Genomic DNA, 72,089 nt, shown 5'->3' on the forward strand with positions numbered 1-72,089 from the left:
ATAAGATGATATTACTGTTCTCCACTAGCCAAGCTTTTGTATAAATGTGTTTAAATATATTTGATCAATCCTTGTTGAGGGAGAGAGAGAGAGAGACAAAGAGAGAGAGAGAGAGAGAGAGAGAGAGAGAGAATATTTTAGATAGAACATAAGATAAGATTGGATGCTTATTAGAGGTAGATTAAGAGCAAAGATTATAGGCAAATTAGGGGTTGATTAGGGTCTGTCATGACTAAAATCAAGAGAAAGAGACAAGATCCAACTAGGTAAAAAAGAACATAGATATAATGAATCAAAGGGATGTAATTGTCAATGTTAATCCAAGTTAAAATTGGCATATATTTTTCTTTACAAGATACAGATGTAAGACGTACCAAGAGAAAGAGAGATATTCACTTTCAATTGGAGGACAAATATGCACCAATGTTCAAAAGAACTGTAGAAAGGAATGATGCAATAATATATAGGATGCAACAAGAAAGAGATACAAGGAAAAAAACATGGACATTTAGGTTGATGGGTGCATTTATCCACCCGATCTAGTCACTCAAAGGCCACCACAATTTGAAGATCTTACATCATTTGTAAAGTTTATTTATGAAGGTAATGAAGGATTGTATGGATATGCATGTAGACTTGTCACACAAGGATTAGCAGGGGTTCATCAAGACTTGACAAATATGCAGACAAGATTACAAGGGAATATGCAGTCTTTGATGGAAAAGGAAAGATTATTGGCTGTGAAGGATAGGGAGAACCAGAGCCTACAACAAGTAATGTCTATCATTGAAGATGCTATGCATGCTACATGTGCAAAATATGGAGTTACAGTCTAAAGTTATGGACTTGGAGAAGGAGAATCGAAACATAAAGAGGAAGCTCACAAAAACTTTGGAGATTGGGCCCACTTTAAAAACCAAAGAAGCACGTCGATGCATCCGATTAGTTAAACCAATTCACCAAATAACCAAAGGAAGTGGACAATATCATAGATGGATATATGCTCAATCTGCTACAATGAGAAATATGTTCCCTCATGCAGAGAATGATACTATTGTCAAAGTCCTAAGCAAGGATATGGTCAAAAATGCATTGAAAAATCGTAAATTTAGGGACATTGTAGATGGTGTCACAAGTGAACATCTTAGAGATGTGAGTAACTTGTTTATTGCTACAGATGCTCATGGATTATGTGACAAGGTGGGAATGAGTTCTGAGTCATATAGTGTGCTCTATCAACAATTGGATACAAAATATAATCAAGTCTTCAGAGCTAAGTGAGTAATGCCTTTGCCAAAACCATTACATGTGAAGAAGGCTCGAAAACAACTAAATGAGAAAGTTTTTGAACTAATTGGTGAGCCAACGCATCTGGAAAATATACACATATTGAAGTATGGTTTCAAAGAAGTTGCATTTGTATTGAATATATCCAACAACTTTGTATTGGATATATTTAGGGTTTAGATTGCTATGGTCAAGTTTCACAATATGTCTATGGAAGAATGTAGATGCAAGCTTTGTCCGCAAACTTGATGAGAGTGAGATTATTAAGGGGCAAAAACTTGAGCGTGTGATTATAACACTTATGAATCGAGCATTGGATCTCAACATCGATGAAAACCATCCTTTATACTTCACTGTATAGTCAAAGATGAAATATGGTGGCTTGCAGCATTTGAGGTACCAAAGAAGGACCATGAAGACTTTAAGTTTTTTTTAACCTCACTAATATACCCAATGTTATTCAACAGCAAAATAATGGAGCAATTTTACACATCAAGGGGTTTGGGGACTATCAAGTTGAATGGCATCTTGCAGGTGATTTAAAAACATTGAAGTGTATGTTTAGTTTATCAAATGCAGTGAATGCAAAATTTCCGTGCATATATTGCATGCAAACTAAGAAAAAAGGGAAAGATGGAAAGAAAGAATGGCTTACCAAGGTAGGACAACAAGGTGCTCCAACATGTGATAAAAAAGTCATAAGAAATGGAATACTAGTTCTAGTGGATCCAAATTGGTGCTCTATTTTGGAAATGCCACTAACAAGGGTTCACTTTTGCACATTGCATTGTTTGGTTAGAATAATTGAGAAGCTAGTATATGAATATATATGCTTTGCATACAAGATGCAGCCTGTGTCAAAAGCTAATACTACATGTAAGAAGATAGAACAAGTCCTCTTTGAAGTCGAATTGCACAAGGGCCAAGTAGAAATAAAAAAGGACGATAAAAAATCAGAAAAGAGTGGAATTATCCCTTGTAAACCATGCTTTGGCAGACCCAATTCTAGGAAGTTTATATCTCCACCTCAAGATGAGAAATACAATATACTTGTAAAATAGCCAAAGAAGTATGAAGAATGGAAAAAGTTGCACCTTGTTGTTCTGGATTGGAGCAATAGGGGACGAACGAGGATTGCAAAGGCAGAAGTGTGGATACACCTAGATAGATTAGCAGCTCTCTTACAAAAGTTGAGGTTTAGGGATGGTGATGCCAATATATTTAAAGAGACAGTTGCTAAATGTAACAAACTAACTTGACAACACAAAATGTACACACACAAAATTTAAGAAATCTCCCATTGTAATTTTCTTCATCGTATACACGAGCAAAATCGTTGATCCTTGCATGAACTTCCCCCCCCCCCCCCCCTCCCACTAGCCAAAGGACTTAAGCCTTAAAAGTACCGAATCGATGGGGATAAGTTATCCATGTGAACTCCTCCTTAGGCATATATGCACATGTATACACGTGAACACGTGCATGCACATTTCATAAATAAAGATATAATTTATGCTAGTGAACTCACTCTTGATGTACGGTTGTGCAGTTACTTAAAAGCACACGAACATGTGCAAAAAGAATAGTTTTTGTAAACACGGGCTAATTATTTTCAATAGTGTATGTGTGTTATTCCTTATCATGAAAACTCCACCTTAGTCATCAACAAAATACGTAAGAAATTATACATGTATGAAAAGGAAAAATAGAAAGAAAAGAAAAATCATCCACTTAGTCTAATTCTAACTAAAAGCCAAAGAGTAGTTAACCAAAAGAGAGAAAGAGTTCAATTGTAAGTAGGACTTTACAAGAGAATGACACATGGTGCCACCATGTGACACCTTAGATGCCACTTATGCAGGCAGTATCCCCCCTCCCCCCCTCTCCTATAAAAAAGACCCCTCCCCTCCATTGTGAGAGCATGACTGTGGAGCTAAACAGACTCTACTGTAAAGAAGGATGAGAAAAGAAGCGACAATGACACCCTTACACTACCAAAATCTTCTCTTAAATTTTTTCTTTGTCTAAAATTCAAAAATATCCTCATCATGCCACCAAGAAGACGAGGTGTGGTATAATCCCCAAATGTGGCTATGCCACCAATATCATCACTTAATGTGGGGCCGCCTATGAATAATCCTAGCCGAAACCAGGTTCTAAAATAAATTAAGAAAATGCTATTTTATTTTAGAAAAATAATAAAAGTTATTTTATTCTTGAAAGTATGATTAGATTATTACTTTAAAGTAGAAAAGCTCAATAAATTAATGATCAAATTTGATTTTTAATGTTATCATTATGGTGATCGTTTTTATTATTGAATGATAACTCTTTTTTAGAAAGAAAGATCTAATGATAATTATAGTTAAAGTTAGATTATGTTCTAGTCATTGGAAATAATTAAAAATTAGTTATATATATACATGGGATAATAAAGTCACTTTTTTTAAAAAAAAGAATGATTGTTATGCTCTAAAAAATCCTAACATAAAATGTTATACTAAAAAATAAATAAGTATGCTTGAAATTTTTTTAACTTAGAATGTTATGCTAACTATTATGCTCTAGAAAAATTTTCATCAAATATTAAGTCAAATATCTTGTTTAGTATCATATTTAGTTTAAGGCTTATCCAAAGTAATCTATTAGAAAACTAACATTATTAGAATATTAGAATTAGTATTAAAGAAATATATATAGAATATTAGAATTCTTTCCATGATTGAGCTAACCATAAATTTTAGTATCACACTTATAAGAATGACATTAATGAAATCCTTAGAAATATTAAATATTAACTAAGGATTAATTTGTTAAGTACATCTCTAAAATTTAAATATAGTTATAGTAATAATTATTTAGATGCATAATTGAAATTTGAGTTATTCTCTTGACAAAAAATTAATGATTTCTATATATGTTTAAACCTATAGGATTTATTTCTATGATAATGATAATTATTAATAGAATTGAAGTCTCATTTAAATAAGAATAATATTTATCGATTTGGCTATGGAAAGACTTTAATCATTAACTATCCTAGGTGACATACGAAATATAGGTTATCACTTAGAAATGGATTTTCTAACTCTTGGGTGACAAAATAGATAAATACGAAAGTATAGAAAATGACTGATTTAGTAAACTTACAAAAAAATGTCATAGGAAAAGAAGGTAACGAAAAAATAAAATATTTGGTTGCAATAATTTTTGAAAATTTATGAAATTGGCAAAACAAATCAAGCAGAGTCTTCCTGTGAGGTGCCCGCCCATCGGCTTTCCAGGCACTCTTTTAGCGGTCTATCGAGAAACAAATCTAAGCGTCGTTGGCCGGCACTCCCAAGGAATGTTTCGAGTTTTGTCGCCTAGGGTTTTCCGAATCCGCCTCGCAACGGAACGTTCACGACCGAACCCACTAGGATCGACCTGAAATTCAGGTTCCTAGTTGTCAAGGTCTCCTATTAGCATTCTAGCATTGGGTTTTGGACATCCTACTTTACGCAGAGATACCCAACCCGAAGCAGATCTATGCCGCACTTGGTTCAAAGAGAATGGGAAACGAGAGGGATGTGTTGCTCAACCTCTCTGCCCATAAGGCATAGTCCCATTCCGGTCCCCTAAAACAGCATGAATCGGATTCTAACCTATCAATATCTAAAGGTCGAATGACGATAAAAACTTGTGAGAAGCCTCCCAGTTCTCTGGGACCACCCTGCCATAGGACGGACCCGTCGGGGGTTCCGCCCACCCGCTTCCCTTAATAGCTTTAGTTTTCTAATTAGGTCCTACCACATTTATGTGTGACAATTAAAATCAGCTTCATTAATTAAGCCTTTTAGGGAACAAGGTTCGTTCGCATAAATTATAGCACAGACACGAAAACAGAGCAAAGCAGTCTATTGACAAACAAGTTCAAACAAGTTCCTTAACTTATCTTCAAGTTAATCTTTGTCTCCCGCCCATACAGGAGAAATTATGTTTCGCTTCTGTCCAACAGAAGTATCTCTTCTGCCATGCAGAAGTAACTGGTCCAATTCACATGGCACCAAAACTCAATCCTTTATCTAGAATAGGATCTCCCAACATGCCCAGATGTTGGGGGCCACGGAGGTCTTCAACTCCATTCTTGACCTAGCAAGGGGTGTCCAGAGCTCCAACTGACCCACAAGCTGTCTAGGAGCAAAACATCATTCCCGTGGTTGGCCTTTTCACCACTCGACCTTCGGCCCATGAATCGAGCAGTGCCCTCTCGGGTTACTACGCGGTGCGACCATGGAGGTGATCCACCCATACAATATATCATTCCTTAATTAAATCCTTTAAGAATCAAGCACAAACAAGGCATTCAGCCTAATATCATTTTCCAAGAAAACATTCCTTTATTTCCATGGCATCTTGTCATCACAAACCCTTGCCATGCATTTACCATAAATCACAAGCACTTGGAATAATCATCCAAACAATAACTAACAACCAGTTGAATGTAAAAGCATTTAGGATATTGTTTGATCAATCAACAAAACCAATTGCATTCTTTCCAAACAATGCAAGAATAGACGATATAACATTTCCATCGTATATTTGCTCTCTCCCTTGGGATCTAAGAGCAATACCATGCAAACATGTTCTTAATACTTCCTTCCTTCGGCTAGGGCATATATTAAGGGTTCAAACACTATTCATGATGTAAGTTCTATAGGTCACTTACCTTAATTGATAACCCAACCCTGAATTTGGATTGGCAAAAGTCATCCTTATCCAACGGATCTCAAGACATCCTAGTTTTAACCCTTATGATCAATTTCTTGTACTAGCTCTTAGTCAAGTCATGAGGCAAATAGAAATTTATCCTCATATATCAAACATGTTATAGGCATAACATATAAATACTTGATAAGATAAGTGTGAGATGATCTCAAGTAATTAGACTCCAATAGGCCTCGCATTGACCTAGAATCTAGTTTTTCTTAATATTTGGCATGTTAGGCTAAGTACTTTTGAAATATCTAAACTTTAAACTAGTACTTCTCTATTCATGATTCTTAATGTCATATTCTCTTAGCAATCATGCTAGTTATAACCCTTGACTATACTTTAATCTAACGCTTGCATGCCCAATCTTTTAATGTCGTTCTTTTGACGACTATGCCATTCATAACGCTTGACTGATTCTTCCTTGTAATTGCTCTACTAGCAAATACGTCATATGTAACTGGATGCAATTATCTATCCTTGTTATATGCACTTCGCAAACTCCATCTTCCGAATAGGTGAGATGAAATTTATCCTTTCCTATTACCTATACTCGTGCAATAGTATGGGGCCTAACGTATCTCATACGAGAATCAAAGCAAGCATCAATCAATTTGAAAATACATTACTTATGACCGGAACCGCAGTTGGATTGACGGTGATGCCTTTGCCCGAAGCCTTGTTGTTGGTTGCAGGATTGTCATCCACACACGACATTCTTTGCTTGGAGGCCATCGTCCGCAAATAGACTCAAGAGATTAAGAAGATAGAATAGATTCAAGATGGAAGATCGTAAGAGAAGATGGTTAAGTCGAGGATCGAGATAGAGGGAATTGAGCTAATTCTCTTCCTTGCAGCCTCTCGGGGTGACTATTCTCTCTCTCTCTCTCTCTCTCAAGATCTCTTTCAAGCTCTTCCTCACAATCTCTTGGAGGGGTATCCTTCTCTCTACCTCACTCTCGCAGCCTCTCGGTGTCTCCTTATGCTTCCTATGCCTCTTCCATGCCCCGTATTTATAGTGAATTAGAGAAGAGGGCTTGTGGTTGAGAAGTGGAGCTCTTTGTGGAGGGGGATCTTGGAAAGATCAGTGATCTGATGCTCAGATCATAAATCTGATGGTTCCATTGGCTCCGAAAGGTGGGTAAAACTCCAAGACACTTGGTTAGAAAGCTCTTAGTTCACTCCTTCTTTTCTCTGTTCGAAGTGCTGTCTACTACCTGTAAACTGCGATCGCGGCGCGCGCGATTTCACCATTCACTTTTCTTTATTTTTCTTTTTATAAAATCTTCAAACTAACTAAAATATCACTTGTCTTTTCTTTTAAATTACATCTAGTTTTAAAAATCTCCATATCTTTTTTTTTAAAGGATAATATCTAAAATATCTAAAATATATTAGCTTTGCCCAAAATCTAATATTTTTGGACCATCTAAACTATACACATCAACCTAGTGATTAATATAACTCATAAGTCTCGTTCACGTTGCAATTTACGTGAAGGGTAGCTACGGTCTTTGTCAATTCGAGAAAAACATCGAATTTACGACTCTTAATTTTTCTAAATAAAATATTTTAAATTAAATAAAAATTGTCAATAATTAATGTTAGCTAGTTCTTACCTTAGTTAGTCTTTAGTTAGTAATCTTACTAACTTATTAATTGACTAACTAACTTACGAACCACCCAACTAACTTTTATTGTGCGGAGATATTACATCCTCCTCCCCTTAGAGAAATCGAGATATCCTCATCTCGAGAGAAACAGGGGGTATCAGCTTGGAATATGTGGGTTATGGAACACCACGCTTCTGCTACGCTACTCTGATCTCTCATAGACATATGGTCTTTTTGAAAAAAAAACAACCTATGGTATTTGCTATATTCGAATCTTGGTTACAATAGAGAATTTATTGTAATTACATCTCATGGATATCTTTCTAGGTTTTTCCTAAGCACTTGGTATATTCTAGATCACTGGAGCTTGTATGGCTTATTTCTTGTAAGCTCAAGTTCTCTTCGAGTTCCATTGGTACAATTGTTATAGTTATGTCCAATGTTGTGGCACTCAGAGCATCGGTGTTTAGGGTGCTTTGGACATTCCCTTTTGAAATGACCTAACTCATTGCAATAGAAACAACGCGAAGCTTTATCACTTGTAGTCACAAGATTTTTGGTTGTCCTTGGTAGGATTTTCTTCTTTAGACCAAAGTGTTCTAGGGTTCTTTTAGCAGATTGGAGTGGTCCTTTATCTTGGAAACTACATTTCCAAATTGTCCTGCCCTTAGTTCGAGACTGAGCTCCATGGACAATTGGCTTTGCTTGTAATACTAAAGAATACTTCCAAGCTTCGACATTCTGGTAAGACCCAATCTATATTAGTTGAGAAGAAATGACTTAAGAGAAATTCATTGCACATTATGACTATCATTCCTTGCCAGAGTATCTCTAATCATTTGCAAGTTCTAGGCTCAAAATAGACGCAACTCATATTACTCAAGTTAACTGTAGTTACAAGAGTAAAGTTTATTTCAATACAAGTTGTATTTCATGTCGACAAAATTTCTAGGATTTCTAATAATCCTAAAGTGGTGTAGTAGGTTCTAAGTATTCGTCTTCATCTGATTTCTCTATATATCCGAAGACTGCCCTTGTGTAACTTTGTTTTCTTGGAGACTCCGTATCTTTTGGACTTAAGTCAGGACAGTCTACTTGGACATGTCCTAGCTCATTGCAATGGAAACATTGATGGTAGGGACATCTCCTACGGATGTGCCCTATCTCTCCACATGTATGGCATCTCTTACCCATATCTCGGGAGTCATCTTTACTAAAATTTTCTGATTTAAATTCTTGGACGATTGCATTCGCTCGGAGTAATGCATCTTGCAAGTCTGTTGGACGCATTGCTTCAAGACGGTGGTTCAGAGGAGTGTTTAGGCCATGGCAAAACTTGGATACTTGTTGCGCAATATCCATAGGTGGTGCGTATTTTAGTAGGGTTACAAACTTTGAGTAGTAAGCCTCCAAAGTTAATTCTAGTTGCTTTAGCCTGAAGAATTCATTCATCTTCAAAGTATGGTAGGTTGGCGGAAGGTATCGTCTGCGTACAACATCTTTTAGCTGAACCCAAGTAACAGCGGCTTCAGAAACACCTTCATCTTTGCACCATTGCTTCCACTATAATCGAGCCTGGCCAACTAACTTAAGTTTGGCTATCATTGCTTGATTGGTAGAGGCAGTTCCCGAAGCAAAGAAATAGTCATCCATCGACTCAATCCATATCTCTGCCTCTGCTGCAATGTCTATCCCTTCTCCATCAAACTCGGGTACCTCAATTTGCTTGAGAAGGAGTTTCTTCTCTTGCATGTCAATATTCATGAGTGTAGAAGGTGCCTAACAATCAAGCCATACTGCTTAGATTATTTTGTTTAGGATATGTCTACAAACTATACATTAATCAATCACATATCATTACAAAATTTTGCTCTGATACCAACTGTGAGGTGCCCGCCCATCGGCTTTCCAGGCACTCTTTTAGCGGTCTATCGAGAAACAAATCTAAGCGTCGCTGCCCGGCACTCCCAAGGAATGTTCCGAGTTTTGTCGCCTAGGGTTTTCCGAATCCGCCTCGCAACGGAACGTTCACGATCGAACCCACTAGGATCGACCTGAAATTTGGGTTCCTAGTTGTCAAGGTCTCCTATTAGCATTCTAGCATTGGGTTTTGGACATCCTACTTTACGCAGAGATACCCAACCCGAAGCAGATCTATGCCGCACTTGGTTCAAAGAGAATGGGAAACGAGAGGGATGTGTTGCTCAACCTCTCTGCCCATAAGGCATAGTCCCATTCCGGTCCCCTAAAACAGCATGAATCGGGTTCTAACCTATCAATATCTAAAGGTCGAATGACGATAAAAACTTGTGAGAAGCCTCCCAGTTCTCTGGGACCACCCTGCCATAGGACGGACCCGTCGGGGGTTCCGTCCACCCGCTTCCCTTAATAGCTTTAGTTTTCTAATTAGGTCCTACCATATTTATGTGTGACAATTAAAATCAGCTTCATTAATTAAGCCTTTTAGGGAACAAGGTTCGTTCGCATAAATTATAGCACAGACACGAAAACAGAGCAAAGCAGTCTATTGACAAACAAGTTCAAACAAGTTCCTTAACTTATCTTCAAGTTAATCTTTGTCTCCCGCCCATACAGGAGAAATTATGTTTCGCTTCTGTTCAACAGAAGTATCTCTTCTGCCATGCAGAAGTAACTGGTCCAATTCACATGGCACCAAAACTCAATCCTTTATCTAGAATAGGATCTCCCAACATGCCCAGATGTTGGGGGCCACGGAGGTCTTCAACTCCATTCTTGACCTAGCAAGGGGTGTCCAGAGCTCCAACTGACCCACAAGCTATCTAGGAGCGAAACATCATTCCCGTGGTTGGCCTTTTCACCACTCGACCTTCGGCCCATGAATCGAGCAGTGCCCTCTCGGGTTACTACGCGGTGCGACCATGGAGGTGATCCACCCGTATAATATATCCTTCCTTAATTAAATCCTTTAAGAATCAAGCACAAACAAGGCATTCAGCCTAATATCATTTTCCAAGAAAACATTCCTTTATTTCCATGGCATCTTGTCATCACAAACCCTTGCCATGCATTTACCATAAATCACAAGCACTTGGAATAATCATCCAAACAATAACTAACAACCAATTGAATGTAAAAGCATTTAGGATATTGTTTGATCAATCAACAAAACCAATTGCATTCTTTTCAAACAATGCAAGAATAGACGATATAACATTTCCATCGTATATTTGCTCTCTCCCTTGGGATCTAAGAGCAATACCATGCAAACATGTTCTTAATACTTCCTTCCTTCGGCTAGGGCATATATTAAGGGTTCAAACACTATTCATGATGTAAGTTCTATAGGCCACTTACCTTAATTGATAACCCAACCCTGAATTTGGATTGGCAAAAGTCATCCTTATCCAACGGATCTCAAGACATCCTAGTTTTAACCCTTATGATCAATTTCTTGTACTAGCTCTTAGTCAAGTCATGAGGCAAATAGAAATTTATCCTCATATATAAAACATGTTATAGGCATAGCATATAAATACTTGATAAGATAAGTGTGAGATAATCTCAAGTAATTAGACTCCAATAGGCCTCGCATTGACCTAGAATCTAGTTTTTCTTAATATTTGGCATGTTAGGCTAAGTACTTTTGAGATATCTAAACTTTAAACTAGTACTTCTCTATTCATGATTCTTAATGTCATATTCTCTTAGCAATCATGCTAGTTATAACCCTTGACTATACTTTAATCTAACGCTTGCATGCCCAATCTTTTAATGTCGTTCTTTTGACGACTATGCCATTCATAACGCTTGACTGATTCTTCCTTGTAATTGCTCTACTAGCAAATACGTCATATGTAACTGGATGCAATTATCTATCCTTGTTATATGCACTTCGCAAAATCCATCTTCCGAATAGGTGAGATGAAATTTATCCTTTCCTATTACCTATACTCGTGCAATAGTATGGGGCCTAACGTATCTCATACGAGAATCAAAGCAAGCATCAATCAATTTGAAAATACATTACTTACGACCGGAACCGCAATTGGATTGACGGTGATGCCTTTGCCCGAAGCCTTGTTGTTGGTTGCAGGATTGTAATCCACACGCGACATTCTTTGCTTGGGGGCCATCGTCTGCAAATAGACTCAAGAGATTAAGAAGGTAGAATAGATTCAAGATGGAAGATCATAAGAGAAGATGGTTAAGTCGAGGATCGAGATAGAGGGAATTGAGCTAATTCTCTTCCTTGCAGCCTCTCAGCGTGACTATTCTCTCTATCTCTCTCTCTCAAGCTCTCTTTCAAGCTCTTCCTCACAATTTCTTGGAGGGGTATCCTTCTCTCTACCTCACTCTCGCAGCCTCTTGGTGTCTCCTTATGCTTCCTATGCCTCTTCCATGCCCGTATTTATAGTGAATTAGAGAAGAGGGCTTGTGGTTGAGAAGTGGAGCTCTTTGTGGAGGGGGATCTTGGAAAGATCAGTGATCTGATGCTCAGATCATAAATCTGATGGTTCCATTGGCTCCGAAAGGTGGGTAAAACTCCAAGACACTTGGTTAGAAAGCTCTTAGTTCACTCCTTCTTCTTTTCTCTATTCGAAGTGTTGTCTACTACCTGTAAACTGCGATCGCGGCGCGCACGATTTCACCATTCACTTTTCTTTATTTTTCTTTTTATAAAATCTTCAAACTAACTAAAATATCACTTGTCTTTTCTTTTAAATGACATCTAGTTCTAAAAATCTCCATATCTTTTTTTTAAAAATGATAATATCTAAAATATCTAAAATATACTAGCTTTGCCCAAAATCTAATATTTTTGGACCATCTAAACTATACACATCAACCTAGTGATTAATATAACTCATAAGTCTCGTTCACGTTGCAATTTACGTGAAGGGTAGCTACGGTCTTTGCCAATTCGAGAAAAACATCGAATTTACAACTCTTGATTTTTCTAAATAAAATATTTTAAATTAAATAAAAATTGTCAATAATTAATGTTAGTTAGTTCTTACCTTAGTTAGTCTTTAGTTAGTAATCTTACTAACTTATTAATTGACTAACTAACTTACGAACCAACCAACTAACTTTTATTTTGCGGAGATATTACACTTCCCATAGAAAATTCAATAGCTACAAAAAGAAAGAAGCAAGGAATGGAAATCCTTAGAAATTATTGGCTGTCAAAATCAAAGTCATTGAAAAATCTTTTCGATAAAGTTATAACATGCTTTATAAATTACTATTTTTAGTAGTATTAATTGCTCAAGAAATATTGACTACAAAGGATTGGATGGTTGATGCTTTTATTTTTGAAACCTAGATGTGATTGCGATTTCTTCACTAATGAAAGGAAATATTCTTGCCTAGATTAAGGGAAATTTTAGTGGTTGACTTTCCCCTGGGGCCAACTGTTGGAGCTCAAATGAGCTGGATATATTTTTTGGTCTACCTAAAGCATCTAACTAGCACCTAGGACGTACGGTCCAGTACGGAAGGTTCCCTCCTATGGTGACTCATAACCATAAGAGGCTCTGGTCGAAACTTATTCCTAGAATATGTAGTCGATGGAGAAGAAATCTGTATTGTTATCAATGCAGTTTTTTGCATTGGAGCGTGGAGATGCAAGAGGCTGGAAACGCTTATCTAGTTTTTGAGGGCGGACGCACCTCTGGTTTTAAGGGTGGAACAAAAAATATACAAATATGCTTTTATCCAATGTTTTGGAAGGACTGGTTTCACTATTTTCGTGTCATGAATTAATGAAGACATGAAACGACCCCTATGCTAAAAGAGTAATTAATGAAGCTATTCTTATGTGTTCAACAGCATAGTAGTATGCTCTATTTAGATAACTAAAGAAAGCATCGTTTAAAGGGAAGCGGGCGAGTCCATGGTGGAGGCATGGACTACAAATAGTATAACACACTACATGGTCAATATTGTCACCATTACAAAAAAAATCATCATTTCAAATTAGTTTGTGTTTCTAATCTCTCTTGTTATGCAGCATATACTTGAAGCACATGGTCCATACTTTGCAGATCAAGGAAGTTTGGCAGTATGGTCAACTCAAGGCATGGAACAATCTCACTGGCAAGCTTGCTGTGCTTTTCAAAAGGCAACTAATCATGGAGGTGGCATCAATGATTCCAATTCTATGAGGCAATTATTACAATGGTGGTATAGGAGATTAGAGATACAATATGAGGAAAAATAAGAGAAGTCCAAAACCTCTCAAGCATAATTTATAAGTAGGAGAATATATGAAGTGAGAAAAGTAAGATATGAAAACATCACAGCCAGACAACGCCATGCAAAATGGTTGGCAACCCAAGAGAGAGATGGCAAGAAATGGAGACCTAGATAAAGATTATACTTTTGATATATTTAGAGTCCACAAGAGAGCAAAGGTACCCAGAATATGACACATCAACACTCCTATCTTTATGTAATATTTTCCCATGCCATGGTCTATGGAATCCCCCCCTCCCCCAAAAATGAATAAAGATAATTGAATTTTTTTTTAAATCCCTCCCCATGCTGTTGCCGAATAGGTGATGAGGGGGAAAAGGGAGAGGACGACATGGAAGGGAGAGAGGAGTTGTTGACATGGGGGAAGATGGCGTGGACGAAGCTCACAAGAAAGGAGTGGAGAAAGGAGGTGATGATGACGATCGGCAAGGGGAAGAAGAAGAGGAAGATGCGAAAGATGATATCGATGATGAGGGGGGATTCCATGTGGCCTACCACCCTCTAACTCCCTCGACCAGCCACCACGGCCTAAAAATGGGCTCCTCGTCACCATGCTATGACAAGTGCTAGGTGGGGGAGACATCACCACTCCATCTCCATGTCACACCCTCCCCATAATAACCCTCCTCTCCCCTATAACCCACCCCCATCATAAGAAAAGGAGGAGGCTATAACGTGTTCTCTTGTCCACTTGTGGGACACATCTTAGCAACCCATCGAGAGGGGAGTTTAGAAAGCGCCACCTGGCACTCACAAGGAATGTCACAGGGTTTGCGACCTAGGTCTTCCCGAGTTCGCCCCGAAGCAAAAGTATCCGGCTGTTCCCACTTAGGCCCGACCTGAAGTCAGCGTTTCTTTCCTATCATCCAAGTCTCTAGGAAGTAGCTAGCGTCGAGCTCCAGATGAACCATTTTGCGTAGGAACAACAGAGTCGAAGCGGATTTATGCTGCACTTGGTTCATGGAGAATGAGAAACGAGAGGGATGTAAAGCTCAACCTCTGTGCCCCCATAAGGCATAGTCCCATTCCACTCCCCTAAAACAGCATAAATCGGGATTCTAACTCTACTGACTCTAGGTCTTCACAGTTTCTTTATTACGTCTTTTGAGAAAAGTTTCCAGCTAATCTGGACCACCCTTCTATAGGTAGGACCCAAGTCACGTCCACCGCACTTTCCTCGATAGCTTTAGTTGTCTAATTAGGTCCTACCACATTTATGTGTGACATTTAAAATTAGCTTCATTAATTAAGCCTTTTATGACACAGAGTTCGTTCACGTAATTTACAACACATACACAAAAACAAAACAATAAGTCCTTTTATCAAACAAGTTCCTTAATTTATCTTTAAGTTAATCTTTGTCTCCTACCCATACAGGAGAATTATGTATCCCTTCCGTCCAACAGAAGTACCCGGTCCAAATCTCATGGTACCGAAATTTCCATCCTTTATCTAGAATAGGATCTTCCAACGTCCCAGACATTGGGCTCATGGGGATCTCCAACTCCATTCTGGACATGCAAGGGGTGTCCAAAGCTCCACCTGACCCACAAGCGGTCTAGGAGTGAGATGCCATTTCTGTGGTTGGCCTTTTCACCACTCGACCATTGGCCAGTGCCCTCTCGGGATAATCCACAATGTGATCTTGGAGATGATCCACACGTGCAAAATATCCTTCCTTAATTAATCTAATTAAAATTCAAGCACAATCAAAGCAATCAGCCCTAATATCATCTTCTAGAAAAACATTCCTTTATTCCCATGGCAACTTGACATTACAGACCCTTGCTGCCATTCATTTGCCATCAACACAAGCCTTGGAATATTTATCCAAATCACAATGCAACAATCCCTTGATTGAAAGAAAAACATTTAGGGTGTTGTTCAATCAACCAACAAAATTAATTGTATTTTCTCCAAACAATACAATAATAGACGCGACAATAATTCCATCGCATATTCACTCTCCTCCTTGGCGCCAAAGAGTAGAATTTACTTAATATTCTCTCCTTTAGCCTAAGGCATATGTGAAAGGTTCCAATACTATACATGACATAAGTCCTATCATTCCAATGCAAATTAATCAATCTAGCAAGAGCATTTATCCCTCTTCTCTAAGTGACAATTATCTTTTAGCATTTTCCTATTATGCAACATTTTTTCTTGGCTTTATCTTCCTTTCTCCTAAGGCAAGGAGTCGCATGTCATCGATGTAAAGTTTGCATAATCTCTCCCATGTATGTACCGTGTATATGCATTTGTAAACTTTAAACAATATTATCCTCGATAAAGATTAATCAAAGACTCATCGATGCTCAATACTTTAGTGTCCCATATGTTGCTTATGCTATGCATGGATTCATCACATAGCAACTAGATGCAATTTCACTCCCTTTGATACATGCACTTCATAAACTTCATCTTTGAATATTTGAGATGCAATTTATCATTTTCAATGGCCTATTCTAGCACCACAAGGTATGAAGCCTAATGCATCTCTTGCAAGCATTAAAATAAGCATCTATCAATTTGAAAATACATTACTTACGACCGGTACCGCAATTGGATTGATAGTGATGCCTTTGCCCAAAGCTTTGTTGTTGGTTGTAGGATTGTCATCCGCACGTGACATTCTTTGCTTGGAGGCTATCATCCACAAGTAGACTCAAGAGATTAAGAAGGTGGAATAGATTCAAGATGGGAGATCGAAAGAGAAGATGGTTAAATCGAGGATCGAGATAGAGGAAAATTGTGTAGCCTCTCGGGGTAACTCTTCTCTCTCTCTCTCTCTCTCTCTCTCTCTCTCTCTCTCTCTCTCTCTCTCTCTCTCTCTCTCTCTCTCTCTCTCTCTCTCTCTCTCTCTCTCTCTCTCTCTCTCTCTCAAGCTCTCTCTCACAATCTCTTGGAGGATATACTCTCTCTCTCCCTCTCTCTTGCAGCCTTTCGGGGTCTCCTTATGCCCCCTTGTGCCTCCCCATTCCTCATATTTATAATGAATTAGAGAGGAGAGGATAAGTCTGAGAACAAGAGTGGAGGGGCTCTTAGAACACTCAGTGATCTGATGCTCAAATCATAAATGTAATGGTTGCATTGGCTCCAAAAGGGGAGTAAAACACCAAGACACTTGGTTAGAAAGCTCTTAGTTCACTCTTTCTTCTTTTCTCTGTTCGAAGTGCTGTCTACTGCCTATAGACTGCGATTGCGGCATGTGCGATTTTGCCAGTCACTTTTATTTATTCCTCTTTTTATAAAATCTCTAAAACTAACTAAAACATCACTTGTCTTTTCTTTTAAATGACTTTTAGTTCTATCTTTTTAGGATAATATCTAAAATATAATAGTTTTTTTTCCCCAAGAATCTAATATTTTTGGACCATTCAAACTATACACATTAATACTAGTGATTAATATGGCTCATAAGTCCCGTTCACATTGTACTTTTCGTGAAGGGTGGCTACGGTCCTTATTAATCTGAGAAAAATGTCACATTTATGACTCTCGATTTTTTTTAAATATATTTTGAATTGAATGGAAATTATTAGCTATTAATGCCTGTCAGTTTTTACCTTAGTTAGTCTTTAGTTAGTAATCTTACTAACTTATTAATTGACTAACTAACTTTCGAACTAACCAACTAACTTTTATTGCATGGAAATATTACATCCTCTCCCCTTAGAGAAATCAAGATGTCCTCATCTCGAGAGAAACTGGGGAATACAAGCACTAATGGGGCTTATGACCTGTGGGTTAAGACCCACCAGTTAAGACCCACCATGCATCCGCCACACTACTCTTAATGTTTCAAGTAGTGCACTCATTTTATTCGAATTAACCATAAGTACAAGAGTAGAATTTATTCTCAATTGTGTTACATGTCGATTAAGCTTCTAGGAATTTTAGTTCTCGTAATAAGGTTTAGTGAGCTCTAGATCTTCGTCTTCATCTAATTCGTCTATATATCCATAGACTGCACCTGTGTAGCTTCGTTTTCTTGGAGGCTCAATGTCTTTTGGACTTAGATCAAGGCAATCTGCTTGGATGTGTCCTAGCTCATTACAATGGAAGCATTGACAGTAGGGACATCTCCTACGGATGTGCCCTATCTCTCCGCACGTATGGCATCTCTTATCCTGATCTCCATAGTAATCTTTGCTACAATTTCCCAATTTAAGTTCTTGGACGATTGGATTCACTCGGAGTAATGCATCTTGCAAGTCCATTGGACGCATTGCTTCAAGACGGTGGTTCAAAGGAGTGTTCAGGCCATGGCAAAACTTGGATACTTGCTGTGCAATATCCATAGGTGGCTCATATTTTAGTAGGATTACAAACTTTGAGTAGTAAGCTTCCAGGGTTAATTCCAACTGCTTGAGCTTGAAAATTTCATTCATCTTCAAGGTCTGGTAGGTTGGCGGAAAGTATCGTCCGCGTACAACATCTTTCAACTGAGTCCACATAATAGCGGCTTTAGAAATACCTTGATCTTTGCACCATTTCTTCCACCATAACTGAGCCTAGCCAACTAACTTCAATTTCCAATCATTGCTTGATTCATGGAGGCAGTTCTCGAAGCAGAGAAATAGTCATCCATCTTCTCAATCCATATCTCTGCTTCTACTACGATGTCTAACCCTTCTCCATCAAACTCGGGTGCCTTAATTTGCTTGAGAAGAAATTTCTTTTCTTGCATGTCAGCATTCGTGGGTGCAAAAGGTGCTTGACAATCAAGCCATACTACTTAGGTTAGTTCTGTTTAGGATATGTCTATGAACCGAACATTAATCAATCATGTATCATCATGAAGTTTTGCTCTGATACCAATTGTAACGTGTCCGCTTGTCCACTTGTGGGACACATCTTAGCAGCCCATAGGGAGGGGAGTCTAGAAAGTGCCACCTGGCACTCGCAAGGAATGTCACAGGGTTTGTGATCTAGGTCTTCCTGAGTCTACTCCGAAGCGGAAGTATCCGACCGTTTCCACTTAGGACCGACCTGAAGTCAGGGTTTCTTTCCTATCAACCAAGTCTCTAGGAAGTAGCTAGTGCGAGCTCCAGATGATGAACCATTTTGCATAGGAACAACAGAGTCGAAGCAAATTTATGCGGCACTTGGTTCGTGGAGAATGGGAAACGAGAGGGATGCAAACCTCAACCTCTCTGCCCATAAGGCATAGTCCCATTCCGCTCCCCTAAAACAACATAAATCCACTTCGACTCTATTGCTCCTACACAAAATGGTTCACCTGGAGCTCAATGCTAGCTACTTCCTAGAGACTTGGCTGATAGGAAAGAAACCCTGACTTCAAGTCGGTCCTAAGTGGGAACAACCGGATACTTCCACTTCGGGGCACACTCGAAAAGACCTAAATCGCAAACCCTGTGACATTCCTTGTGAGTGCCAGATGGCACTTTCTAGACTCCCCTCCCGATGGGCTGCTAAAACGTGTCCCACAAGTGGACAAACAAACATGTTACAAAGGCCTCGACCTGCTGTTGCACGGGCAATGAGAAAGAGAGAGACACTATGAGAGGGAGGGAGGGAGGGAGGGAGGGAGGAGAGAGAGAGAGAGAGGGTGATAGAGAGGGAAAGAGAGGGAGAGGGTGAGAGAGAGAGAGAATGAATATGCCAAAGGGTCTCCTCCCTTTTCCCTACTAAGAGGGTGGCCACATGCCCCTATCTATTCCCCCTACCTCTTGTGAGATTGTCCTCCACCCTGCAAGCTCTATTTTTTCCCAATTGGCCCTGCTATTTGAAAAGGATATTGCTGAAATCCTGTGGGAATTGTGCGCAAAAGAAAGGACAATTGTGAATGGCCCCCAAGCGAAGAATGGCAATTCCACAATCCGCAACAAAGCCTGGAGTGAAGACATCACTACCAATCCAACTGTAGTACAGGTTGTAAGTAATGCATTTCCGAATTGACGGATGCTTGCTTTGATTCCTGCATGAGATGCATTAGACCCGTACTATGCCACGCGACAATGGTTTAACTAAAAGTATAAAGTTCATCCCAAACATTCGAAAGATAAAGTTGCAAAGCACAGGTATCAAGATAAGTAAATTAGATGTTGTGTGACAAATTCATACATAGCATAATAGCACTCCAAGGTATTGTCGACTCTCCTTTCGTAAAAATAATAGATATGTATTTTCCCACACTGAAAGTATGTTGTAGCTTGCATGCTTGACGGATTGCATGGTAAATAACCTAGCCTAGGAGAAATTCAATCTCGAATCTCTAAGATCTTTGCCCAAGCTCTCGCTGATATCATGAATTGTTAGTTCATTGGGATCTTGATGTTGTGCATAGTTAACACAAACAATGATCCTAAGGATTGAAAACTGAGATGCCTTGAGATCTTCCCAATAGCTACGATGTTTATTAATCCTATTCAAGGTTGGGCTAGATGCAAACAGCAACTCCATGGAAAATGAAGAGCTCAAGGATTAGGAAACCCTAAGTCAAAGGAAAGACCAATGCTTTTGTACTTGTTGGGAAGAAGGCTAGGTTATCGATCAATGTAAGTGATTAATAGAACTTATGTCTTGTATAGTGTTTGAAACCTTAACATATGCCTTAGTCAAAAGAAGGGTGTGTTAAGTAAATTTTACATAGAACTGCTCTTGATCCCAAGGGGGAGAGCAAATATGCGGAAACGTTATCGCGACTATTCCTGCAATGTTTGGAAAAGAACACCATTGCTTTTGTTGATTGATCAAAACAACACCCTAAATACTTTTACAATTCAACTAATTGTTAGTTGTGGTTTGGATGATTATTCCAAGTGCTTGTGATTGATGGTAAATTCATGGCAGGGGTCTGTGATGACAAGTTGCCATGAGGGTAAAGGAATGTTTTTCTGGAAAATGATATTAGGGCTGATTGCCTTGATTGTGCTTGATTCTTAACTAGATTAATTAAGGAAATGATATTTTGCATGGGTGGATCATCTCCAAGGTCACACCGTGCTTCAACCCGAGAGGGCACTGCTCAATTCATGGGCCGAAGGTCGAGCAATGAAAAGGCCAACCACGGAAATTATGTTTAACTCCTAGGCCTCTTGGGGTCATGTGGGGCTTTGGACACCCCTTGCCTAGTCCAGAACGGAGTTGAAGATTTTTGTGAGCCCAACGTTTGTGGCGTTGGAATATCCTATTCTAGATAATGGATGGAAATTATGGTGCCATGTGATTTGGACGACTGGGTACTTCTGTTGGACAGAAGGAATACATAATTTCTCATGTATGGGCAGGAGACAAAGATTAACAAGAAGATAAGTTAAGGAATTTGTTCAAACTTGTTTGTCAATGGATTTCTTGCTCTGTATTTGTGTCTGTGCCATAAATTATGCGAACAAACCCTTTTTCCTGAAAGGCTAAATTAATGAAGTTGATTTTAAATGTCATGCATAAATGTGATAGGACCTAATTAGATAACTAAAGAACGCCTATGGAAGGAATCAGGTGGACGAAACCCCCGACAGGTCTATCCTACGATAGGGTGGTCCCAAAGAACTGGGAGGCTTCTCACAAGGTTTTACTAATGACCCAACCCTTAGGAATTGTTAGGTTAGAATCCTGATTCATGCTATTTTAGGGGATCAGAATGGGACTATGCCCTATAAACAGAGAGATTGAGCGACGCATCCCTCTCGTTTCCCATTCTCATTGAACCAAGTATGACATGGATTTGCTTTGGATTGGATATCTTTGCATAAAGTAGGATGTCTAGGACCCAATGCAAGAATGTTGTTAGGAGACCTTGACCCATAGGGACCTAGATTTAAGGTTGATTCTAGTGGGTTTGGCTAGGAATGTTCCGTTGTAAGAAGGCAGACTTGAGAAACCCTAGGCGACAAACCCTGGAATATTCCATGGGAGTTCCGGGAAACAATGCTTAGATTCATTTCTTGATGGACCACCAAAACGTGCTTGGATAGTCAATAGGCGAGCATGTTACAGTTGGTATCAGAGTGAAACTTTGTAATGATATGTGATAGATTTATGTATGGTTCACAGACATATCCTAAAAATGGAATAACCTAAGCAGTATGGCTTGATTGTCAGGAACCTTTTATGCCCATGAATACTAATATGCAAGAGAAAAAATTCATTCTCAAGCAGATTAAGGCACCCAAGTTTGGTGGAAAAGGGATAGATGTCGCAATGGAGGCGAAGATATGGATTGAGTCGATGAATGATTATTTCTCTACTGCAAGAACTAATTCTGCCAATCAAGCAATGATAGCCAAATTTAAGTTAGTTGGCTATGCTCGAATATGGTGGAAGCAATGGTGCAAAGATCAAGGTAATTCTGAAGCCGCTGTCACTTAGGCTCAACTGAAAGATGTTGTATGTGGAGGATACCTTCCACCAACCTACCAGACTTTGAGAATGAATGAATTCTTTAAGCTCAAGTAGCTAGAATTAACCTTGGAAGCCGACTACTCGAAGTTTGTAACCCTACTAAAATACGCACCACCTATGGATATTGCACAGCAAGTATCCAAGTTTTGTCACGGCCTAAATAGTCCTTGAAGCAATGTGTCCAGGAGATTTGAAAGATGCATTACTTTAAGAAAAACTAATCATCCAAGAACTTGAACTTGGAAATCGTGACAAATATGATTCCCGAGATCAGGGCAAGAGATGCCACACGTGCGGAGAGATAGGCCATATCCATAGGAGATATCCCAGTTGTTGTTGATTCCACTGCCATGAGCTAGGGCACATCCAAGTAGACTGCCTTGACTTAAGTCTGGAAGACATTGAACCTCCAAGAAAATGAAGCTATACAAGTGCAATCTTCAAATATATAGAGGAATCAAATGAAGATGAAGACCTAGAACCCACTACACCTTTTCAGGATGATTAGCAATTCTAGAAATTTTATCGACATGTAATACAACTTATTTTGGGAATAAGTCCTACTCTTGTATCTATAGTTAATTGGAATAATATGAGCTACACTACTTGAAACATTAAGAGTAGCGTAGGAGGCACATGCTGGATCCTAACCCACAGGCCTTAAGCCCCATTAATACTTGTCTTTCCCAGTTCTTCTGAGATGAGGACATCTCGAGTTCTCTAAGGGGGAGAAGATGTAATATTTTCCCCCGTTGTGGCTTATGGAATCCCCCTCCCAAAAAAAGAATAAAGATAATTGAATTTTTTCTTTAAATCCCTCCCCCCTACCGTCACCGAATAGGTGGCAAGGGGGAAAAGGGACAGGACGACTTGGAACAAGTGGCAGGGGGGAAAGGAAGAGGACGACGTGGAAGGGGGAGAGGAGTCATCGACGTGGGGGAAGATGGCATGGACGAGGAGTAGACAAAGCTAACAAGGAAGGAGTTGAGGAAGGAGGCGATGATGATGATCGACGAGCGGAAGAAGAAGAGGAAGATGCGGATGATGATATTGATGATGAGGGGGGAAGCCATGTGGCCTACCACCCCTCTAACTCCCCCAACCAACCACGACCCAAAATGGGCTCCTTGCCGCAATGCTATGATGAGTGGTGAGTGGGGGAGACACCATCACTCCACCTCCATGTCACATCCCCCCTCCCCATAATAATACTCATCTCCCCTATAAACCACCCCCCCCCCCCAATCATAAGAAAAGGAGGAGACCTCGACCTACTGCTGCACTGGCAGTGCGAAAGAGAGGGAGAGGGTGACAGAGAGAGAGAGGGAGAGAGGGAGGGAGGGAGGAGAGAGAGAGAGAGAGAGAGAGAGGGTGATAGAGAGGGAAAGAGAGGGAGAGGGTGTGAGAGAGAGAGAGAAGGAATATGCCAAAGGGTCTCCTCCCTTTTCCCTACTAAGAGGGTGGCCACATGCCCCTATCTATTTTCCGTATCTCTCGTGAGATTGTTCTCCACCCCACAAGCTCTATTTTTCCCCCAATTGGCCCTGCTATTTGAGAAGGAGGTTGTTGAAATCTTGTGGGAAATGCACGCAAAAGAAAGGATAATTGTGAATGGCCCCTAAGCAAAGAATTTTGAGTGAGGGTGGTAATTCCACAATCCGCAACAAAGCCTCAAGTGAAGACATCACTACCAATCCAACTGCGGTACAGGTTGTAAGTAATGCATTTCCAAATTAATGGATGCTTGCTTTGATTACTGCATGAGATGCATTAGACCCGTACTATGCCACGCGAGGATGGTTTAACTAAAAGGATAAAGTTCATCCCAAATATTTGAAAGTTAAAGTTTCAAAGCGCAGGTATCAAGATAAGTAAATTAGATGTTGTGTGACAAATTGGTACATAGAATAATAGCACTCCAATGTATTGTCAACTCTCCTTTCGTAAAAATAATAGATATGTATTTTCCCACACTGAAAGTATGATGTAGCTTGCACGCTTGATGGATTGCATGGTAAGTAACCTAGCCTAAGAGAAATTTAATCTCAAATCTCTAAGATCTTTTTCCAAGCTCTCGTTGATATCATGAACTCTTAGTTCATTGGGATCTTGATGTTATGCATACTTAACACAAACAACGATCATAAGGATTAAAAACTAAGATGCCTTGGGATCTGTCCAATAGCTACTATGTTTATCAATCCTATCGGGGTTGGGCTAGATGAAAACAATAACTCCATTGGAAATGAAGAGCTCAAGGATTAGGAAACCCTAAGTCAAAGGAAAGATCGATGCTTTTGTACTTGTTGGGAAGAAGGCTGGGTTATCGATCAATGTAAGTGATTATTAATAGAACTTATGCCTTGTATAGTGTTTGAAACCTTGACATATGCCTTAGTCGAAAGAAGGGTGTGTTAAGTAAATTTTACATAGAACTACTCCTGATCCCAAGGGGGAGAGCAAATACGTGATGGAAAGGTTATCCCGACTATTCTTGCAATGTTTGGAAAAGAATACCATTGCTTTTGTTGATTGATTGAACAACACCCTAAATGCTTTTACAATTCAACTAATTGTTAGTTGTGGTTTGAATGATTATTCCAAGTGCTTGTGATTGATGGTAAATTCATGGCAGGGGTCTGTGATGACAAGTTGCCATGAGGGTAAAGGAATATTTTCCTAGAAAATGATATTAGGGCTGATTGCCTTGATTGTGCTTGATTCTTAACTTGATTAATTAAGGAAATGATATTTTGAGTGGGTGGATCATCTCCAAGGTCACACTACACTTCAACCCGAGAGGGAATTGCTCGGTTCATGGGTTGAATGTCGAGTGGTGAAAAGGCCAACCATGGAAATTGTGTTTCACTCCTAGGCCACTTAGGGTTAGGTGGAGCTCTGGACACCCCTTGCCTAGTTCGGAACAGAATTGAGGACTATTGTGAGCCCAATGTCTGTGGCGTGTTAGAAGATACTATTCTAGATAATGGATGGAAATTATGGTGCCATGTGATTTGGACCGTGTACTTCTATTGGTTAGAAGGGATACATAATTTCTCCTATATGGGTAGGAGACAAAGATTAACGAGAAGATAAGTTAGGGAATTTGTTCGAACTTGTTTGTCAAAGGATTGCTTGCTCTGTATTTGTGTCTGTGCCATAAATGACGCGAACAAACCCTTTTCCTTGAAAGGTTGAATTAATGAAGTTGATTTTAAATGTCACACATAAATGTAATAGGACCTAATTAGATAACTAAAGAATGCCTATTAAGGGAATCGGGTGGACGAAACCCCCAACCATTTTTTCCTACATCGGGGTGGTCCCACAGAATTGAGATGCTTCTCACAAGGTTTTACTAACGATCAACCCTTAGAAATTGTTAGGTTAGAATCCCAATTCATACCGTTTTAGGAGACCGGATTGGGACTATGCCCTATATATAGAGAGATTGAGTGGTGCATCCCTCTCATTTCCTATTCTCTTTGAACCAAGTGGGACATGGATCTTCTTCGGATTGGGAATCTCTGCGTAAAGTAGGATGTCCAGGCCACAATGCTAGAATGTTGTTAGGAGACCTTAACCCATAGGAACCCAGATTTCAAGTCGATCCTAGTGGATTCAGCTATGAACATTCTGTTGTGAGGAAAACTCAGGAAACCCTAGGTGACAAACCCTAGAACATTCCATGGGAGTGTCGGGTAGCGACACTTAGATTCATTTCTCGATGGACCACTAAAATGTGCTTGGACAACCAATAGGCGGGCACGTTACACTTTAATATAAGATGTATTGCAAATTTTGTTTAAAAATTCAAAGGTTGTCACTATGTTTTTCAAAGTTGATTTCAAACTATGTTTTTTAATTATGAAAGGTGGATTTCAAAATCCTAAGACAAAGATATGAAAATTCCAAACCTTGAAACGTTCACTGGCCTAGAAAGAGAGGGGCATGACGGGGTGGTAGGAGACAAAGAGAGGCAGAGATGGGGTGGAGAAATGAAATGAAATGATAATTTTAAAGTTCATTTACACCATAGTAAGTTTAAAAGTTTTGTACTTAAGTCAAGTCTCTCATTTCTTTTTTTTTCCATTACTCTTCACTCTACCCTCCACCTTTCTATCCTTCATCATCACAACCATGGCACGTTCCAAGCTTCCTATCCAGAAGGCGCCTATAAGAGCAAGAGCTCAACACTCTTCTGAATCTATGAGTGTACTGTGAATGACAAAGGTCCCTTGGTGGCCAACAATAGTGGCCCTATTGCAGCTAATAATGGTGGCCCTAATGTGGTCAATAATGATGGTTCGCCATTGTCTAGAAACGGTGGTCCACACGCTCCAGTTGCTCCACCTCCCACTATTGCTCCAACTGGTAATAAACATCCTCCAACACATAAGAAGCGAAGATGGAGACGAGGCACAAATGTGCTATGTGAGATAAGAAAATTCCATAAGAGTGCCAACTTGATTATTCCTAAGGTACCATTCTCTAGGTTGGTGCGAAAAATAGTGCAAGATCTGCAGTTAGGGCATCATCACAAGTTCTTTTCAAGGAACTAGGCAAGGAATGGCGACGATCAAGCCAAGCCTTGCTTACTCTCCAAGAAACAGCTGAAAGTTACTTGATTGATCGAATGGGTGATTGTCAACTTTTAGCCATTCATGCCCGATGTATCACTATTAAGCCCATAGATATGGTTTTTGTTCATTGGATCTACAACAACAAGGATGCATTTAATCTTAATGTCAACAATATGCTTTGAGAAGCTACCTTGTAATTGAATCTATGTTATGAGCTCAGGTTTGGTTGTAGATTGTAAGGAGCTTAGTTTTGGTTTATCTTTTTAGTAGACCTTCAAGTATTTGATAGCAATGGCCTACAAAATGGAGCTAAATTTTGCCTAGCTCTAGTTGTACTTGGTGCAATGCACTATCTACCATGTATTTCATGGTTTCATAATGTCAAATCTGATATTTGATATTCTATTTTGCCATGATTTGCATTGTGCATGTTTTCACAAGTTTCTAATTTTGAAAGTAGTTTCATTGAGGATAAATTCAATGTGCAATCATGTACACATCAGTGATTAGTTGTACATGGGGCTGATGCACTATATCTTTACTGTATTTAGAGATTTGGCAACACTATATCCGATATGCGATATTCCATTTGACCCATGACTTATTTTTTATGAATTTTTAAGTTTCCAATATTTCACATAGTTTGGTCAATATGCAATTGCGCACACTCGATGTGGTGGTGAGTTTTTTGGTTATCAGTGAAATATAATCCAGTTAAAGAATTTTCAAAAAATGATTGAACCATCAATTTTAAAAATTAAAATCTCGTGAAACTTCACCCACATGCCAGGCATCATAAAAACTTATTAGATTTTAAAAAATTGGCCCTATTAGAAGTCTCTGGGACACTTGTCAGGAGGCTCACATTTGGGGCCCTGAATTTGGGGATTCAGGGTCCTAGATGCTAGTAGCCTTCAAACAAGTGTCCTAGAGACTTCTGATGAGGCCAAAATCTTTTTGGGTAGTTGATGTATCCTAGAGGAGTCCATATGTAAAACTTCACGTCAATCGAATCACTAGTCATATTTTTCCAATGCTTGGATACATTAATTTAGGCTTAAGAGTTTTAAAAAGTTTTACTATAAGTTTAAAGTTTCACCTCATTTTACATATTTCACTTTTGAGTTTTGAGTTTTAAGTTTTCTCTCCTAGAAGACATGGCATGCACCAAGCAAGCGGTCTAGAGACAACCCCCTAGAAATCCTATGCACAAGCCACCTCCCCGAACTCCACCACCACCACCACCACACCAACATCGCAAGAGTCAATGGTAAGATATCCCATTGATCACTTCAACTATCTTTCTCATCTAAATCTTGCTCCTCTCTCTAGAACAATCTATATTTCATGTGGGAGTCCTTTGGTTTAGATCTACAAACTCCTCTTATATATAGTCTCATTTGTGCAAGCTTGCTCTTGGTGGTGAAGTTACATTTTTTATGATGTTGTGTATCTCTCAAAAATTTAAGTAAACTCAAGTCATGCCATTGCATGTAGTTCTCAATCATCTAAGTGAAATCAAGGCCTCTAACATCATGTACTTTGATATGATGTAGCTCTTAAGCATCAAAGTAAACTCAAGGCCTCTCATTGCATGTGCCTTCAACTTTTAAGCATCAGCTAGAACTTTTGATCACTCATATCCTACTAGAGTCCTTTGCAACCCCCACATACATAGAGTAATTATCTCATTCAACAAATAATTAATTCACCATGCTTCATGGTGGTGTATGAGGCTTTGCTACAAAAGGTAGATGCTCCAAGGAACAATTCAAGTTCATGATTTGGGTTATTTGGGGGGAATAACCTTGTCTTACTATTTGATGTGTCATGGAAAGATAAAATTCCTTTATGCCCACTTAGGTCGATGTCATTTTATATCCTCAATACCTTACCCTCATAAGGTGCCACCAACCATCCATGATGCTCAAAGTTGTTTAATTCCCTGATTATGAGGAGAAACTATGCTTGAGCCCAAACATTATCTAGGTCTAACTTACTTCCATGTCAAATGAGGTCTATGTGATCAAATGGTAAAACAAGGTGACATGGGTGGGTCTAGACTACATGTTAAATGGATTAATTAAGTTGGTAGCAACTTGAGATACACTACATTGAGTTGTAGGGTGTGTGAGCTATCAAGGACCAACATAAAGGTTAGATGGAGCAGTTAAGTTAACTAGTGAAAGTTAATGATATAAAATGTTAGTCATATCTACCTATAACCTTTAGTGACTATGAAAAGGAGACCCTCTCAAAACCATGGTCAATCATTTTCCAAGTCAAAGTATCTAGCAAGCTTTAGGCTCTTCACCCAGAATTTGTCCCATTTGTGATCTAAGCTTCACTATGGAAGCACACTAGTAGACAAATCCATCATTGTGTTATTTTGCTTGCAAACAAATCAATCCTATTTATTCTCTATTTTTGTTGTTTATTATCGATGCTTTGCTTAGATTGTGTTTGCTATGTCACATAAATTTACACATCTTACCATAAAACACACAATTTATATCATTTCAGCACATCAAGGCCCTTTTGACCACCCTGAGAAAAGACTAGCCTCCCATACTATTCAGCATGGGTCTCCTTTGGTATATATATATAAACTTCTACTAGAATTGTCATTTCATATGTACTAACTTGGTTGTGGAGATGACAATTATGAGCATTCATTTGCTTCATGTCAACATTCACAACATTCCATAATATTATAAGAGAAATAAGATTATAAATTGCAAATAATTAAAGTTTCCAACTTTAATCTATATTGCTAGATATAAGTACAGCCACAAAGGGAACTTTATGCCCATTGTCATTAGTGCGATGAAAAAACTGAAACTATTGAGATGGGCAATAACTAACAATATACTCAAATGCTAAGATAAAATATTCATACCATAATCAATCATAATTATTACATTCAAAGTTACCTAAACCAAAAATTTGGATGATGTTCATTAAGTAATAAACAGCCACCTAAACTATGTTAGTGCATTATCTTTAATAAATTTATTTTCTTTGTATTTTTCTTTGGTTCCTTTTAGCATCTAGCAATGGATCAGTCATCACGCTAGCTACCACTTTCCATTTGTTGCCATAATCATCTTAGCTACAACAACTATCTCTAGAATGCTTCTACATAGGTGGCTCTCAATGATTTATAAAATCTTGCTTCACCAAGATGATCTTGTTAGATTGGTGAAAATGGAGGAGGTACACTAAATTTTGGGCAAGACATCAATAAGCATGGTTAATTTTGTGCACTTTTTCAAAGTATTGGATGATGCCCACTAAGTAATAAACACCCACATAAATTACACTAATGCACCATCTTTAAGCACTTCATTTTCTTTGTAGTTTTCTTTGTTGCCTCTTAGCCTCTTGCAATTGATCACTCATCAAACTAACTACCACTTTCCATTTGTTGCCACAATCATCTTAGCTACAACCACTATCTCTATAATACTTCTACACAAGTGCTTCTCAATGATTCATAGATTCCTCCTTCAGCAAGATCATCTAGTTAGATTCATGAAATGGAGGAGACACAATGAAGTTTGGGCAAGACATCGAAGATGGTTAGTGCTGTGGAAGATTTTCAAGTAAATTATGCATATTCTATGCAATATCATCACACCCCATGTACCCAACAAGAGAAGATTCCTTGGAAGAACTACCACAACCCCTTTGGTGATTGCCAAACTCTAGGACACCCTATATCCCACACAAGGTAATAGAAATTTATTATCCAACCTACTTAGCAAAATGAATGGCATGTAGAACGTTATATTGAAATCATCAGCCTCATCACACGTAGTTTTCAAGGCTTTGATAAATCCAAAATGAATTTAAACTCATCAACTTGTTCAATGGTATGTGTAGAATTGCTCCAAACAACACTCTCCTAGTAGCCTAGGCAACCTAAATTCCCATAGTACCCATGACACCATGATCTGAAGATGCAAGCGTATCTTATAAAACCACAAGTGCATTGTCCACATTCTCAAGTTAGGGAAGAGAAAGTGCAAAAAGGAGATACATTAATAAGATAAAATTTGTTGGCAAGTGCACTCATCCTCTTGAATACCATGGACTACAAAGCTAACTTGATCTTAAATCACTTAAATTTGAAACCTTGGAGTCCACCTCTAGATCTTCATGTAATCAATATAGGATTCTTCAAGCTACCATCATGCCAAGCATATAATGTCATAGTTGGCAAGTGCACTCATCCTCTTGAATACCATGGATCACAGACCCAACTTTATCTATAAATATATCATGCAAATTTGAAACTTGGGAATCCACATCTAGGTCCTCATGTACTCACTCAATAGGATTCTTCAAGCTACCATCATGCCAAGCATAATGTCATAGTAGCTAATATTAGGATTCACCGCCTCTTAAAACTTGGACTTGTCTTAGAGTTGGTTCCTTACAAGAAAATCCATGAGAATCTAATGTGTTTAAGAATTAATGGTAAAGAATGTACTAATTAGAAAGTAATGATAAGAAACCATGGGTGAAGGAAGTACTGAGAAAGAAGGGAATGAAAGTGTGAGAATAAATATATTGTCATATTTAAAGCACAACATTGAGAGAGAAAATTAAAATGTGGTAATAGGTATGTGTACCCTATAGAATATTATCACATCTATGCACACCATCCACTTCATCCCAACCTTCTCCAAAGATATATTTGAAGAAGTCTTCAATCATGTACTTATATAGATAAACACAAAGGAACTTCAACATGGACTAAGCATATGGAATATATGCACAAACATGTGAATTGGCACAAACCATGAAAGACTCACAAACTTGAATCTTTTCCAAAATCGAAAGAATATGAATAGCATCCAACATCTTTGATATCCATTATTGCATTGACCAAGAGTCAAGAATGGGTCACTCAATGTACTCTCATGAGTTCCATAAGGATCTATAGATGGAGGTACTAGATGTTTGTCCTCATCAAAGAATATTTTTGGTTGAGAAGAATTTGTTATGATTTTTCCTCCATCATAGGCTCACCCACAACATGCAGAGACTTTTACATCTTGAATAGGCTTTCTAAGGGCTAATCCTCAATCGACTCTAATGTGAAAATGTATCTTAGCATAATCAAAAAACAAAGATAAGAAGAGGAATTCTTGAATAGGCACTTAAAATTTCAAGGACATATATAGCATGTATTGTCAAGAGCAAGCTTAAAGATCATTACAAAGTAGATGTAGTACTACAACAAGATCACCACCTCTAATTATTGTAGGTCCATCTCTAATTTTCCTACACCCATCCAATTTGCCTTTTCAAAGACTCTCCAAGACATTATGATGCCTTAATTGGTGGCAATATATTCTTGTTGCATGTAGAACCATGAATCCTTCTTATATGGTACTCCTTTCATTATTCTAATTCATCATTCATGTCATGTAAGCATATAACAAAGATGTAATCTAAAAAATGCTACATACTTCGGCTTCTAGGTGCCATTGGGATGGATTTGAGGAAACAAACAAGATAGCAAGAATTTCTAAACCTTTTTCAAGTGAGCAACAATGATAGGGAAGAAATGAATTGTGGTTATGTGAAGGGAGAAGCCTGAGTGAGAGCATGAGCAAGTGAAAGCAATGAAGGTGTGAGCTATAATAGATAGAGCAAGATATCAAGAGTGAGAGAGACTCAAGACATGAAAACTTCAATAGTCACAATGTGTGACCTACCTTACATTATTCAAATGTGACTGAAAAAATAATCGACAGTGTACATGAGTGCAAGTACTATCAATGTAGTAATACATGGGTGGCATAGGTGCAAGCACCTCTATCCCCAACAAGCTCCCACTTAAAGGAAAATGTGCCCCTAGAGAAGAGAGAGCAAGAAAAAGGTGACAAAGTATAAATGTACATAAAGTATAATAGGATGAGGAAACACATCATCCCATCCAATGCCCCATCAGCTTCCTAAGGAAGGCAAGATGCTCCACTAAAAGAACTTGACAAGCTTGTTGGACTTGTCCTCAATGACAACTTTGATAAAGTGGTAACACATCTCAATGTGCTTTGTCTTCACATGGAAGACCCAAAGGGACCCTTGTCCAAGTGAATAGCACTCATAGAATTCAAATGCAGTGCAGGGACCACGTCAGTAAAACCAAGGTTTGCAACTAGACAACCTAAGTAGAAAGCCTCCTTGCAAGCCTTAATGGCTGCAACATACTCTGTCTCTATCGGCATTTTTGTACCTTGGACATCCAGGAAACAATACCTCTAATAAAGGTAAAGACATAACCAAAGGTGGACTTTCTACTATCTGCATGTCTTGCATAATCAGAGTTAATGTATCCCACGACTCTTGTATCCTGGCCACCATAATGTATGCACATATTTTTAGTTCCTTTAAGGTACATCTTAATACCCTTCACGGCATCACAATGCCATATCTACTAGGTGTAGCCATACAACATGCCACAACTCCCATTGCAAATGCTATGTCAGGACAAGTGGTTATCATGGCATATATCAAACTACCCACTATGAATGCATAAGGGATCCTAGCCATCTTTGCCTTTTACTCATCAGACCATGGACAATCGACCTAACTAACCTTCGCATGGGAAGGTAAAGAATAGCCAATAGGCTTAACATCATGCATATGAAACCACTCAAGGACCTTTTGGATGTACTCCTTTTGTGACAAGTAAAGGAGCCCCTTAGAGTGATCTCACATGATGCACATTCCAAGAATATGTGAGACTTGTCATGTGTCCTCTATCTCAAAACTCTTCTTAAGTTGACTCTTTAAGGCATTTAGCTTATCATGAGTGCTCCTAGCAATCAATGTATCATCCACATAGAATAACAAAATCATAAGACTTCCATCATGTGCCTTCTTTGTGTGTAAATATGGATCCATATCATTACACGTATATCTGTGTGAGTGCATGAAAGCATCGAACTTGTGATACCATTCTCTAGGGGTCTACTTAGGTCATAAAGGATCTTTCTTAACGTGCACATCAGGTGTTTTCTACCTTTGTTCTCAAATCCCTTAGGTTTTTGTATATAAACCTCATCATGCAAGTCCCCATGTAAGGAAGTCATCTTGACATCCATCTAATAGAGGCCTAGTTCTAGCTGCACAACCAAGGCCAAAACCAAGAGTAGGGTAGTCATCTTGACCACATGAGAGAAGAATTCATTGAATTCAACACCATAATCATGCTTAAAACCCTTAGAGCAATCAATCTAGCCTTATAAGCTAGCTTGGAGCATCTAATGATACTCTTCAACTTGTACGTCCACTTGTGTGGCAAAGCATGCTTTTCATTAGGAAAAGGAACCAAGTCCCACGTATGATTTTTCTGTAATGAGTCATGTTCTGACTGCATGGCCATCTCCCAAGAGTGATTATGACCTCTATGCATGGCCTCATCATAGGTAAGAGACTCACCATAATAGAGCCTTGCAAATCACTCAAGCTGACATCTATCTCTAGTAGATCACCAAAAAATAAGCTATGGGACTTATACATCCTCTCTAACATCATGGTCCAAGGCCATTGGAGCATTAACTACTATAGGCTGTCTAGTTGGTTATACAATAACATGAGGCTTCCTCCTTAAATGTCATCCTACGTACCTCAATGACATGCTTAGGTTGCTTATGCTTTTTCTCCTCTCATGAAAAACAACATCATGGCTACCAATGACCTTCCGACCACTTGCAGATCCCATAGGTGATAGCCGATCTCACCTCCATCCCCATAACCAAGAAAAATGAATTTCATGGACTTAGGATCCAATAATTACACTTGTCCTCAGAAACATGGCAGAAAATCTCTGTTTACCGTAGTACAGAGGAGCAGAAAATGGAGCAGAGCAGCATGAAAATGGAAGGAGGTAACCGAAAGGGCACAGGACAAAGGAAGGAAAAGGTGCCCCGGATGGAAGTCACACCCTGAAAAATTTGAATGACGACCTCTCCAGAAGGCCTCAATGTCACCTCGAGAAAAGAAAAGAGTAAAAGTGGACCATTAATTGTGGAAACGCTCTCGAATCCTTGTAAAAGAGTGCCAGTCTCACTCCTGTGCAAATTGTATGCACTAGTTGGGAATGGGATAAGTTAGAACGGTGGGAAATAGGAAAAGAGGGCCTAGGCTAATGGTCGGCCATGTAAAAAGTGGGGATGACCCCCCAAAAAGTAGGGCATGTATATAAAGTTCAAAAGTGAATGAGAAGCTCATTCTTGTGTGTGCGCATTGCACGTCGGCTATGTGAGAGGTGGCCATGGCCGCCATCGCTTAATCAATAAGCGGTCCGTAGGTCTCGGAGTAGAGCTTTGTAGCTCCCCTCCATTTTGGTTATGTTGCCACGACCGACGGAATCGAACCTCGAGCGCCGCGCGCATCGAATCAAGCATAGAAGTAGGGTTTGTAGCCCGAACCGGTGCTCGAGATAGTTAGGAGATTTAGGAGGTTTTAATCCTTGGAGCAAGTAAGTATTTTGATTTGTTGTTGAATATTAGAGTAGGACCATCCATCTCCATCTCTGTTTTTTATTTTTGTTGCATTAGGTTAAGATTAGGATAGGAAAAAAAAAGGAAAATAGAAGGGTTCTGTTGCTGCTGGAAACAGGGAAATAGGGGCACATATTCAGATTTCTGGCTGGAAGAGTGTGAGGGATTAGTTTCTGAGGTTACAACAGGCTGGGATGGGGCAATAAGAGGCCCAGGGAACCAGGAAAGACCACATTTGACATTCTGCCTTGTGAGAAGAGAGTGAGCTTGAGAGCTAGGGAGAGAGAGAGAGAGAGAGCTGCAGTGAGATCTTTGGAGTACCGATCGATTTGAGAACCACAACGATTCTAGGTATTGCCTTGCATTTCCTTGTATTGTTTTGCACCTATTTGGAAGGCACGGGATGATTCCATGGAGTAGGCGTTGGGTTTGAGGCATCGTGCACAACCTGCGGGCAGTCGTTTTGCACCGTCGAACCAGTCTGATTCCCAGAATAGGACCACCCAATTTTTGGAGTCGGACTGCCCTGTCCAATCCGATTCCCAGAATCGGACCACTGCGAGAATCGAACCCAGTCCCAAAATCGGACCACGTGTCCTATTCCCAGAATCGAACCCCTCGACCCATCGCATAATCAGACCCCCTGTCCGACTAGGGAAATCAGACCAAAGTAAAATTTGACCAACCTGTCCAAGTCTCAAAATCGGATTAACTTCGATAATCATACCACTTTTCCTAGAGTGAGAATCGGACCATCCCATTTGATTCCCAGAATCGGACCACTTCACCAGAACCTAAAATAGGGGGTTTTTGAACCTGCCTGACAGTCCTGGCCACCCTATTCACATCTCTGACCCCCCCTGGAAACCCAATTTAGCCCCTAGGATCCAGAGACAAGGCAGGATAACCTAGGATTCACCCCAAATAGCTAGACACTAAGCAGACCAAATTTAGAATTTGGCTTGACTTTCAGTGTGACCCGACCAACCAACCCTGAAGCAGAATAGAGAACACAGCATGGACTTTCAGTATGACCTTAGATCAGCCAAAACCTACGCTTAGAGCCATATCAGGCTATGAACGTGAGGGGAAGAGTGGAGGTTGCATTGAGCATTTCTTGCATCCGCACCTCACTTTTGATTTTATCACCAAAGGTGTGCTATAAGAAAAGAAAAAGCCAGTTTCGCACTGAGCACTAGAGAGCACGAAGCACAACTGGTGAATAAGATTGACCAACTGCTTTCAATAACAAGGAACTCATCAAGAGACATAATAACATCAAGGAACCCACTATAAGGAGAAGATCCCAAAACATAGTTGGGTGCCTGAGAGCCCCATCAGTAGGACCCTAAGAGGACAATAAGATCTAGAAGGCAACAACATAGAGGATCGGACGCTACTGGAGCTACTCAAATTGATCGACGACCTTGTGGAGCTGGAAGTGGGAGCAATGTCAGGATCACGAGAGGCGGACACGACTGGAGTTGGGAGATTTCCTAGTCTTAGTGCAAGAGTTAGTCAATGAGTACGACTTGATGACTAGGATGGTAGTTCACGGCAGACCAATAGAGGAGGTGGTAGCAAATCTAGAAGAGGAAAGAAAGGCGATTAGAAAGGCGCTAGAGATCATAATTACCTATAACCACGAGCAAAAGGCTAGAAAACTCCAACAAGATGTAGACACGTACAAGGCCCAGCATGTGCTAGCCTTGGCTAGTGCAGCCAAAGCAGGGTCAAATGTAGAGAGAGAACGAGCAGCAGAGGAGGCTGACTTATCATTGAGTGAACTCTAGCCAAGTGGCTCATGGACAATACGTCCACTGAGCAGAGCGCAACAGCCTTAGCCACAGCATTACTCTCGGGATTAGGGGTTACGCAAGGGACAAAGGGGCAATCTAGGATCCTTATTGTAGAAAAGTAGCTAGATAAGTATGAACCTAGCAATGACCCATATAGCTTTGTGGAGCAGTTTGAACAAGTTTGCAAAGAAAACGGTCTCACGGACCTTGCACAATGCTCTCAAGCCTTCGGTCTATGCTTAGGTGATAAGGGGAGAATTTGGTACACTAGTCTAGATGCAGCTGAGCGCACGAACTTTGCCCATCTTAAGAACCTCTTTATCAAGAGATTCTCTGAGGCAGGGTACTCTGACAATCTCATCGTCCAATTGATGAATGTCAGTCATAGAGGGAAAAGGAAGACGTAAGGGACTATGTCACTTATGTGCGCAGCCTCTTCAAGAGGATCCCTGCAAATGAGTGATCTAACGAGAAAGCTGTGTCTACCATATTTATAAATGGAATTTGAAGCAAGGATCTCTACAAGGCTTTGGCTAGTAGCTCCACTCTACACCGAGACATGTTAGCTAGAGTCCTTGAAGAGGCAATAAGGGTGGACGATCAGCTTAGGGAGCGAAGCATGAGGAATGCCAGTCGGGACATTACAAGTCAGAGAGCTCCAGAGCAGAACAGTTTCTGGAGAGAGAGGGAACTCTAGCATACGGGATAAGGGAAAGAGTGTTGACCAAGGCCAGGATCTAGCTGAGGTGAGAATGGAGCTTGCACGATTGCAAGAACAAATGAGGAAGTTTGTGCGGCTGCATGTGCAGTGTATACACTATGGTGGTAACCACCTCCCAGCTGAGTGCCAAGATCCTAGATCTAGATCATGCTTGAACTGCGGTAGGTTCAGTCATGACACATTACATTGCAGATTACCAAGGAAATTCCCATATGGGCAGCAATACAACCCTCCCTACTCAGGCAACAGGCCACTTAATCTCTTTGGCAAGGCCCTATGTAACCCATCCACTGAGTGACACTCCTGTTCACTATGTGGAAGAACCTAGTGAAGAGGAGACCTACGTGAACCCATACATATCCTATGATGAGGAAGGCAATCCAGTCCTGATGGACTACCGACCGGTACCCGTGATGGTGCTAGGTAGAGGAAGAGGCAGAAGATTTGGAGGACCAAGCCAAGATCCAATCTCATGCTGGACTTGCGATCACCTAGGCCATATTTCATCACACTGCCCGAAAAGGGAACAGGCAAACAAGGACAAAGCTGACCTTTGATGCATCGAGTGTGGAATCACACACCTATTTCCTGACTGTCCTAGATGGAAGCCATCAACTAGTTCTGCCAATGTGCCCTCAGTACCCTTGGGGCTGTTCGGTGTGGAGACCTTTGACAATGAGGATATGCCCATCCCACTACACGTCATGACGCGAGCACAGACAAAACAGGCAGGCATCTCATTGCGTGGGCCAAGTAACTTGGATGCAGTCAAATCGGGAAAGAGAAGCCGGAGGAGAAGGAGGAAGAGAACAAACGCAAGGATTACCCTTAAGACTGAGGGAGCTACAATGCTAGTGACAGGAAAGAGGGTCATTGATATAGAGGCAGAGACCTCAACTCCTAAGACAACAAAACTAGGGAGTGCCAAGGTAGGGGAATACCCCCACCCCAAATGACAACTTGAGGCTATAGCCAAAGTCAAGGAGTGGGTCAAGGACGCCCAAGAACACCTTAAGGACATAGAGCCCATATTGGAAGACCGAATTGAAGATCTCTCTAGTGTAAGTACATCTATTTTACCATCGCAACCTCAATTGGGGAACACACCCACACCACATGGGATGCCACAAAGGCAAGACCAGGAAGAAGCATGTCAGCAAGCTAACCAAGACATATGGCCAAAGAGTGCTAACCAAGGAGGAAGGCAACCACCCCGCAACCTCCTCACCACTTTACTAACCACTCCAGTAACCATGAGCCTAGGAGATCTGCTTCAGCAACACCCTTCCTTATGGCAAGAATTGAAGTATTGGGTGGAGAGAAAAGAGGAGCATACTACCTCTAACTTGCAAGACTAGGATGGAGTCACACAGATTCCAAGCCTAGCGCTACACTCAGTTCCAAGGTCACTGCACATCAATGCTTTTTGGGAAGGCACTGAGATGAATGCAGTCTTATCTATCTTAACCTTGGGGGATGTAACACGAAAAGGAATCGTCGACAAAGATGCTGGTGTCAGTGTCTTGAGCCACGCAATTCTATAGGCCTAGGGAAACCCACCTGTGGAAACGGCTAGGTTCAATGTCACATTGGCCAACGAGATGAAGGTCGGACCATTTGGGGTCCTAAAGAACTCACCAATGAAGGTTGCAGGGGTATAGTTTTCCGTGAACTTTATTGTCATGAAGGGAGTGGACTATGACATACTGCTAGGCCGAGGAATGTGCGAGTTATTGAAGATTGGGGTAACAATCTCCTCTTCTTGGGGAATAGAACAGAAGCGGTAAGGGTTGAGATGGATACCTAGAAGACTACCCCAATTGACCTTGATGCTATCTCAACCATGCTAAAAGGTGATGCATAGGCAAGCAAACCCTATGGGTCATTGACCAAGTACATCCCTTGCCCTGAGGATGAGCGGGATTGGATGAAAGTCTTGGCAACCGTTGACCTACCGTTCTCAGTTGAGGAAGAGCTATATAAGCAATCTGCTAAATCCCCAAGCATGCCAGCAAGGGAGCCCATCGTGCCACTCTGCATGATGGCAGGAAGCTCACGTAACCCAGGGAAACCGGTCTTGTTCCATATCCCCACCAACAAGCTCGAGCTTCAGGGAATCATAGAGTACCTAACTGATAAACTAAAAGGCAACGTGGCTACCAATCTAAAACCCCTAAGTGATCTTTTGGTTAAGCCTGAGTGGGAATGGACCAAACTTCACGATCTTAACCTGTTATACAATTGGGCTTTAGTCATTGACGAAAAGGAGATTGGAGAGGAAAACCTAGGGGATGACGAGCAGTCAGAGGGGCGAGACTCTGATGATGAGAAGTATGAGGACTGATGCTCTATTGGAGACGAGAGTGAAGAAGAGTTAGACACAGTAGAATATGACACTGAAGGGAGAGTGATCGAACAGATCAAGGTAGACTCTAGGCCTAGAAGGGAAAGGGCATGCTAGAAGGAAAGAGAAGTCATGAGAATGGAGTGCAATAGATCCTGGTTGGAGCACATAGGAGCCATGGATTACGAGCATGCAGGGGTGGTGCAACCATTGGTAGTTCTAGTGCTTAAGACGAATACACCTACTAAATTACGACCCCCTGGCGAAACTCCTTCCTCAAGTGAGGGATGTGAGTTTAACTTGGAGTCAGAAGTCAGTATGGAGAGTGAAGTCAGAAGTCAGTATGGAGAGTGATCTCCCCAAACGCTTCACAATGTTTAAGAAGGGTAATAGAGTGGTGATTCTGCTAGGAGCAAAGAGACAAGGGCAAAATAGTGAGCTAATTGAGGGACCCGCCAAGGTCAAGGAAGTCAACTTAGCAAGGGAAGGCAAGAAGCCTCGACCTATGTTCATTGCTGATGACTTGACCAAGGATGAGGAGGCTAAACTTGTTGCTCTCCTATGAGGGTATGTCGACGTGTTTGCCTGGTCCTTGGAGGAACTTAAAGGAGTCGATCCTAGGGTTGTAACCAATAATATCCCAATGGTTCTAGATGCGGTGCCAACAAAGCAACGACCTTACCCTATGAATCCCAAACACGCCCATGCAGCGAAGGAGGAAATCGATAAGCTCATGAAGGAGGGATTTATAGATGAGATTGAGCATATGGATTGGGTATCACCTATAGTGATCGTTATGAAAAAGAATGGTAAAATTCAAGTGTGCGTGAATTACAAGAAAGTTAATGTCGCTACGAAGAGGGACAACTACCCCTTACCGTATACCGAGCACATGCTGGAGAGGGTAGCAGGCAAAGAAGCCTACAGCTTCCTAAATGGCTTCTCTGGCTATAATCAGGTGCAAGTGCACCCTAATGATAGGCACAAGACTTCCTTTGCCACAAAGTGGGGTGTATTCGCCTACATCATTATGCCCTTTGGGCTAATGAATGCGCCTACGACCTTCCAACAATTAATGTGCACCATCTTCAAGGATGTGCTTAGACACGAGCTAGAGGAGTTCATAGACGACTTATGCGTACACTCTAGTTGGGCCGAACACTTAGGAAAGTTGAGAGCTATCTTTGAATGGTGCCGGTTATACAACCTCTCGTTGAACCCCTTAAAGTGCCAGTTCTGGGTGAAGCACAAATGTATCCTAGGGCACGTAGTGTCAAGGAATGGCATTACCACCGACTTCTCAAAAGTTAGGGTCATTGTCGACCTACCACCACCCATTAACTACAAGGGCGTTCAGTGTTTCTTAGGCCATACAGGATACTATCGATGCTTTGTACTGAATTACGTAATGATTGCTAGACTATTGTACAAGCTGCTGATCGTATTCGAGTGGACTGAGGAATGCCAGCGTGCATATGAAGAGTTGAAGAAGGCTCTCACCATTGCACCAATCTTACGAGCCCCAGACTGGAGCATAACGTTTCATGTACATATAGATGCCTCTAAGTTTGCTATTGGAGCTGTTCTATGCTAGCCTGGTGAGCATAACCTAGATTACCCCGTGAGTTTTGCTAGTAGGCAACTCACTAAAACAGAGATGAACTATTCCACTACAGAAAGGGAAGTGTTAGCCATGGTGTCTGCTGTAAAGAAATTTAGGCATTATCTGTTGACCACCCCCTTCGTCTTTTTTATTGACCATCAATCCTTGCTTTATCTCGTGAACAAGCCGTGCGCTACAGGTCGCATAGCTAGATGGTTACTTTTCTTATTGGAATTTGATTTTTCTGTGGTTGTACGTGAGGGAAAACAGCACTACATGGCTAATCACATGTCTCGCATACCCATAGGACAAGCTGTTGGACAAGGCATACCTGACGACCTACCGGACGCTCATCTCTTTGGCCTGTCTAGCAAAAGAGATTTGTTTAGGGCCGATTTGACGCGATATTGGGCCGATGATGTAGTTCAACTGCTAGAGAACAGCTACCTAAGAGACCTATTGAGAAAGCCAAGCTAAGGAGACTTATCTTAAAGATCCAGCCATACCAACTTATTGAGTTTGTTGTGTAGATGTGTGTGTGAGCACGAGATGCATGATGTATTAAGAGAAGCGCATGGTGGAATAGCTGGAGGATACTTTAGTGGGGATACAACATCCCGTAAGGTGCTACAATCCCAACTATGGTGGCCCACCCTATTTCGTGATGTGCTAAATTTGTAAAACACTGTGATGAGTGCCAAAGGACTAAGGTGCCCATGGCAAGGATAAGATGGAGTTGACCCCTGTAATAGCACGACAGCCCTTCGAAAAATGGGGCATTGACTTCATTGGACCTATCAATCCTGTGGCACAGTACTCGCAGGCACGCTACATTATTGTGGCAACTGATTACCTGACAAAGTGGGCAAAGGCAAAAGCCAGTGGGAAGAACGACGCTAGAACCATTGCGAAGTTCTTGTGGGAGCAAGTCCCTTCACGTTTTGGTTGTCCAATTGAACTAGTAAGTGATCAGGGCATGCACTTCATTAATGAAGTGATATCCCACCTGCTTTCGACCTTCCTAATCATTCATAGAAGATCCTCGCCCTACTACCCTCAAGCAAATGGCCAAGCACAATCCACGAATAAAATCCTAGTCAATGTGCTCACTAAAATGGTATCCACATCATGAAGTGACTGGGATAACAAATTAATGGTGGCCTTATGGGCCTATCATATAGCTTATATGACGGCTGATGCCCTTTAGGTTGACTTATGGAATGGAGGCCATTCTACCCTTAGAGTTCTTTATCCCTAGCTTAAGGATAGCATCCCAAGAGCATTGGGAGGGAAGAGAGTGGACCAACCGCTTGGTGGAGTTAGAGCATCTCACAGAGACTCGACTCTTAGCCACCCACGCTTTGATTTGTGAGAAGGAACGGAGAAATATGTGGTTTGACAAGCATGTCAAACAGTGCAACTTTGATCAGGGGGACCTCGTTCTACTATATTCTGTGAAGGGTCACAAACAGAAAATGAAATTTCGAGGACTAGGACCTTTCCGAGTACATACAATTAGTAGAACAAGCAATGTTGAATTGGAGACTCTTAAAGGTGAAGGAATAGGCTTCTTCAATGGCAGTCACATGAAAAAGTACTATCCTTCTCCCCATCCATTGCACGAGCCACCTATGCTTGAAGCCCCTGTCAACATCTGTGTGGCCACTATTACCGAACTAACAGATCAAGACAAGGAAGCAGTGGCACCCGCCTACCTACGAATCACGGTCACTGTAGAACGGACGTATTCTTTTGATGCCTTGATCGACGAAGGTGCCGACTATAATATCTTGACGCATGACCATTGGACACACATTGGTCAACCTAACTTACAGCCTACAAATGCTAAACTCAGCCCATTTGGGGGCAACACTTACTCACTCTTAGAGAAATGCAAACTAGTCGTCTCTATCGAGTCTGAAAGTATACCAGTTTTCTTTTATGTGTTGCCAAACACTAAAGGGGCCGGTAATAAGTCACTACTAGGCCGCACTTTTAAAAAGCAGACGAACTGCAATGTGGACTATAACCTAGATCGCATCCATCTTGCTATGGGCAAGGTGCGAATAGTGACTACGTTCAGCAAGGGTTATCTTGATCCTTCTACAATTGCAAAGCCACCGATAGAGACCCCTACGACCATGCCCATGACCAAGCCTAGGGAGAAGGACTGTGATATCTCACCCCACGCTCAAATTGCTAGAACCAAGCCCACCAAGGCCATTCACAAGGCCAAAGAGTCCACACTCATATGGGTGCCAAAACAACAAGGGCCACCTCCTTGTAAACCGCAGCAACGTGCTTCTAAATGCAAAAACTATCAGTCACAGCCTAAGAGGCAGCTCAGACGCTATCGACATAGTGCACTACCACGCTGCGCTGGATCCCCAAAGATCTCTTGTGAGCACAAGGATACTATGAGGGCAACCCCTGGAAATGGGTGCCTAAGAGTGGACATTCAAGAGGCTCAACTCTAAGCAACCTCACTCCAGCAAGAGAGGCTTGCACATACGGAGCCCAGGATGCAAAGCAAGCTGGACCAGCACCGGTTGTGACTAATGAATCCCAACTCATTTATCGTCCAAAGCTAGATGCCCCAAAATTATCCAAGTCAGAGGAGGCGAGCACCCCCATGCTAGCTCAGGTAGAATGCAACACACCTCCTATGCCACTGGAGCCCCCTACAGCATCTCAAAGTGCTTCTGAGTGCAAAGTCCCATTTGTGATGTTGGCAATGGAGTCACCACTGTCCAGCCCAACTGCACCATCACCACTAGCAGGTCTTAGGCCTTCGTATGAAAGACGATCTTTCCTTTTAGTGGCCAAGGATCTTGCTGAGATCTCGGGAGATGACGTAGTGACATGCATCAAGGAGTTAGATAACACCTTCACCACATTCGCTAGGAGCTATGAGAGGCTTGACCTAGGACAACTTGATGAACCCCTTGCTTCTGATGTTTGTGCGTTGCCATGCACTTGGGAAGACTACGAGTTTATGACCGTCGAATTCCCCAAAATTGTTGCCAAATTAATCGCTAATGGAGAAATCTCAAAGGAGCAAGCCGTTCTCAGAAGGCTGATTGCCTCGTACCACAAGCCTACTTGCTCTACACCTGAACAAGAACTGGAGGAGCTCACGCAGCTTGCCAGCTCTGCTTCTTCATTCTTACAATTGTGGTATTCCTTGCGACTCCAATGGGGGAAAAAAGGCTGCCGCATCATGACCAATGCCAAGCAAAGAAGGGCAATCAAAACAATTGCACACGACCCTACTTATGTGGCACCTCTTTCGTTTAGGGTTTTGGCCATTACACGCAACATACACTTAGATGACTATGTCTTGGCCCACCCTTACATTGACCAATTCCTTACGGAAGAGGAGTTGCACATTTTTAGCCACCTCAACTCCGGGGACATCTTTCATGATGTCTTAACCTATATCACCCAAGCTTCCATACGACCATGAGAACTTGATCGTCATGCCCACCTTGAATATAACCCTAACCTCTATACTTGGTTGTTGGCCAAGTAACTTGCCCCACAAATTCCATGTGAGCCCTCCTTCTCCCCTTGCTAATCCTAGAAAGGATTCCTTTAAAACTTAAGGAAAAGGGAGGGAGCGGGGGACCAAAGTGAGAGCCAAGTGAGAGCCAAGTGATGTAGCAAGATGTATAATGGATGAAAATGATCAACTTAATTCAAATAGGAAAGAATGCAAGGAGGAAATAGACGTTGGTTTTGAATTATCTCCAAGTTTCATGCCTCTGAAGCAACACAGCAAATTGTCACACACATTCTTTCTTGGGTTTTTGTTAGTGATGAGTCAATTCATAACGCTAATGTTGGCATGGTATAATGACAGGCACCTACTATGGCAGGACAGGGTAAACTTCCATTCAGTGAAGAGGAGCTGACAAAGTATGGAATCAGTGTTGAAACACATGGATTTAGCAAGTTCACGTTCAAACATGCCATGAATTTAGACGAAGCCATCCTAGAAGAGTCGGCAGTGAAGGAGTTGGTGGACAAATGCAACCTCCGAAAGTACGTGGAAAAGGTTGGATAGGCTGTAGATTACAGCATGTGCGTTGACTTATTAAGGAGATTTGAAACAGAATCGGGGTGCCATTGCTAGAAAGCATCATTGCAAGAGTTTCAAAGGAGGTGGATTGGAATTTCTTTGTTCATAAAACTATCAAGAGTTCAGCCGCGTTCCTGGCTCTAGCTGCAGCACCAACGGGTGGGGAATATCCTGCCTCTACTGCACGATCCACAAGGAAAAAGCCTACCTCGAAAGCCTCCACAATTAGATACGGAGGTGTCCCAACGGCAATCATCGATGAGGCTATCAAGGATGCCAGTGTAGATGAAGAGCAAGTTGTGCACCAAAGCTCATCTCACCGCAATGAAGAGGGCTCGAGTGAGAAGATAGTAAGCGACACATTAGGGCCAAAAACGCTTCAAAAAATGCACTTTTGTTAATCACGGGATTAAGGAAAGGGCCAAAGAGAGTTCGCCACGTGTGCAAGAATATGGTATTCTTGTCTCCTCTTTTTTAGAGATAGTGGAGTCCATTTCGTGATTCTCTCTTCTTTTTTAGCCAAAACCCCTAAAGTTTGACATGTTTTGGAGTCCCAAAGACGTTATTTACTTACAAATCTGACAAAATACGTGACAAAGATGTGATGAAATCAATAATGAGTTTTTTGAAAGTCATGAGATTTTTCAATATTGTTTTTGGCGCCCAATACATACTCATTTGTGTTCTTGGCGCTACTTTTTAGTTCATTCACCCCTCTTTGAGCTTCTTTCTCCGCGCTTTCATTCTTTTCATGGCTTCCTCCAGGCGCCCTTCTCGTTTAATACACTCTTGCACAGTCTATAGCCAAGGAGCAGATGGAAATTTTGAGCCCAAAACCTTTGCTGTAAACGATTGGGTTACCATGCTACCATCTTGCAAGGGCTCTCATAAGGTGAAAAGAAGAAAACGAGATGATATAAAACATCACTGGAAGGGGTGTATCATTGCCTTCAAAATTATGCCCGAAGGCTGGTTTGTCAAGGTGCAACATGTTTACATGGCCAAGGATATGCACTTGCCTCCAAATGAACGTGCTCCCCACCAAGCACATTGTAAGTTATTAGTTGAATAACGTATATAATTCTTTTCCACTTATGCAAGTTCTAACAAACGGTTCATCATTGTAGATATCTTTCCGTCAACAAGTATTGAATGGCAACCTGTGGAAAGCCTAAGTGGGACTTTCCATGCCATTCATAAGGTATTGGCAGACATTATTTATGCCGATCAAACTGTGTCTTTTTTTAGTGCATGCAAGGTTTTTATATATTATGCACAGTATGTGGTTCCCTCTAAAGCGGATAGGTATGGGAATATCGAAGATTTGCCATTGCCAAGTCTTTCATCTCTAAACAGGGAGATTCCTGACAAGGTAATGGTGTAGAGTTTCAAATTCAAAATATCTCAAGATATTAAAAAGTCCATGACAGCTGGAAGGATCTCAAGAAGAATACGTTTATCATGGTTTGTACCCCTCCATATCTTCGTGGCTTGCTTCAAAACAGCAAATTTACAAAGAACGAAGGTATCCTGGCTAAGTAGAAACTTTTCGGAAGAGGATTTGGACAACACTATAGGGACGCATTGGAAATCTAGAGAGTGCAACCATAAGGATGATATCTTGAGGTGCAGTGCATGCCCTCAATCCTTGGCTTTGGCTTATAGTATCCCTCGCCAAACTCTTGCTTTGGGCTTTGATTATAGGAGATACAAACTAAGATTGGGTATTTGGGTTCCCTTGGATTCCGATACAGATTACACACCATATAAACTTGCGGTGCATGTTTTGCCGCATGAAGAAGTAAAGAAGGTGAATGTTACTTCCAATTGGAGTCTAAAAGATGTGAGGGATACCTTGGAATTGCTAGACAATACATCCCCTAGATATAAGTTCAAAGTGAATGGCGTAACAATTGGTAAAAGAGCCGAGCGCTCTTTCTCTTGTACGAGTTATTTGTCTCCCACAATTGTGAGTTTTGAGCCTTGAGAATGAAAACTTTGCAGGAATTTATCTTAATAGACTGTCCTTAAGATATTTTTTAGTGGGAACTCATAAGCTATCATGAAGCAAGTTGCCTTTCGAATGTATATAAATAAAATGTACATTACATTCGATTTATAAGTGAAAAATTTCATTACACCATGAGGTACAAAAATTTCATATAAATGTACAAAGCCAAAATAATAAGGCTCGTGTATGCTTATGTTTGCTATTTTGATTCTTTATCGATTTCTTCAAAGATATTTTTTCTCACAGGGCCTTTCTTTGATTGTTGAAAAATTTTCACCTTTATAGGTAGTCTCTTTTCCTGGGGCTTAAGAGGGGATGGATCAAATTTCAGAGGAGAAAGCATTGGCATTCCTTTTTTTTTAGACTCTGCAGCAGTGGTCCCATTGCCTTTGCCCTTGCCCTTGCCCTTGCCCTTACCATTTCCATTGTCCTTACCCTTTTCCTTGCTTGTGCCCTTGGCCATTGAAGTTTTGGGAGGAAGAGGAGAGTCAGGATCATATGGTGTGATTGCCTTGTCCAGAATCAGCTCAATGCATCTCTCCCTTATCCACCAAACATATGAATCAGGATAGTCTCTACACTGTAAGAATAAATGTTATAAGTTAGTGAAAAGAAATCATGATAAGGGTTACACAAACATCAAATGAAATTAACTTACATTCACTCCTTCTATTTGTAACAACTTTGAATCCACTGTTCTACAAATATTTGAGATAACTCTCCATCCACAAGAATGCACATCGCTTTGCAATGGAACTTCTTGTAGAAGAAACGTATAAGGCCTTTGAGGATCAGCAAGATCCTCATATGTAGTATCCAAAAATGTAGAAACAAGTCTACCAGCACTGCAAAAGGAAGCTTTGTAAGTTCAAAATATTTTTTGTAAATAAAATCAAAGTAAGTAATTTTCTTTCAATATACATTCGTGCTTGACCATGAACACCGCTGAGAGAGTTCATAAAGATAATTTCTCTTGTAAGACAATTAATGTAGATGAGACTCCAATGCCCTCTGCAAATTCATAAAAGAGGTGAGTAGAAGGGTGAAAGCAAATGAATATAAATTTTCCTCTACAGAAAAAGAAAAATACCTTTCTACATAAGGGAAAAAGATGTGGTAATTTGTCACACTATCGAAGCTACGAAAAAATGGTGAAATATTAGAACCAGATTTTGTAAATAGTTCCACAGAGAGAAGTGAATCAACAATATATATGGTTCTACAGATATCGAGAGTGAGAGAGGAGACCAATGCCCTGCAGTCAATAGCAAAAGCTATTCAATACAAATTACATCCAAAATATACTTGAACCTATAAGACTTTACTTACGTAAAATATATATATATATATAAGCCTTACCTTATGCAACAAAAAACAACAGAGTCAGATAGTTGGACATCCCTTTTTTCCAACATGGGCTTGTCCTCGGGAGATATACTAAGATATTCCTCCTCAGGTTCCGCAGAAACATTCACAAGTATCTGCCCATACACTTTGCCCATCCTCTCACTGTTGACGGGAACAAGTGATGCGGCTTTCCTCTTGTAAACTTCGCCTTCAGTTTCCAACACCTCCTGATTTTTTTCACTCAAGAAAGACTCCTGCTGGGTGGCACCCCTTGTAGAGTAAAGGTGAGTTACATCCTCAACCTTTAGCTTTTTCTCTTTCCTGGAAAATTTCGGGGGAATGTTAAGGATTTCAAGGGCTTTTTGATTGTTGGAAGGCAAGGGCCTCAGCAATTTATCGAACCTATACCTGATTCTGCTGATGATGCTGAAATCTTTATTCATAAGGGTGATTCTATGAGCATGGGCGGCAGCAATGTAAGCATCGTTCATGAAATCAATAACAAAATCTTATGTGGCCTCTTGTAGGGCAAGAATGGCTAAGAGTTTCCACTTCTTATTTAGACCAGAGACAGTTGCCACTTGAGACAATCTATCAGAGATCTCTTTAACGACTCTTATAAAAGCAGCCTTTGGAATGACATGCTGTGTAGCTCTCTGGGCTTTCCTGATCTCACTGAAACATCTCTGCATATAGAAGAACCTGGACTTCCTCTTTCTCTTTTGTGGCTTGGGAGGTTCAGTGGCTTCAGCAGATGTAGGCTCAGGTGCAATTGTAGGGGATGAATCTTTCACAGGGCAACTCTCACCCTTTGCTTCCTCAAATTCAGGAGAAGAAACATTCACTGCACTCAAATTCTTTAACTCCATGGAAGATGTTAGGCCAACACCTGGTGTAGGGGGGATTTCTGTGGTAAAATGCTCTAGGGCCTGTGATGGCCCAGCTTCAGCAAAATTTGAAGAGGGCTCCTCCTCAGATTCATCAAATTGTAACTTTCTTCTACCCCCACTGTCCTTCCCATCCAGATACACTCTTATTGCAGTTTGCTTTGTCCTTGCCATCCAAAGAAGCAAATACAACAACCAGAAGGACAACAACTGAAATAGCAAAAATCTGTAAACCCAACAAGCTAATCGGCGCGAGAAGGGACGAAATGAGAAATTCCTATATGGCGCGATATGAACAAAATGATGAGTATGGAACCGCGCCCTCGCTCCATATTGGAGATTACAAGAGGAGAAATGCTGAAATGGCGCGATAGGAGGAATGCATAGATGACAAAACCACGTCCTCGCTCTGTATTGGAGATGACAATGCTAATACAACGCGATATGGAGGAAACAAAGACAACGTAGAGACGCCCTCGCTCCGTATTGGCAATGACACAAGGCCGATATGACGCGAGGGGGAGGTTACGAAAGCCTCGGACAAACGTCCTCGCTCCGTATCGGCACACCTTGTTTTGACCAACGAAGCAAAGGACTCAGCAAAAAGACCACCGATACAACGCGAGAGATTAGAAACGCAGAAGACGCGAAACTTGGATCGCACCATATCGGCAAGCAAGGCAGGAGAGCTCGAGAAATGTAAAGTGTACACGTAGGAAAAATAACCCCTTATATACCCACATCAATCATGACACATGTTGGACACGTGTCTGACGTTGATTGTGCCACGTGTCTGCACATATCGTGCATATGCTACGTGTGAACTAGCGACCGGTCCACGTGTTTGCCACGTGGTTATCGGCCACGTGTTGGCCAACGGCTACTGCCACGTGTCGAATCCCAACAGATAGTGCCAGGTGGCATAATTCCGCGCCTACATAAGGGTGTGTCCCTAATCCATACGGCTTTTTTTTGGTTTTTTGTGGACCTCTGTCTCTTATCCTAATACGGCGCGAGAGCGAGTGTTTGTCTTCTTTGCTTTCGTCTGTTCGCATCGTTTTGGAGGTTCTGCAGAGTCTTCCTTCAGCTTCCCTCCTAAGCTCATAGTGCCCAAGCTCCTGTGATCATGGTTGTGGCTCTTTCGTTAAGGTTCTTGCTAGAATCACCGATACGGCGCGAGGGGGCACATCCGTCTGAATCGTTTCAGTCTTATCGCACCGTATCGGCACAAGTTGGAAACATGTCTGAACCCATAGAATTCCTAGGCTCCAAGGTTTTTCCAGGAACTGGTAAAAGAAGAAGGCTTTCAAAAGGCTCAAGGGCATCAACATGTGATGAGCCTGTGCATTCTGTTTCTTCTCCATGCTCTGCCACCAGTGTGAGAATGCCAAGTACATCTCCAGGGAAGTGAACGTCGGTAATGAGAGGTCAAGGAGTATCAAAGTTTACTGATATCACTCCATCAGAGAGGCTTCTTGATTTTATCCTTCAGAATGGAATGGATCTCTCATTCTATGGAGTTGTGAAAAATATCTTTAATCCTGATTGGGACCTTGACAGTGTTTTGAAATCTTGTAAAAAATATATTTTGGAGGACTTTTTGGAGTTTGAAAATCTTTCAGGTCCTTCTGTTGAAGTTGGCACAATTGAATATGTCAATGTTCCCATTGGGTCAACAGGAAATGAAAAGTCAGTGTTTACTAAGAAGTGTGGTGCCCACTCTCTGGAGAGGTTTTATTCAAGAGACATATTGTGCTCCACTCATTCCAAAAACTGCAAGATGATGAGAAAATCTACTGCTTTTATTTTTTTCACCCTTGTCAAATATCTTGTGAAAGTTGAGGAGCAACAGTTGGAAGGAGCAAAGGCTGCCAGCTTTTGCATGTTAGAGGATCTGGCAGATGAAATGGAAACAGAGGAGGTTGTAGATGCAGATTTTGAGGCTTCTATTGCTGTGAATTTGGATAGATATTCAACCTGCAGATTTTAAGGCTTCTATTGCTAAGAATTTGAAAATATATTTTACTGTCAAATATTCAAAAACTTTTTAATCTCAGGGAAGATTATTGTCTAGCAATTATTGCATAGGCTTCTGATGCTGCAAATGGGATAATTGACACAGAGAATGAATCAAAGGAAGAGATACTCAAACTTGATAAAGAAACTCTAGACGATAAGTTTATTGATGCTGGTGAGGCCCTCTCTCTTTGTTTTGAAAAGGCCAAAGAAGCTGAGAAAGAGTTGAGTATTACTGATGAGGACTTCGATCGCATTCAAAGTGAACTTGGGATTTCCAATTTTGGAAGAGAGGAGTCTGAATATGTTAAAGAATTAATTAACACCAATGAGACAACATCATCAATAAATTTATGGAATCCATTTAAATTGGAGTACAATGAAAATCAAGTGGTAAGATAATTTTGAATTTGCTTTTACACATTGGTAGGTTTACATTTCATGCTCATTCAGTATGGGTTTTATTTGTAGTTGGAGATTGCTGATACAGATAACTTCTTGGGATGTGGCAAAGGATCGAGAGCTACTGGTAGCACATTCAAAGACATTGCACTCGGCCACTACTTGGCTAGGATTGACCCTGGTTCCTTTTTAGTACTTCATAGTAGTTTCTCAGAGGATGCAGCATGGCCCATACTTTGTATTAAAGCTCTTACAAGGCTTCTAGGTTTCTCTGGATTACAATACAATGCCCACAAAGTAATGTTTTTGGAAAAGACTGCAGCAATTAGGATTTTTGGCTACGTTCCAGGTTACTCTGCTTCTAGAGCAGGATACTTTTTGGCGTTTACATCCTACGCCTTGGCTACAAACCGAACTGATGTAAAATCTATAGCTGGCTACAAGAGAAAAAAATTTCTACGTTATAGAGGAAAGATTCCTGAGGAGGAAGAGAATGTGAGAGTTTTGGAAAACTAGCTTTGTATATATTATTTCTTATATATAAAAGTGCGATTGCTCATGTGTCATTGCCGTCTTTTATCTGCATTCTTTGAAGTTGTCATCGAAAAAACCAATTGAATAGCTCCTCCAAAGCATTGCTTTTTGTAACTCCTCCCCCATGCCTTGTGCTTCGAAAATAACTTGTGCGTACTTGATAGTGGGATTTTTCCATGCCTTGGTTACTATAAGTTGCTAAGGGGCCATGCTCCTCCACAAAGTAAGGTCCATGAATATGAAGAATATGCTGCAATACAAAGTAACACTAATTTTATACCAATTGAAAAACCTGTCAAAATAAGCCCATATTAAATAATTGTTACTTTACCAGATAAAAAGTGATATCTTTTTCTCCCCATGCCTCTTTTATCGCCTGAACAAGCTTTGTGATTGATCTTTTGAACTCTTTTGCATATGTATATGTTGTCTTATGTTGCCTGAGGAGTTTCAGAAAAACATCAAGGTGTATCCAGACCTCCATTCTAAGAAACGCAAGCCTTGGCGTGCTTGCAACATTTGTTGTGATCTCACATATCTCTCTCCAACACTCCCAAGCCACATTCACCTGCCTTCCTGAATGGTCTCCTAAGAATCGTCTAGCTTTTGAGCCTCCCATAGAGACATCGGCCAAGATATCTCTTGTTTTTCCTGAAAGTATTGGATCCTTTCTCAAGTGAGCTTGGCCCCCATGAAATCCCATTTTCGATAGTAATGCCTCGCATTTATCAATACACTCATCTAATAAAGATAATGGCTTAATGGAATATGTGTAGTCAAGATGCAACCTGAGAAGCTTATCGATTATTCTAATCTCTGCATGCAAAGTACAAATATGAACATTCTTAAGAGAGATGGAAAGAATGGGATCCCAGATGTCTTCTATGTTTTTAAATTTACTCAAATCTATAGAGTCTCTATTTGGGGCTCTTCTTACTGGTCGCAAACTACTCCAATCTTTGGATCCAATACTTTCCATGCAATAAATGCAAGGATATTTTGCATTTGCACCATTACATATTCCAAGCATATATTTGATAGTTTTCAAATCAGCACTCATATGCCATTCCACATTAAATTTACCAACCCCATCAACTACCAACATTTCGCCTTCACTTTGAGACTTAATGATATTTGGAATACTTGTATGGTTGAACAATCATTTCAACATTTGATGATTTTCAATTGGTACCTGGGCTGCACCAATCCACCAATCTCCATCTCGGATTGGATCTTATGCAATGGAGCTTGGCCCTCACCATTGCTATGGTCCAATGACATGTTCATGAGGCAAATGCTGATTCTTTCCATCTTCTGTCCCTTTTGAATCTGTCCTTCATCCAACTTCAAGGCAAACTTTAGAACACCATAACTTTCTTCTACTGTGATTTTATACATGTGAACCATTGCAATTTGCACCTTTTTTAGATCAACCCATATATTGTTAAATGCATTGTAATCAAAAATTGCCTGTTTTTTTTGTTTTTCATAGAACATAGACCTTTCGATGTGAATGTAATCTCCAAAACATGTTGAATCTTGCGATTCATGGCAATTCTTGCAGTCGAAACTGCAAGGGCTTGGGGCAATCCAAATATAGTTACCCTATTGCATTTAAGATTTTTAAACCATAATCCAGAGATAGCACGATAACCTTTTCGACTTATACCCACAGTATCACATGTCTCTATGATTTCATTTGCTTTCACTGTACCTTTTAAATCCTTCACTAACTCTTTGAGAGTTGGACCTCTCAAATCCACATTTTTAGGTGACTTAAGAATCCTCAAAATATCTTTCTTATTCATGGTTTCCTTCAAAAGTTTAATTCTTTCCTCATTCTCTCGGATATTTATGCACGGTATGTTAGAGACATATTTCTTTGTAAGATTTAGTCTCCTTTTCTTTGCTCTCTCACACAAGCTGGTTATATTTTTTAATGGTCTCTTCCTCTCTCTAAATCCTACTGGAGTTTCTCTCAAGCGTGTTAGCTTATCTTGCAATGACTTGTTAACATTTTTCAAAATATCAATCTGACTTGTCAACTCTAAAATATTTGTTTGTGTAGTTTCTAATGCTTTTTTCATTTCGTGCATTTGAGCTATATATGTGTAAGACGCAGAGTATAACCTCATACAATAGCCAAGCATTCCATTGTAACATTCTCCAGCATATCTTATATAGTCATGGACATTGAAAAAAGGAGGTGGTTTACCTGTAGAAGGATCTCGGGGATAAATATTTCCATCCACCCACAAATCTATATGCTTCATTCCTTGTGTTCGCAACCTGTTGGCTTCAATCTCATCTATCAATACTCGATGATGTATACTTCTCCAAGATGTGTAAATCGGATCTAGCTGAATAGATAGCTTGTATTTACGTGTGCTTGCGCCTGTGTCATTTGAAGTAGTATTGCTAGACATTCTAGCAAATGAACCGAGCAAGAATCTCACAGTGATAGGAAGCAAGTGCAACAAAAGGAATGGTAAAAGAGAATAGTGTGTAGAAAGAAAACGCGGGAGCAAACAAATGCGAAGTTCGTACGAAAATCTCAAAAATACAAAATCTCTCGAGTTCCAAGACAATAAACAGCCGAAAAGGTGACCCCTGACCTAGATTAAAAGATGAGGGCAATTAATGGCCGACCTCTTCAATGAACCAAATATTCTCTCATTAATCACATCTGGACAACCAAATTTAGAGGTTTTATTCTTCCTAAACCTCAACTAATTAGCAACTTAATCACTTTCTTACAAGTGCCATTTTTGAAGCATTTTTGGCCCTAATGAAGGAGAGCCGGAGGTACCACCCACTCAAGCGGCTGAACCACGGAAGCAAAAGAAGACTGACAAGAGCCAGAAGAAGAGGGAAGAAAGACTGAGCAAAGAAGAGCGAGCTGAGATGAAGAGGGCTCAAAGAGAGTCAAGGAGGGTGGAGGAGGAACGAAGGAAAAAAGAAGAGGAAGAACTCGAAAGAATTAGAGAAGAATCAAAGAGGGCAGAAGAAGAGAGGCAAAGAAGGGTAGAGGAGGAAGCCGACGAGCTAAGAATGAAAGAACTTGCTCAGTTGGTAGAGGCCACTCGTAGATCTGTCGAAGAAACCCATGGGGAGGAGAGATCGACCCTTTGAGTCCCCACCATGAGGCTAAAGCAAGTGGCAGTGTGGAAGCGGACCTAGTGGTTGTAGGCAAGGGCAAGTCCCTACTGCACCCCCTACCTTCCTCCTTCCTGCTAGTACCAACCGACACCACAACCACAACCACAACCACCCCACAACCCACGCCCTCTCTAGACACGGCCCAATTGATGAGCATGATGTAGCTACTTGTCAATAAAGTGACTGAGATTGTATCGTAAGCCGAAGCAAAAAGACCCGCTGCTACCGCAGATGCCAAGTCCAGGAAAGATATAAAATGACAAAAGCTAGAGGCGTCAACCACTACAGCCCCTACTCTCATGCCACCTAGTGCTGACTACGACGCTTATGTGGCTGAGCTTCTAGCACAATTGGACAAGACAAAAGAAGAAAAGAAGGTGGCCCTGGTGGAGCTAGAGAAAGAGAAGGAAACTTTGACAACCTTAAGGCTAGAAGTTTCAAAGCTAGGAGCCAACCTGATGCCAGGAGGCATATTCCACGGTGGATTCCGTGAGGTTTTACGGTGGATTCCGTAAACTTAGATGACCGGGGCTCATACGCAAAGAGGATTCTTTGTGCGAGAAGTTGATGGGGACGCTTGTCCTTTTCGGGTGTTTCATTAATTTAGTGTGTACATGGGTGATTCCATAGCGGGTGATTCCGCAAAATATATATTAAATTAATAAACGTTTATGAGTTTAGAGTGCGCACTCGTAATAAATTAAGGTTAGGATTTATTTCTAACCAGTTGATTTATTTATGTAGCTGAAGACTGCTAGGTATTCACTTTTGTCGGTTTAATTGTGTTATTTTACTAACGATTATGAATGCTTCAGTTGATGTGTAGAGATAGCAGCAGTGGCGGAGGAAAGCATTGGAGTCTAGCGGGTTTTCGATCTTTGGACTATATTTTGTTAGGCACCACGCCTATATTTTGTTATGTCTATAGAGACATCGATTATTTATTATTATTTTGTATGCGCTTATGCGCCTGGATATGTTATTTATATTTGGACATTGAGATTGGGCGTGCCAAACTCTATGGGCACCGTCCATTAGCTTTATTTTCTTATTTTTGGTAGAAAGCAAACTCAAAAGCTAAAAGCTTGTCATATTTTTGTAATTGGGCTATTTTTGAGCATAAAGATTGGAAATATACATTAAATACATGCTTTGTGAAGCGCTCACACAAGGCATGGGGGAGATTGAACCCAATTTGTCTCTTGTCTCATGTCGTGCTTGCTTTTACATGGGTTTTTGTGCTAAAAAGTAGAGTACTTTGTTCTTGGGGACCTTTGGGAATTCACCACGTGAGCTATCTGCGACCGATCTGCGCACCAACCTCATGCATCTCTTTGGCATGCCCATTTGGGGCACATTGTCAAGAATCACATGGTGGGGGGACTTGCTCAAGATGCTACGCTGAACACACACAGAATGCACAAGGAGAAGCTCACTCAAGAGACAAGAAGAGAGATGGAGGCCAAAACGTTTTCTTGCTGGTTTTTTCTTCTTCTTCCACACGCTTTACAATGTACACAAAGTATAGATAAGATACAACATAAAGGAAAGTGGCCTACTAAGTCAAACAATGCATAACTGACTACACTAGTTGACTGGCGCTATAACTATGCCAGTTGTAAATAGGTGTAACAACCTGAATATAATAAGTAATGAGTCAGTGGCCATGTGAGAGTCATAATGACCACCAAAGTTCTAAGTGTAGAGGTGTGGACCCATCTAACCATGCGGTCCATCATTAATGTCCGCATGTGTTGAGCTTGTCATCTCAACACTACCCCTCAAGCTCAACTGTATCTCTGCAACTCCAAGTAAGCTTCGAAACTTTTGAAGCTTCTCTATACCCAATGCCTTCGTGAAGATGTCAGCTATCTGATCCTATGTGCTGACATACACCAAGTCAATCTCACCTGCTAGTACCTTCTCTCTCACAAAGTGGTAGTCTACCTCAATATATTTTATCCTGGCATGGAACACAGGGTTCCTAGCCAATTGTATACTGCTCATGTTGTCACAATAAATGAAAACTGGACCTTCCTCCTGCACATCTAAATCAGCCAATAACTTTCACAGCCATACTACCTCACATGCTGCAACAGCACACCTCTATACTCAACCTCTGTACTCGACAAAGCAACTGTAGATTGCTTTTTGCTGCTCCAAGTACCTACTACACTACCAAGAGAGAACATGTATCCACTGGTAGATCTTCTATCAGACATACTACCAGCCCAATCTGCATCTGTGTATCCAAACACTTGTACATATGTACCTCATAGAAAAAACCATAATGTAATGTGGACTTCACATATCTCAATATGCGTCTGACTGCATCCAAATGTGGCTTTCTAGGTACTTTTATAAACTGACTCACAAGACCAATAGAGTAGCTCAATTTTGGCCTTGTAATGGTCATGTAGATCAAACTCCCCACTATCATCCTAAACATAGTAGGGTCTTCTATCTCATCCCCAACACCAGCACTCAACTTTACATTCTGCTCCAATGAGACTGAAAGTGGTTTGCATGCTGTCATACCATACTTGGACAACATATCCAAGCCATACTGTCTTTGGGACAGCCATATACCATCATCATATCTGATCACCTCAATGCCAATGAAGTATCTTAGCTCACCTAAATCCTTCATCTCAAACTTCTTCTTCAAAAAGTCCTTGACTTTAGCAATCCCACTATCACCATCACCTGTAATAATCAAGTCGTCCATATAGATGACTATGATGACCAAACCTGCATCTCCCTTTCTCACATAAACTGAGTGATTAGCATCAGAAACATAAAAGCCAATATTGACAAGATACTCTCTGATCTTGTCAGACCATGCTCTAGGTGCTTGCTTGAGCCCATAGAGCGCCTTCTTCAACATGCACACATACGTGTGATGGGACCTGAAATGGGCCGACACTGGCTATGGCACTAGCCGGACCTCATGCTCATGGACAGACAAACACACCCTCACGGCCTCACGGACCAGGAGCGTCAATCTACTGCTAAAGGACGAATTGCCCTAAAGCCTAATCTATGTGTTTATAGTTTTATAGTTTTGTAGTCCAAACTTTCCCTTTCTATAAACTCGACAAAGGGAGAACCCTTACACATTGGCAATAAATACCACGATAATCACATACATTGGAGGCAATCTCTCAGTGGAAACACCGTGGCCCCACTGCAGCTCTCCTACATCACAGGGCTTAGCCCCTTGATGCGCTGCTCAACATATAAAACAAATGAACAAACTCCACTCATCCATTTTTAAAGTACTCCAGGAGATACCATGTGTCCTTACTAAATAGTCCCCTAAGAAACGAACGTCTATCCTATAGCTTAGGATGCCTTTCCACACTCAAGCGTAGGTCATTGTCATTGAAAACAGGTGCTATGCATCTAGGTTTTTCTTATTCTTACACCATGGTTTACATACACATGCAAAGTGAATGATTCTAAAGTTCTCAAACATAATTTTCAAATCAGACACGTGTTGTGCACAACTAGGCTTTCAAAATGCTTATTCCAACGATAAAAGGATAGCAGCAAGACAACACTCATGCTACTATCCTCTTAATTAAAAATACCAAACCCTCTATGTCATGGTATGCATTAAAAAATTAGCAACAATCAGTACGCAAATCACACCATTCAAACATCTCAACCCCCTATGTTTAGGTATTGCACAAGTATAGAGGTTCATTTTGTCATGTTTTGATGTATAAAAAGCGATAAATTACAAACTTTGACAAAGAGATAGGGCAAACTGAGGCTAAACCTCATGCTCAGCCACTACCACACATCCACAAACTATTCTTATATTTTTTCAAGACGTATTTCTATTTTTTTTCCTTATTTTTCTCATTTTCTTGATTTATTTGGCAATAAAATATGCTATTTTCTGATTTTTCTTATTCCCATCACTTTAGTATACTAACATTCAATTTATCTTCCATTTTCCTCCCATGGGAACATCTTTTTACCCACCTGAAACGGAAAAACTACCATTTTGCCCGTTAAAAACCGCATTTTAGGTTTACGAGAATTAAGTAAAGCATGTAAATCATTGCAAAATCGGAATTTTCTAATACACAGCAATTACTCATAATGCAAACAGCACACAAATAAATTTTCATCCAATAAGAACACAATTATCATCATAAACTATAAAAAATCCTTCATTTTCTTCATAAAAATGGTCATACCGTGTTTTTACATAACCCGAGACGCCTTGAATGAATGCATAACCAGCAAACGGAGCCTCCATTGCTCTCAATCCAATGATGCACTTCAATCTTCTTCATCTCCATCAATCTCCATCACCATTTTCCTTTATTCTCCCTCCCCGGATTCCTCCTTCAAGATGGTACACATGAACAACCCATAGAGAAGAGAGAGAGGGAGGAGAGAGAATGACTATAATCTGATCTCTTCATCCGGACAGCCATTCTTCGTGCGAAGACCGGTGATATCATCATCCAAGAGGGAGAAGATGAGCCCCAATGTCGGTTGCATAGGTTCTTCACAGCCTGACAATCATCATCCATGAGGATGGAGCGCAATTTTCGACTGCTGCATCACATCGCCATGCTCATGCATCCTCCATGTTTTTTCATGTCATGTTGCATAAAATTTGAGGGGGGGTTAAAATTCCAAAGGGCACCCCCCCTTTTGGTCCTCAAAGTTGTCCACCTCTTCGTATCTTGCCCATCTTGTGGCCTCTTCCTCGTCCGGACTCCATTTCGAGCTCTGAAAAATCCTGCGTGTCCGGCTTGGCATCCCACACTGACTGCAACTCCTGGCATCCCACACAACAGTCGAAAAAATTATCAAAAATCCACAAGTGTCACTCGAGCGCCTTTTAAAAGCCGTCTTTCACTTGGTGCTTAAAATCGTCCTAGCTGCAGCCGCCGCCTTCGATGTTAAATATTTTTCCCCTAAATTTTGGATTTTTTGGCAAATTTTAGCCACATCCCGGGCTCAAAAATCTACTCTCATTGGCGACCACGGGATAGGGCGACTCAACTTGTCGAATCCCACAACAGATCTGCACAAAACAACCAAAGGAAGCATCAAGCTGATACAAAATAGATATATACTAAAACACGGCACAATGCTCACCCTACCCCCTGACAAAACCAAGGCATGAAATCCACAAGGAGTAGGCCTAGCATAATCTGATAAAAGATCCAAAGCTAGACACTAACCGACTATTCCAACACGGCCAAACTAAAAAGAACTATCAAAGAAGTCGCCCTAAGTGGTGGTCTGAACTACCTACCTAACTAAGGACAACACAACCAAGAGCTCCTACTAGATGAGGACTCCTATAGCCTGATCGAGAAGTATTTCCTTTTAGCACATTTCTTCTTTTAGGTTTTTATTTTTCCATACTCGGGCATGTAAAAAGGAGGGAGCTAAGCGTAGTGACCCAAGGAGAACAGGGCATCGGCCTCAGGTCCTATCTCAGTACCTAGGAACCTATCAAGCCCTCGCGAGGAGACACTTAATCCTTTTCTGACACTCACTTTTATTTTCGCTCCAACCTTCCTTACTTTCTTCTTTTCCAACAAGATGCCACCCCTAGGAAGACAAGGCATTGGCCTCAGGTCTGACTCGTCCCCAGGAACCTACCAGGCCTTCACAAGGCGATGATCAACTGCTTATAAATTTTCCTTTCTTTCTTTTCCATTTTTATAGGGGTTAGAACCCCTTTTTAACACCTTTGTATATATTTATTTTCTTTAGGATATTCAAGGGTTTTTTTTCTCTCTATCATAATCATCATTTCCTTCAGCAAGCTTCTCTAACTGTCTCATAACTAACAAGAACTCCTGGAATGGCTGCCTAGCAGGCTAGTAGAACAGGGTCACTAGAACTGCCTTCTAAAATAGGTCTTTCGATGCCTGACAATGCCTTTACAGGAGGCAAGGACTACTCAGGCCTCCCTCAGACATACCTAACCTAAACCTGGGACTTCATGCCTTGGACACCGGTCCCCAACAAGAAAAGAAAATCCCCTACAAGTACACGTACACATATAGCATAAAAACAGGGTACTCGTAAAGGAGAGATATCACCTGGATAGGGCCACGAGAAGCTTCCGCACAACAAAGGCTCCTTCCAAGCTCTTCCTTGAACCTGTCTAGCACAGAACTAAAACAAGAAACCATTAACCACACCTATACTAAACAGACAACTGGCCCTCTTGGCCTAATGAAATAAAGCATTTCTCTACAAAAACAGATTGGCCCTCTTGGCCTAATGAGATAAAACAGCATAACACCTACACATCCCTCCCCGAAATAGTACAAAGATACAAGAATATGCTCCTTTCCAAGGAGGAAAAATAGGACTCGCAGCCCTAAGCTAAATGCATAAGGTCATGACCCATCCCTCCTGCATATATAGCAAGAGGTGTACGCATAACATGTTGTCTAATCAATCTATGGGTCTAGGATAACAACAGTAGATTGGTCTCAGCTACTCTTTGCATCACCCATATCAACCATCGCCTGCCATATATCGCATGCTCTGCTAACATTCCCCACAAGTGACCAGGTCCTGTCTCATTATTGATAACAATATCCAAACTAGGACCACAGTTGAAGAAAATGTCTTCTTCATAAGCAACATTTGCCAATGAATCCACAAACTAATTCCAATAATGTGGAATCAGCTCTGCTCTACTGAAGAGACACTCTCTCAAACTCCTCAAGCAGGGTCATCGCAGTTCGATGATACATACAAAGGATGGGATTCCCAGTGTGTATGTCCCATCTAGCTGATTCAGAATCAACTGGGAATCCCCTTTTACTAACAACCGCCAAATACCACCTTGCTTGGCAATATGCAGTCCCATAATCAAGGTTTTATACTCCACCATATTGTTAGTGAATCCTACCCCGAGATAAGCAACTAACTTCATCGTAACTCGACGTCAGGGATCTCAGATTACTACTCCAACACTCCCTTTTTTATTAGGGCCCTTGGATGCTCCGTCAAAATATTATGTGTACATCCACAATGGGTTTACACAGCCTGCCATCACGAACTCCTCTATTTGTAACAAGTTTAGAGGGTGAACTAACGGCTCCATCCCACCTTCTTCATTAAACTCAACAAGGATACTTGTCAACATTCGTAAGCAATGATGGCAGAAGACTTTGATCTCCCACACAAAGGTTTCATCTTCTTGCTTAATCACTTTGTATCCTTTGCTCCACCAGATAAGCTTCCCCTAATGGTATCTCTGCTCCAAATATGGGTGCTCCAAATAAGGAATCAACCGCCCCATCAACCAGCTTTAAGCTCTTTTGCAGGTCTCAAATCAACCCCAGCATGGACCTGCAATGCATTTTTCTATATTAGCATACTTAGAAATAATAAGGTTTAATCTTATTAAGATTAACCTTATTTTTAAATTCTACTCCCTGCAAATCAGCTAGTAGAGCCGTAGACCTATTTTTCCCTATCCTGACAATCTTGTAGGGGCCATCCCATCTAGGTTCCAGCTTCCCTAGAAACAGCTCCCTAGGTGCACCGTAGTACAGAACTAATTGCCCTTTTTTAAAGGTATACTTCTTTGCTTTAAGGTCGTGCAACTGCTTCATCCAAATTTTAGCTATCTCTTGGTGTAATAAGCTCTGCAATTTCAGCTCATCCAGGTGGGCTATGGTCGTGAACTGTTCAAAGAGTGAATCCTCATCTCCCAAAGAGTGGTTAATTGCAAACCGTATGGTTGGCAACTCGATTTCGAGGGGTAACATACACTCTTCTCCATAAACTAATTTAAATGGAGTATGGCCGGTAGCTCGCTTGAACGTTGTATTGTACGCCCATACTGCCACATAAAACTTCCTGTCCCAATCTTGTTTCTTCTCAGAGACTATTTTAGACAAGATACCCATAAGCTGCTTATTAATACTTTTGACTTGCCCGTTTGCTTGCGGATTATAGGGGGTCATTTTATTATGCTTAATTTTCCAAGCTTCAGTCAAGCTTTTAATCACTTTATTCAAAAAATGGGTTCCACGGTCTGACACTAGTTCCTTTGGTGGACTGAAACGGCAGATAATCTACTCTAAAAGAAAACTTGCAGTCTCTTTTGCATTGTCTTGCCTCGTCGCCCACGCTTCTAACCATTTTGTAAAATAATCAGTTGCTACTATAATGTACCTCTTCTGGGTAGTAGACAACAGGGTGATAGGATCCACAAAATCAATATCCCACTTCTCAAATGGAAGGATAGCCATGATAGGCGTAAGTGGGTGTTTCCTATTCTCTCTATTGTCATGTCTTTGACACATATCACATCTCTTAACATACTCAAAGGAATCTTGGAAGATGGATGGCCACCAATATCCAGCTCTTAAATCTTTCTGTGCTGTCAACCGTCCCGCGAAGTGCCCTCCACATGCAAAGTCATGGCACTCTTCCAAAATGAAAGAAACCTCGTCAGGCATCACACATCGGCGATAGATATCATCAACACCCCGCTGATATAGTGTTCCTGTGATCAAGGAAAACTTCAAAGCTTGTTGTCTGATTTTCCTCTTTTCTGATTTTGATAAACCAGCTCCAGTCTCTCCCGTTGATAGATAATGTGTGATAGCAGCATACCAAGATGGGATAGAAGCTGTATCAATTTTAAACATTTCTTCAATATCACTTCCTTCATCCAAAGTCTCTTTCAGCTCCCCGAAATCCACAAGGAATTCCACAATCCCCTGCAACCTCAGTGGCTTACTTTTAAACTCATAATCGAACTCCTGCAAAGTAATTAACCACTTTGCCAGATGATCAGGCGGCTGCAGCTTGTTCATAAGCAATCTAAGCCCTTCCGCCTTCATATAGAAAACTACCTTCTCATAGAGGATGTAGTGCCTGAAGTTTTTAGTCGCAAAGACCATCGCAAGGCACAACTTCTCCATGTAGGTGTAGTTCATTTCTGAAATGCCCAATTTTCGACTAGCAAAAGCTATCGGATGATACCACTTCTCCTCCCAGATTTGGGCTAAATAGCAACTGATACTATGCATGGTGGCTGTTGCTGAAAATATGTAAAATACCTCGCCTCTTTTAGGTGCTTTTAAAATGGGTGCTTTTATTAGCTCCTATTTCACATCCTCGAAAGCTACCTTACAAGGGTCGCTTCATACAAATAGACAGCTAAAGGATAATAAGTTTGTTAGTGGCAACATCCTTTCTGCCAAGGCATTTATAAACCTCCAATAGTACCCTATTGATGATAGAAAGCTATGTACCTCTTTCGGAGTGTGTGGTGGACTTGTAGAGACTATAACCTTGATCTTTTTAGGGTCAGTTGCGATTCCTACTGAACTAACCACATGGCCTAGCAATAGCCCATAAGGCACTCTAAAGACACACTTCCATGGGTTAAGAGCAATACAAAATTGTCTGCAGTGCTCAAAGCACTTTCTTAAAATAATCAACATCCTTTCCCTCACAATGGTTGCCCCCAGGTCATCGATAAATACTTTCAACTCATCTGGGGAGATGTCACCAAAGGTCTTGTCTGATGTTCGTTGCCATGATCCAGGTGCATTGCACAAACCAAAGGCCATCACATGGTATGCAAAAGTACCAAAGACAGTAATAAAATTTGTTTTCAACTTGTCCTCTTCTGCAATTGCCATCTGGTTGTAACCCGCAAAGCAATCCACGAATGAATATATTTCCCTACATGCTAATTGATCCAAAATTTGGTCAATAAATGGCAACGGGTAGTAATCCTTAACCGTCTCTTATTCACCTCTCTAAAATCTACACATAGTCGGATCTGGTTATTTTTCTTCTTCCTGATAACAACTGGTGAACACCATTCTGTGTGCTATACAGGGAAGATTAAACCATCTTTTCATAACTTCTGTAACTCGTCAAACAACCCGTCCCTCAATTCAAAAGGTATACACCTTACCTTTTGATGCACAAGACAACTGCCTTCTTTTACAGGAATAGTATGAGCAGCTAGGCTGGGAGGAATGCCTCTTAGCTCGTCATAACTCTAAGCAAAGATGTCACGAAATTCTTGAATCAAGGACACGTAGTCCTCCCTTTCTGTTGAACTGAGCATGGAACCTAATTTAATTGGCTGTGAATCATTCGGCGTGCCAAGGTCCAACTCAATCACATCCGCATCTCTTATCCTATCTTGCAGCTCTATCGGCTCATTTAGATTTATCTGATAAATATCCTCTGTAGTGGACCCCTCTCTAGATTCATCACTGGATGATGTCTCACTAGCAGATGGATCATCTGTTGTTTCTAACTCAGTAGAGGATAAAGGAGCTCTCTCACTCTGAGGTGACTCAGGATAAGCATCGACTATTACTCGATTAGCACCTCTACTTAGAACCACTCGACCGGCGAGTATATCAACTTGGCAGTCTGTTCGTAAGATCCAAGGCCTACCTAGCAAAACTCGATAGCTAGGACACCCTGCAAATCTTATCACCCTAAAGTCCAAGAAGCATTCTACACTTGCGACTGTAACATGGACTTTAGTAACACAACCTTTTGGTTGCCTTAAACTATCATCAGCCATTCTAAGAAGGGTGGAGCTATCTTTTTGGATACCAAGACCCAACCTCTCCATCAACTCTAAACTCATGATATTGATGGAGGACCCAGGGTCTACGATAGCATGCTCTACTAATATTCCATCCACGTATACTAGAACCCTTGGACAATTCTTTTCAACATGATCAAACCAATCTTCCCATACTCATGCTATGCCCAAAGGTTCTACAATATACCCAATACGTAGGATCTTCTTGAATTCCTTGCGTACTCCTGGGGATAATATAATCAATTGTAAGAGGTTTACATCTGGTTTGACTTTGCAAAGAGAAATTGCTAAATCAAAATCATGATAGGTAGCCAAAGCTCTCTTTTCTCGCCAAACCATTCTTTATTTTGGTCTCGAGACCAGCTTTGGTGCTTCTTTTTTAGCTCTTTCCTTCTTTCTTGGCACCTCCTCCTCCTTCTTAGGATCGACTTTTTTTTCAACAGGCCTTAGAGGTCCCCCTTCCATGCCAGGGTTCAGGACTTGCATCCCTTTTCCCCTTGCTTCGGGTTTTCCTCAACTGGTTTTGCATTATCTTTATCACCCTCTTTACCCTTTTGGCCTCTTGTCACGACTCGTAGGTTAGAGGTTTCAGTGCCATTAACGCGTACAACCTCGATAAGGATGACTCCATTGCCTTGTGGCAACTCTTCTATAGTGATCTTTCCCCTTTGCAATATTTGTCTTGCTCTCTCGTTTTGCTGGAGGTTATTACCTTGTGCTCTATGATTAATTGGACCTAGCTGTTTACTCCCTTGTTGAAGGGAACTAATCTTACTCCAACAGGTAGCGGCTAAGTGGCCCGACTTCCCACAAATATCACATTTAACATTCGGACAGTTTCTAGGGAAATGTTGTCCGCCACACCACTTACAGCTGAATCTTGAGGGACCACCCTCTTCAGGGCGTCGACTTATATCAGATTTTGTTGTTTCTTCAGGAAATTGATGTCAACAGCTATTTGCTGATATTGTTCGAAAATCATGTCGGTGTAGTGTTTCATCATATCCTTAACTTCTCCAAGGACATTAGATGCACTCGAATCATAGCCTTGATCATCTATCCATCATTCCATTGGCCTAACAATTTGATTGGGCATTGGTTATTGACTCACAGGAACAACATTAGGGTTCGAAACTTGGCCTCCAACATTTGGTGGAGCCAACTAACTAGCCATAGGCATAGTCACACTGGGAGGAGCTGGCAGCAAAGGTACATTTTGAACCAAGCTTCCTCTCCCATTAGGGTTATTCATAGGCATCCCTTGACTTTCATTCATCAATGGTAAATTGCCTCTAGGTACTAGGCCCGCATTAAGATTTATTTGAGAGAAGTAGGCCGTTTGTAATCGTGACTCTACTCCTTCTACCCATGTGATGGCAGTATCTATATCCGCCAAAGCCACACTACTCAATTGTACCTAAATATTAAAATCCAATCCATGCAAGAAGTATTGCAATTGGGCAACCGGCAGAATAGGAATGTAAGTTTGTAACTTACGAAACACTTCCTTAAGCTTCTTAGCATAGACTTTCACATTCTCATGGGGGTCTTGGCGTGTTACATTCAAAACATGCAACCAGTATTGGCCACCTCTTTCAAGGGCATATTCTCCTCGGAAAGCTGCATAAAATTAGTCGATTGTAGTTATGGTTCTAGTCTCTATGCTATGATACACTGCAACCCTTCCTTTTAATGTCATGTTAAAGAACATCATAAGATGTCCCTCATCTTGGATACGGTAATTAAACATTAGTCTTTGGAATTCACAAATGTGAAACTCCGCATCTTCTTTGGCTAACCCATTAAAAAGGGGCAAAGGAACTCCTAAAGCTGGCAGATCCAGCGTCCCTATAGGAATTGCAATGGGTTGTGCCATGATGACAATCGGATTCACAATAGGAGCTTGAACTGATGGAATCACACCCCCACTTGAAGTGGGTTGACTTGGTGGAAGAGAGGAAGAACTTACGCTTCCTCCTACACCTAAAGGACTATGTGCAGCAGTTGGGTTACTAAGACCACTACCTCTTATGTGTATCGGACTACTCCTTTGAGGAGAATAACGACTTACAATCTCCAACCGCCGTCTAGCCCTCTCAGCACATTCTGCTTTTTATATTCCTGCTTGACGGTCCTTGCCAGAGGACATAAACCAAATTTTTGGTACCTAAAAACCCTAGATTCAAGAACCACCACTTGTTGGCAGATCCCGGCAGACGCACCACTGATGGGACCTCAAATGGTCCGACACTGGCTATGGCACTAGCTGGACCTCATGCTCATGATAGACAAACACACCCTCACGGCCTCGTGGACCAAGAGCGTCAATCTACTGCTAAAGGACGAACTTCCCTAAAGTCTAATCTATGCGTTTATAGTTTTATAGTTTCATAGTCCAATGATTTCCTTTCTATAAACTCCACAGAGGGAGAACCCTTACACATTGGCAATAAATACCACCATAATCACATACATGGAAGGCAACCTCTTGGTGGAAACACCGCGGCCCCACTGCAACTCTCCTACATCACAGGGATTAGCCCCTTGATGCACTGCTCAACATATAAAACAAACGAACAAACTCCACTCTTCCATTTTTTAAAGTACTCCAAGAGATACCATGTGTCCTTACTAAATAATCCCCCAGGAAACGAATGTCTATCCTACAGCTTAGGATGCCTTTTCACACTCAAGCATAGGTCATTGTCATTGAAAACAGGTGCTATGTATCCACGTTTTTCTTATTCTGACACCATGGTTTACATGCACATACAAAGTGATAGATTCTAAAGTGCTCAAACATAGTTTTCAAATCAGACACGTGTTGTGCACAACCAGGCTTTCAAAATGCTTATTCCCTAACACATTGTAGCAATGAAAGGATAGCACCGAGACAACACTCATGCTACTATCTTCTTAATTAAAAATACCAAACCCTCTATGTCATGGCATGCATCAAAAAATCAACAACAATCAGCACGCAAATCACACCATTCAAACATCCCAACCCCCTACGTTTAGGTATTGCTTTCGTTGCACAGGTGTAGAGGTTCATTTTGTCATGTTTTGATGTATAAAAAACGATAAATTACAAACTTTGACAAAGAGATAGGGAAAACTGAGGCTAAACCTCATGCTCTGCCACTACCACACATCCACAAACAATCCTTATATTTTTTCTTATTTTTCCAAGACGTATTTCTATTTTTCTCTTATTTTTTCTATTTTCTTGATTTATTTGGCTTTTTATTTTTCTTATTCCCATCACTTCAGCATACTAAATTCAATTTATCTTCCATTTTTTCCCCATGGGAACATCTTTTTATCCACCTGAAACAGAAAAACTATAATTTTGCCACTTAAAAACCGCATTTCGAGTTTACATGAATTAAGTAAAGCATGTAAATCATTGCAAAATCGGGATTTTCTGATACGCAGCAATTACTCATAATGCAAACAGCGCACAAATAAATTTTCATCCAATAAGAACACAATTATCATCATAAACTATAAAAAATCCTTCATTTTCTTCATAAAAATGGTCATACCATGTTTTTACGTAACCCGAGACGCCTTGAATGAATGCATAACCAGCAAACGGAGCCTCCATTGCTCTCAATCGAATGCTGCACTTCAATCTTCAGCATCTCCATCAATCTCCATCACCATTTTCCTTCATTCTCCCTCTCCGGATTCCTCCTTCAAGATGGTACACATGAACAACCCATAGAGAAGAGAGAGAGGGAGGAGAGAGAATGACTAGAATCTGATCTCTTCATCTGGACAGCCATTCCTCGCACGAAGACCAGTGATATCATCATCCAAGAGGGAGAAGATGAGCCCTAATGTCGGTTGCATAGGTTCTTCACAGGCTAACAATCATCATCCATGAGGATGGAGCGCAATTTTCGGCTCCTGCATCACGTCGCCATGCTCACACTTCCCCCATGTTTTTTCATGTCATGTTGCATAAAATTTGAGGGGGGGTTAAAATTCCAAAAGGCACCCCCCCTTTTGGTCCTCAAAGTTGTCCATCTCTTCGTATCTTGCCCATCTTGTGGCCTCTTCCTCGTCCGGACTCCATTTCGAGCTCTGAAAAATCCTGCGCATCCGTCTTGGCATCCCGCACTAATTGGCAGCTCCTGGCATCCCGCACACAGTCGGAAAAATTATCAAAAATCCACAAGTGTTACTCGGACGCCTTTTGAAAGCCGTCTTTCACTTGGTACTTAAAATCGTCCTAGCTGCTACAGCTACCGCCTTCGATGTTAAATATTTTTCCCCTAAATTCCTAATTTTTTGGCAAATTTTAGGCACATCCCGGGCTCAAAACTCCGCTCTCAAGGTGGGACGTTCTAAATCTTCATAACCTGCTGGCTGATCCATATACACTTCTTCCTGCAAATCACCATTCAAGAAGGCATTCTTTACATCCATTTGCTGCAACCTCCAACCTTTGGCTACTGCCAAAGCAATCACACATCTGACAGTTGCCATCCTAGCAACTGGACTGAAGGTTTCTTCATAATCTATGCCATATGTCTGGGCATAGCCTTTTGCAACCAGCCTACCTTTGTACCTACTAATAGAACCATTTGCATTGTGCTTTATCTTATAAACCCACTTACATCCAATAGCTTTCTTGCCCTTCGTCAATGATACTAGATCCCAAGTCATATTGGCTTCTAATGCAGCCATCTCCTCATCCATTGCTGCATCCTAATGAGCATGATCAACAGCCTCCTCAAAACATGTGGGCTCAACATCCTCAATCACTTTCACCATATAAGCATAATGGTGAGCTACATCACCTTCAAAACCAAATCTGTTAACAGGGTATCTCACCCTGGTAGACCTGTGTACCACTGGATCACTCAATGGAGTCTTTGCATTAACGCGTGCTCTCTGCACACCTAGAGTTCTCACTGAAGGAATGCCAAGCTCGTCATCCAAGTCTCTGAGCCACTGGAGTCTCCATCAAGAACTGCATCAATGCCATCCGACACTTTATTATTTGCTTTGTCTTTACCTGTAGTGCTACTAGATGCATCTGAAGATGTAGAGCTACTCCTTAGTCTCCCAGACCAAGGACTACCAGATGATGTCTCTGGTCCACTAAGAGCCTGTGATTCTTGTTTTTCACTCTACACATGAGTGTCATGATCATCATCATCATCCAATGCATCACCACTAGATGCATACCAACTGCTCATTTCATCAAAGA

Source organism: Lygodium microphyllum, unplaced genomic scaffold (assembly GCF_053477565.2).
Source record: "Lygodium microphyllum isolate KBCC unplaced genomic scaffold, Lygodium_microphyllum_v1.1.10 scaffold_31, whole genome shotgun sequence".
In the NCBI taxonomy this organism is placed as follows: domain Eukaryota; kingdom Viridiplantae; phylum Streptophyta; class Polypodiopsida; order Schizaeales; family Lygodiaceae; genus Lygodium; species Lygodium microphyllum.